Raw genomic sequence first — 72,089 nt, 5'->3', positions numbered from 1 at the left:
TCTCAAGACTTACTCAATTTGAAAATTTGAATGTCTTCAAAGAGAGTATGTACAAGGCGCTCATAAATAACCTTGATTCTATATCATCAATGCATAAGTAACATTGCTAATATTCCTGGGATTTTTCCGAACATTCGCTTTTATATAATAATATTACCAACGCATTATAAATAAATCATTGCAAATGAATTCTGAGTCGCTTGACGCCACTTGTTTTGCAGTAAATAAAAATTTCCCATTGGAAAATGACGAGTCTCTAGCCCAATGATACTCAACCTTTTTCTTCTGCGGGCCACATTCATATGATGTTTGTAAAGCTACGCGGGCCGCAACACTATACTGGTCAGTGTTGCCAACGGATCTTGGCCTAATGTCGTCGTTTTTCAAACATTAAGTAGCCTAATGTAGCCGAATTTCAGTTGCAGTAATTCTGCCCACATATTCCCCACAAATATTCTACGTGAGCTTGATTCCCCCTTTTATTATTCGAAATCCATGGGGGGGTTGTTTTAGAGAATTTCTGTAAAACATAATTCCCCACAAAAAAAATTAATTATTTGAAAGCCATGGTTGTTACAGAACTTCGCTGAAAAAAAATTCCGCCCAGCCAAAAACATCATATGTGATTCCCCACAACAATTTTTCGAAATCCATGGGGGGGAATTCCATTTCGATTTTAGATTTTTAGATTTTTAGATTTTTTCGTTGGCAACACTGATTCTGGTATGACAAAAAATATCATGAAACCCACCACCCCCGTTTTTTTGGCAACACTGTGAATGTGACGCATTTAACTTTGGAGCTGTCAAAAATGTATGTGTTTCCACGAGCAAAATTATTTGCGCGCATATTTATTTTGTCTGTCATATCTTTGTTTTTTGGAGATAGATCTAGCGTGTGCAGTAGCAACACTCTTATACCAGATCTGATGTTGACACGACAACGACTATCCTCTTCGGGTTTCAATGTCTGTACGTCAAAGTCGCAATTAATCTCAAATTAACGTGATATAGAATGCCAGATTTTGTAAACCATGTTCCTGATATTAAATGTATTGAGGGCCGCACAAAATAGCTTGGCGGGCCGCAGGTTGAGTATGACTGCTCTAGCCAATAACTATTGATAACTTCGGGCTTTTTGTATGAAACAAATTTGTCCTAAAAATCCATAGATATGCCAATATATAGACAGTAAAATTCTCATTCGGGGCCTACTTATTATACTATGCACCAATGAAAACCTTTGAAAGTTTATTCCATAGATTTTCAGAGTTTTTCATTGGTGGATATTGTTAGGCAAACATATGACGTCACAATATTTTTCGTCTCAAATTTTCTATCGGAGTTATACCCCCTTGCTATACCACCTTGATGAGGTAACCTTGCTAATTGCATTATCTACAAACCGTAGTGCGTACGCATGTGTCATTATCAAAATTAGAAAAGATTTGATGATAAAATTCAGGCAAGCAATAAAGTATCTACCTATAATATAATAAGATGAACAAAATTTTATTATATTATATGCGCAAAATTTCATTAAGCAATATCAAAAATCTACTGTGAGGGGTGGGAGTGGGAGATCGGAGTGGTATTCAGAAATCTCACGTAGGTAGTCAGCTTCCTCATGTTTTCAAGGCCAATGGGGTATTTTCAAAAACTATGAATACCGTTAAAAATTTGTGGAAGATTTAGTACGTAGTTTCACAGAATTTGAACAATTCATTAAATGTCAAAGTTGATTTTGAAGTTCTGTGAAGGTTCTTTTCAAGTTGTTTTATCATTTCAGTTTTGTGAAACAACTGGCCAATAATAATATAATAACAGAACTTGAATAGAACCTTCACAGAACTTGAAAATCAATTTTTAAATTACATGAATTTTTCAAATTCTGCAAAACTTTCCGTCCTTATAGAATTAGGAGAATCTGTGTTAAGGACATTAGGCAAATTTATACCAGCAACACACTAGCATAATGTCTTCAAACATAAAACTGCTTTTGATAATGTCCAAACTCCTCGCGATACTAGAACCAAACTCTTACATATCCTTTCGCTAAAACAACTTTAGGCCATACTTTGCAGCACAGCTGTACAATGCTCTTCCACGGGCCATTAGACAACTCAATTTACTTTAAATATAAATCAGATACGTCTTAGATCATCAACCGAGACAGATCTAATTTAAAGATTTTATTAAAACCAATGTATAATCATGCATAGCCGATGGTACGATACTGATTGTTTTTTTACTAAAACACGATATTGCGTTGTTATTGTTATAAACTGCTTATATTATAAACTGAGCCTACTCTCAACACAGGAGTTCCTAGTGAGTCATTAAAGATGGAAAAAAAACGAAACGTTTCCAATTGGCAACAACATCAATATGACGTAAAAAAACACGTCACTTGTTAATAAGACGGCGGAGTGGTGAGGAGAGATAAGACCCCTTCTCTCTTGGGATCTTTAGGGAACTTTAGTGGAGAGGAGAGATGAGAGATGAGGCCACCTCCGTTAACTTTTCCCTTGTGGGGCCTTCACGGAACCGAAGGGGAATGGAGAAGATAGATGAGTTCTCTTCCCTTGTGGGGCCTTCAGGGAACCAAGGGGGATTGGAGAGAAGAGATGAGACCTGGGAAGACAATTACAAATCTGGTGAACTTTATAAAAGGGACCGGGTGATTAAAGGAATGAGGCAAAATGGGAGATAGCACAATGGTCCTATGGCCTAAGTGCTCAAGGGAACTATATGTAAACCGTCTCCGCTCTATAAAGAAATAAATAATTCCTAGATTAATACCCTGTGGACCACATTCTTAGCACACATATTTATTTTTTCATTGCAACGTAGTCTATTGTGTAATCTTATACTTTTGAGAACCAAATATTGACAAAGGGATGATTGTTTTCGCGATAATTTGGGCGATCAAACAGACGCATGGTAAATAAGCAGATTTAGTCTGGATGGTGACGAATACCTTCTTAGAACTTGTGGGTCTATTGCACACAAATAATAAAGTGTAACACTTTTTAGTACATGGCCTTGTGCGGGTATTAACACAATTTGGAGCAAACAATCGGTTCATAGCTCATGATGGAAATGAAGGAAAAAGCTTTAGTTTGTTGCGATAACCTACAAATTGCATATTTAAAAATGTGTGCAAATTTCATGACGCCAGCGCTCACATTAGAGATTTAGATAAATCAGATTTGACAGCATCAAGGGTTTATGTTGTTAAATTGTATGCTAAAATTAGATGCAATGAATGACCCAGATGTTAACTAACTAACCATAACGCCGTTTCCCGCAGAGGTAGGCAGAGAGGACGGACCGCCAAACAACTCGGTCTTGGCACACACTCCTTGCCTCATTTACATTAACACATCATCTCATACATACCCTTCTGTTATTACGACTCTTGACGTGACTCGAAACAAGTATCATGTTCACTTGATCGTGCCATGTCATCCCGGGGCGTCCCCGACCTCTTTTACCATTCATATTTTCGTTTATTCTCTCTACCTGCCCAATCCATATAAGAATCCATTTCGTATACCTTACTCATTATGCTTACATCTTTCTTTTGGAATCTCTACATTTCTCACACGATCGTTCACGGTTTTACCATACATACGCCTCAGGGATCTCATTTCTAAAGCAATCAGATGACTTTCATCCTTCCTCTGTTGGTTCCTTGCCTCACTGCCATACATCAGGGTAGCTACCATTACTACATTGTGGACTACTAGCTTCGCTTCTTTGGACAATATTGTGTTATCGTCAACTGCGTTCAGTCCTCCATTAATGGAGTTACCTGCATTTACCCTTCTTTCAATATCTCTGTCAGCCTTCCCATCTTTGGTAAACATGCTTCCCAAATACACAAACTCATCCACCTGCTCCAAGTATGCATCATTCACAACTATATTGCACAATGGACTTTAGACTTCCATATCACACACTGAAAAATCTCTCAAAATTTCGATAAATTGGTTGTCCATGTAATAACTTTTCTCTTTAATTTTATTCCGCGTTTTTTCCTCACCTCTTTTCTTATTTGATTATCACATTAATAACATCACTCTTAACACCATTATACTTAATTACAAATTTCTTCAAAATCCTCATACAAATAATAGCAACCACGGTACAATTACTCAACAATATCCGATGACGGACCGTGTTGATTTTTCACATTAGATTCAATTATATTATACAAACGTTTCACAGAGTTGAGAACATTGACAAAAGTGGAATATTCTCCAAGAATTCATAAAGATAATTCAACTACGAGTTGTTTTCTTAAAACAGTACAACTCAAGACATTGAATCGACCGGGCATATTGTCAGTGATAGCTCCGATCGTTATAAATAATCATACTATACTACCTGATATCGTAATGTTATTAGTTTTTACCCGTTTTCTTTGTAATAAGTCGGTGGAAGTGTTTTTTAAATGACAGTGAAAACCGGTTTTTAAATACAGCTTAAAACATATTTTTATAATTTTTGACTTGTACCCGATGTTGCTCGGGATTTTGAATGTTTCGGATTAAACTTTTGTGAATTCTAGTGTACCTGAAAGCTGAGTCCATTTTTAAGAAAGATATAATATAATTTTATTGTAATAAGTTTTTATTTCACTCGAACGTGCCATGTCTTCCTCGTGCGTCGTCAACCTCTTCGACCATTCATGTCCAAGTCATACATTATCCTTACACCTCTTTCTTTGTTCATTTTACCACACATAATTATTTGATTCATGACGTCCTAGGGCTTCCTCGACTTATTCTACCATTTACTTCATGTTGTGTCATAAAATCAACATTGTTACCGGTAAAAACTTCATTCTATCGACTTTTATTCGCGTCCGTATCTTATCCCAGTGTAGAGATATTGCGTCAAGTCTTCCTCAAGCGCCCCGACTTACTTTACCATTCAAACACTTCTAAACATTCTCTAAACATTCCTAGCACTAATAAGAACAAACTCTGAAATTTTTATCGCAATCGGATGAACAGTATAGAAATTTGAACGTGACAACCAAAGACAAACATAACTTTTTTTAATAATTTTTTTATAAGCAATAATTATTAGCCTGAAACACTCGTCCACATTGAAAAATCTCCTGATAAAAGATACATGACGACAACGGGACATAGCCATAGCTTAGTGGTCAGAGCTGTCGACCGGAAATCGAAAGGACACGGGTTCATATCCCGTTGGCGTCATGTATCTTTTATCAGGAGATTTTTCAATGTGGATGAGTGTTTCAGGCTAATAATTATTGCTTACAAAAATAATTGTTACCCTTTGTGCTATGCATAAAAAATACATTAGTTTACCAAAAAAATATATATATATATTTTTTTGCATTACAAAGGTTTCAATTTGAAATGTTTTTTCTTGACTTTGTAAAACGGTTCTAAAGATAATTTTATACAAATTAGTATGTGGAGGTTTTACATATGAATGTCGAGAACTGACAAAAAGGCTTAAAGATGGTTTAGACGTGTAGAGGGGAGGATGTGTCAGGACGTATTATGATACTTGAAAGCGAATGGTAGAAGTGCGGGACGCCTCAGGAAGATAAATTAATAAAATTCTTGAGTTTAGTCATTTAATTCTGCATAACAGAATAGCTACATAAAACTAGTTCTTGTTTCATCACTTTTCATAACTTTATAGCAATTTTCATAGGTGTGTTGAATTGTCATTTTCATGAGTTATCAATGTGAACAAAGACAGGAACGTGGGTCAAGACAGAGTTGTGCGTCGATCCACTCTTTCTGCCTACCCTTCAGGTGAAACTGCGTGATTAGTTAAATGAGCGTAGCATTTTCATTATATTTTATAGTTTCAAAATCGGTTTCAAGTAGGTTTGATTTTAAATTTTATAAAACGTTAATCTAAAAACAATTTTGACGATAATAATTAAATAAATAAGTACATATTGTTCACTTTCTTAATGAGCAACATAAAATATTTTTAATTGGCCCTTAGTATTTTTGCTTTTGTACTTCGGCCTTTGTGTATTGTCGGATGCCAATCGAATCAATAGAAAGCAATAATGATTGGATCATTTCTATAGCGACGTTTTCGAGATAAAATCACCACAAGGTTGCAAGAACTTAATATGTACATTTAACCTATTCCCATCACATCAATTCAATTTATTACTAGTGGCTAAGACTAACTTATAACTGGTGATTTTAAATCCTCTTTAAATGTCACTATTCACAAAATCGTGGCATTGCAATAATTATGTTCTTCGGAGGTGCGACTTTTACCAGAGAATTTTTCGTTTCGTAAAAAAATAAATTGATACGAGAATTCACCGGTATCGAAATATTTATAATGAATTAAAAAGGGATAAGTAACAGCAAACTGTCCAATACAAGTATTAAAATATGCTGAAAAACAGTAAACTTTTTTATTAAGTCAATTAGCCATAAGTCAGATCAACAGATTTAAAACTAACGTGGTTACGAAATACCTTAAAACGAATAAATCTTTTTAGACATTTTTTTGTTGTGTTTGATATTTGATAAATAACTGACTCAAATCACACTATACAAGACACGCGATTCAAAGCCTGTAGCCTCTGAAAATACGCCGAATATATATTAAGCCCCTTCATATCCATTTTCTACCGATTTATAACAAGTTTCTCGTTAACTCTTAAATTGTTTATGTTACAAAAAGTGATTTTTGAAGATAATATCTATACATTGGTTATGCCTAAACGTTAATTATATGAAATTCCCTCGATAGAAAAATATCGCAAAGTAAGCTGCGACAATTATTTCAAACACGTTTTTTTTATGTTATTTCATATGTTATAGGCATGAAAAAAATTATAGTGTATCATTAAATGCAACTAAAGCATTTGTCGAGAGATTTTTGCTCTATTTCAAACGAGTCGTGTTTTATTATATATTTTCACAATTATTATTAACTATTTTCGTTTTTTAATATTATCGCGCTCCCTCTAACATTCGTATTTGCATATCTCCCTTTCAAACCACGTAAAAAGGTCAGCACATGCGCACGACTTCTAGGACATATAAAGCTCGGCGTAACGACGTATAATACGCAAGGTGCGGCCGTGCAGAGAATTTGTATGTAGCGCGGTGTTTACGCGCAACGCGACCTTAAATGAGCTGCGCAAGATACGCTCTGTGTGTTTCGGCCCTAACACTAGATAACAGTACTATTTCATACTTTCAATTTCTAAAATTCATATAAAATTCTTGATTCGTGTTTACATATCCAATATACGCTGTGAAGATGAAAAACTTCCAACTCAGTCAACATATTATTTTGTCATTTGAGAAAGGTCTAGTTGCAGATGCCCTATACATATATTTGCGTTTGTTTATAAATCTCACTGAATTTTGTCGGGATAGGAAAATATCTTCGTTATAACCCATAAACATCCAAAAAGACGAACCAATCAGGGAACAGGGAACAAACCAAGTCGCGCGGGGTGGCGTGACCGTTCCACTTTCGGTGAATTATCAATAAATAAATCTGACAGCATACAGGCAACTCGCATTGTAATAATCACTATTTAGCAATCGAAAATAAAATATGCTTTTGAATTACTAGTAAATTTTACAATGAGGCGCAAATTGCTGGCTGTATACAAATATCCCAAGTCGGGTAAACAAAAGATAGGGCTTGTTTTCAAAATGTTAAATTTTGTTACACTTAGTTAGGCACTTGCAAATGTACTGTAATTTACCCACCTCACGCATTTTTAGCGTCCCAGGCGATTCGTTTAAGAAAGAACACACATAATCTGCACAGAAAAGTCCCACAATGGACAGCGCCGCAAACCTTTGCATTACTTTACAGAACTTTACTTTTCTGCGCATGGTCTGGTTATTTCAATGTGCGCTCTTCGGTAGTCGGTGAACGACTGATGTCATAGTTTATTCAAAGCATTCTCGAACCCTCCAGGTGCCAAAAATATGGTCACGTGGTTTGTCTCCAACTGGTTGAAATGATACCTAGATTTTATGCTCAAGTTATTAATTTGAATATTTACGATATAACCGATGTTTCGTTTTAACCGTATTCAAATTAAACGGTTTCCACTGTTTATTTAATTTAAAAAAATTTATCGTCATAGATAAAACGAAACAATCTACACACGACGTATCATACACACTTGACCTAACTGCAGTAACCTTATGAAAATATTGCAAGGACAACTTAATCAGTTTTCATGTTTACAACAATTCTTTTTTTATCTCTTATATATCTCGTGATAAAGCATTATTATCAAGGATAATGAGGATAGGTCCCTATATTTGTTTACTAATTGACTCGAAAAATGTATATCGTGAAAAGTACAAATTGAATAAATCGTAATGTATAAAAATTCAGTCCACGTATTTTTGTGCTCGCAACACAGTGAGTAGTCTACCGATATCGCCGAAAATTACTAAGTTTGTTCTTATTAGTGCCAGAAGTGTTTAGATAGTGGTTTTAATTGTAGAGGTGAGAGTTTTAATTGCCCTTGAGGTGTTTTTGCACAAAAACGGCGCTATACAAGTCATCCAAGTATTATTATTATTATTATTATTAAGAAGTCGAGGAGGCAAGAGGAATACTTAAGAGCAAGCAATACAAGCCAAAAATGTGTATATTCTTGGTATACCTTATATCGTAGGTAATAGGAATTAAAATCGCTTGACAAAAGGAGGTTTTTATTTAATTTGTAAATAATTTTATAGGAAAGCAAAAAATTTAATCTAGCGAAACTGTCACAGATAATCTTGGCTATAATACTGTATTTTTTTTAAAGTTGTTTCCTTTACGCGTTCATACATTTCTATTGAAAAAATATTTTTTTTAGTAGTTTGCATTTATATTTTTAATTGAGTAATTTATTTTTTTATTTGTATTCTACTCAAGCAAAACGATAGGAAAACCTTCAATTTATATAAAGTATGTTTTTTGGTATTCATAATGTACACCAATTCGTTATAAAGATTAATCAAAATGGTGATTTGGCATTAAGCTTCGCCTTAACGCAATAATAACCGGGGTGAGACACGGAATCCAATTAGTGTCGATGTAATGTAGTTTTTTAACAGTAATATTGTGGTATAAGTAGTGAATGGTGAAAGAAGTCATAGACGTCCGAGAAAGACACCAGCAATAGCGAAGCATTGCGTGATCCAATAATTTCTTATATTAAATATTGTGTTCTTATTTTTTATGATAGCAGCCGCTGCGTAAAAATTACCTCTCCTGAGTGATGCATCTACCTTATTCAAAAACAGTTTTTCGCTTAGAAAAGCGTGATAAGTATTTATTGGTGATTGCAAAAACTAAGTGTTGTTTTACTGCTGAACTGAAAAACATTTTGTGGTGTCGACATTTGTGATTTTTCATTATATAATTGAGGCAAGTGAAATTGCTGACTTGTGTTTGCGATGAGGTATTTTCCGTTCGCACCAAGAGGTAAGTTTTATTTTAAATTTCCTACTAATGTCGATGATAATAATATTGCTGATAGCAGGGAATATTTATTTCTTAGGATGGATTATTTCAAAGTTGATTTTCAAGTTCTGTGAAGGTTCTATTCAAGTTCTGTTATTATTTGAGTTTTGTGAAGCAACTGGATAATAATGATATAATAATAGATCTTGAATAGAACCTTCACCGAACTTGAAAATCTACAATCCTAATGTGAAAACGCACGAGAGTCTCAAACTGCTCTCTATGAAACTATGGCATCTCCAATTGGGGTATGTTGCCAGGCTGAAAGAAGTGCGGAGGGGAAGGAGATGGGAAGAGAAGGGTGGGGAAGTACCTGGCTATTCAGATCTGGTTACCAAAGCGATCCCAGGCAACGTTTCGATTCTAAATGGTGGTCTTACACAAAAGCGATAGTGAGTACCTTCCACTCTGGAATTATTGAGGTTTAAATAAAGTATAATTTTAAAAATTGTTCAGTGAGGCGGAATTCAGCAACTTTACCGGAGTATGTTGTGAAGCTGCAGGGATTTGGGAGGGGAAAATTCGGAGAAGAGAAAGTCGGAATTATTGAGATCTAGTCACTAAACACGGCTAGAACCAAGTGAACTTGAAAGGCGTGCTGATAATCACTAGGTACAGGAATTTGTCGTGGAATCCTTGTTGTTATTACCTATTTTATTATCTATGATTGCAATTTAATCTTATTCTTGGAATCTGTACACTTGTACGTAGGCATTACACAAATATATATATTAATTTTAAGACTCAGAGATAACAAAAAAAACGTGCACATATTTGATTCAATATATAAAATAATCATTGTAATATCGACTATGGAACATGTAACATGATTATGTCAATTGTTATTACGTTTTTTGTTGTGTCAACTGTCACCGTTGTTAATTATTATTATCGTAGTGTGAAATGTAATAAAAAACTGTTATTATTAGTTTTTAGTGTAGTAGTTGTGCCAATGTGCAACAACTGTTATTAGTTATTTTAGAAGTGTAAACTGTACTATTGTTATCAGTTTTTTTAGAAAGGTCGTAGATATTCCAATGAATTTGTGAAATGTTTCTTCCGTGTAGCATGCTATGCAGTCCAAAAAAAGGTAATTAAAAATACTAATTTTGGTTGTGGCTCTGTCGGTAACTTCGTTTCAATGAACTTTAGAACTTTTGTCAAATGTTTGTTTGGAGAATTCAATAAAGTACATACACGTAAAAAAAATATAATTTTCGCGTTCATAGATGGCGCAAAATTATTTTCTAAAAAAAACACTTATATAACCATAACTACCAGTCCAATTTCCTTTCCTCTACCCTTGAAATTGTATTTTCTTTGTATTATCGTTAATAATTTTTTAATTAAAAAAAGATTTCATATATCATACATATTATATATCATTTCGACGGCCTCCGCGATCGAGAGGTAATGCTTTCGACTAGCAAGCCTAGCTCTTTGGTTCAAATCCCGCCGTGCGCAAGTAAATTTTATTTGATAAATTTGTTTTATTTCACAATTTACTCATTTAAAATAATATATAGTATATTTGCGGCACGTTCCAGAGTGGAAGAAATACTCAGTGTCGCCTCGGTGTACGACAACCATTCAGAATTAAATCGTTGGCTTTGTCATTGTTTGGTGACCACATCTGTATAGCCAGGTAGTTCCCCACCTTTTCCCATCTTTCCCAACTGCTTCCCCTCCCCACTATCTTCAACCTAACAACATACCCCAATTGGGGATGGCATAGTCTCACTGGCTTCAGACGGTTGGGAGCAGTTGGGACTCTTGCGCTGTTTCACCTTAAATATGATTTTCCAATTTCAAGGCCAAAAGTATTATCGCCATTAAGTTTTACATTATTATGCCCTACCCTTATGATGGACACCACTGTAACGCTGTCCGAAACGTTGGCTAAATAACGAGAAATCACGGAGAAATACACCCCAAAAATAAATCACGATAATTTCATACGGATTATTTTTTACTATCTAAATAATATTATTGTTATCTTTACGAAACGGATATAAGTTTTATTGAAGGTAGCGAGTTCCCGTTTTACCTCGACCATTTGCCTTTTTACCTATCTCTAAATTTGTTTGTTACGTTCAGGTTCCGATTTCAAGATGGTGGCCCAGTAAATATTCTTTTTTCAAATGTGAAATCGTCGTGTTTATTGATTATAATTATGTAGTTAGGTATTATACACTTGCAAATATAAATAAATAATTATATACATACAATTTTTATGATTTCGGAAGTAATTTTGATTTTGTTTTAAAATCAGAGAAAATTAGGTACATACTGTTTAGGTCGCCAGTTCTACTGTTCACAGATTTTTCTTACGATAATTTTAACTTTTTAAACCAGGCATGCATGAATGATGGACACACGTTCTTGCGAAACATTGGCTAAGGAAGTAGGAAGTGATGCGGCATCATAACCCAAAAATAAATTAAGATAATTTCATTCATATTTGTTACCATCGACGTTATATTATTGTTATCTTCACGGAACGCAGATATAAATTTTATTTATCAATATTTCTTTTGATAAGGTTGTTTTTTTTAAGTCAAGGGGATTAGTGACTTTTTATTAAAACTGTTATCCGAAAATTTTTTACATATCACATTTCAGTATACTAATATTTACAACATATTTTTTCTCACTGCTGAAGAAATTGATCAAAAATTTAAAAAAAAACTATTTTCTTTCTAGAACAGAATCATTTTCGTTCTCATGATGAAATTTAACACACATTTCAAAACAAGAAAAAGATGTTTGTATTGATTAAATTTCGAAAAACCACGCTCATTTCCACACAATAAAACAGACTTTTCATACTTCTTGATGAAATTTGGCACACTTGACATTCAAAATGAAAGGAAATTTTATTTCTGTCTGCATTGACGGCTGGCATAGTCCAGTGGTAACGCATTGGACTGCCATTCCGAAGGTCGCGGGTTCGAACCCGGCGTGCGCAAATAAATTTTATTTGATTAATTTGTGTTATTTCACAATTAATTAATTAAAATAATATATAATATATTTGCGGCACGTTCCAGAGTGGAAGATACTACCAGTATCGCCCTGGTGTAAGACCACCATTCAGAATTGAAACGTTGCTCCAAATGGCTTAAGCCGTGTTTAGTGACTAGATCTGAATAGCCAGGTACTTCCCCACCTTCCTCTTTCCCTTCCCCACTTACCTTCAGCCTCACAACATCCCCCAATTGGGGATGCCATAGTCTCACTGGCTCCAGACGGGAGCAGTTGGGACTCTTGTGAGGTATTAACTATAAAAAAAAAAAAAAAAAATCTGACTTCGAAAAACTCTACGTAAAGCCCGTGCAACGACGGGTACTTCGGTTAGTTATATGTATAGATAATCACACTAAAATACTAACTCTGAGAACTGCGTTGTAAGTTTTTATGTCACAAAAATATCCCTATGAGGTACCTACTTCGTTATGATTACAACTAAACTGTAAGCGGTGGGTATATATGTCAAAAGCATTTAAAAAATATATATATTTTTAATTTATTATATATTACACACTTTACAAATATAAGGCAAGTGAGGGAAAATTGAGCTTACTTCTGGCACACGCCCACAATACACTTCCGTCGGTTAATTTTCTCTTCATGATCAGTAATAAACATTACAATGTTTTATTTGTATCGTGAGTAATTCGATTAATTAAATAGTGCCATCATCTGTAATATTTATTGTTAAATTTTCAAACGGCAAGAAAACACCAGAATTCAACCAGAGAAATTTATTTTTTTTCGACGCGACCATAGAGTAAATATGGACGCGACGTAGCGTAGTGATATATATGTATATGTGTCTTGCTTCTAAAAGGGCCAATGTCACTTTTATTTGTATCGTGAGTAGTTAGATTAATTAAATAGTGCCATCATCTGTTAAATTCATTGTTTAATTTTCATACCGCAAGAAAATTACAGAATTCAACCGGAGACATTTTTTTCTTTGACGCGACCATAGAGCAAATATGGACGCGACGAGGCATAGTGATATATGTATTTGTGTCTTGCTTCTAAAAGGGCCAATTTCAGGTTTTCAGATTCCACGAGGCCTGTGTAGAATTTTTTCTTTTTAAACACATCTATTTTTATTTATTTATTACTAAAAAATACAATTACAGAATAATAAATATTTGACTGTGCAACTGGGAAGGTTTCCCGTTTCAGGACAATCAAATTGATAGGTTTAGTTCATATAAAGTACGTAATGTAACACAAAGTAGGTAAGTATGTTTTGGTATCTTTTCTAAATAACAAATGTAGATCCTAGGAAATAAATTGTACAGCGCCCTTGAGGTGATTTTTCACAAAAACGGCGCTCTACAAATTATCCAATTATTATTATTATTATTATTAAATACATAACAATTAATTTATATTTGAATTTTCTTATGTTTTCTGTAATGAAATAATGCAAATCTTGGAAGCGGAAACTAACCCACTTCCCGACATCCGATCGAGCTCAAACTCGGCAGATAGACTCGTCGTCAATGACAATGCCTTCTGTATACGCACTTATCTGAAATCGTACGAAATTACACTAGTTAATATACGAAATAAATGTCAGTCCTATACCATTGGCATCTAGTAAGGTCTGTAACGCGGATGAATCCGGACCCTGGGAAGGACACATCTTCGGATCTACCGGATCTGCCCTGATGATGGACACTGCAACGCTGTCCGAAACGTCGGCTAAAGAAGGAGTTAGCGCAACACGGCATAACACCCCAAAAACAAACAACAAAAATGCTTTTGGCCGTGAAAATCTAAAAACTTACCTGGGAAGGAAGTTTCAATCCTAAGCCAAACCAAAATTATATGTCTAATACATATTTTAAAAGACAGTTAAAAATAGATGTATAATAAATAGAAAAAAAATGTTTTTAACGGATCAATTTAAAAAAAAGCGTTTTTCTTGTGCAAGGTTCTTGTAGAATTCGGTAGAAAGTCCAATTTTGAAGTGAGATCGCAAAATATATATACACAGTGTTCCACGCTCGTACAGCTAAATCTTGGTGGTGGTTCTTTATGATAATCTAAGAAAAAACAAAGCATTTCTTTTCGGTATTAAAATTTCTCTCGTGAAATAATAGTTTTTCTTTTGCTAGTAACGCACGTGTTTAGTTAACAAGATAGCCTCCCTCACATTTAATTTTAAATAAAACATCTGACCTAGTGGGAAAAAAAGAAAAAATATATACACCACACAAAAATGAGAAAGTTGACGTAACTCTTTTATTTGGGCACTAACGAAAAAAATCTGCGTGTGTTGATGAATAATTATTAATTTGATTATAATCAATCACCCTCAGTTTCGTGGTACAAGCTTGGAACACGGTGTACTCGTATATTGAAAAACTGACATTGGCCCTTTTAGAATAAGCCAGAAGGTTATAGTATTTGTAGTTACGTTTGTATTATATATTTATAAGAAAAATTATAGTATGTTCGTGTCTGGGAAGAGGGTATACGTAATGTCAATAATAAGGCTATTGTCTGAAAGTCCATATCAACGAATTATATAATAACAGAGCATGCAAATAAGATACAATGCCAATTGCTACTAGATAGTACATAGTACAATACGCACGCAACACGCGACGCACGTCTTCTGTCATCGGCTCTCGATAGTATTCATTTTAATCGTTCGTTCTAGTCTATTTACAAAATGGAAGAGTTTGGTGATATCATTCAGTCCCTGATTAAAACGGTCGATGTTTTGAGTGGCAAAATCGAGGGTTTCGGTAGCGAACTGACCACGATTCGTTCAATTTTAAGTGACGGTAGTGCTAAAATTTTGTGCCCTTCATGCAAGTACTCGTACAACGTAACTGCAGGTACTCCCCAGGTACTAGCGCCGGCGCCAGACTTAAATGTGTGTGTGCGCTCAGCGTACGGCGATATCACTAAGCAGCTGTCTGGGACACCTCCACCGCCCGGGCCCCCCGGCCCCGCCCCCGCTCCTGCTATTACCTTAGCCGCTCTAGCCGGCCAGACTCACCTTCCCGTTAGCGGCGTCCAGCCGCTCACTACCCGCAAAATGACCACAAGATCCACTGCTAAAAAAGGAAAACCGGAGGAAGATCTACATTCCGCTTCCACATCTGCTGAAGCGGCGTCTTCTCCTCCACAACCACAGAGTACAATACAGCCTGTTGTGCCCAAGCTGCCAACCCAGCCAATAACATCGTATAGCGATGCCCTCCTCAACGGTAGACGACGATCTCGGCCAATCTGTAAAGGGACAGGGTCTATCGACGACAGCTTGGTCACTATTCCCAAAAACCTACATCTACATGTATTCATGTTTCACCCGAATACCACAGAAGAAAATATATCTTCATTCTTAAAAAAGAAGAAGCCGGATTTAATTTACACTGTCGAAAAACTGGTTACGAGGCATGAACGTTATGCTGCCTTCAAAATAGGCATACCGGAAAATTACTTCCACTTTTTCCTGGACCCCACGATCTGGCCTGAAAACGTGGCCTTCAACGAATGGTCATTTCGGAGACCACGACCCCAAACTAGGACGGTCGATACGACGTCCGAAAAAGATAGACATTATTGGAGTATACCAGAACGTTCGAAGTCTGAATAATAAAATTATCGACTTCATGACAAACGTAATGTGCCAGAAACCACTTCTGATTGCTCTTACCGAAACTTGGCTAACTTCAAGCACCTTTTCGTCGGAGCTATTCGAAAACCTATACCACGTCTACAGGAAGGATAGAGGCAGTCGCGGAGGAGGGACTCTCCTAGCCCTCCGAGCTGACAGCCACTCACACGCGGAAATAATGGACTGCATAGAAACCCAAGGTGAAGACTTGTGGGTGAAAGTATCGCATAGAAATGTCATCATTTATATATGTGTTGTATATTTTCCTCCAAATACAACATCTGAACAGTATCAATTATTTTACGACAAAACTATAAGTGAAAGTGTAAAGTTACAATCAAAAAATATTATTATTTTCGGTGATTTTAACTTTCCCTCAGGGAAAAACCCAATTGACGTTTTCGATTACTTTTGTTCTTTTTATAATTTAACACAATTCAAGACTGTTTATAACATAAATGCACACATGTTAGACCTAGTATTAAGTAATGTAAATTCTAAAAATGCTGTTATCTGCCGCCATGACTCCCCATTAGTCAGAGAGGATATTCATCACCCTTCACTTTCATTCACATTCGATTACACAACTCAATCACATATACAAACAGACACATTACCTCCAGACATAAACATGGGTTGGATTTTCCACGAAAGCTCAGATAACACACTTAAGAATGCCTTAGAACAACATCACTGGAATCATTACGATTGCCTTGACGTAAATCTAGCTGTCGAAATGTTTTATGAACAGCTCAATAATATTTTCAACATTTGTTTTAAGAAAAGATCTACACGTATGCTCAAAGATGTTAGACAATATCCGAAATGGTTTAATGGGGAAATCATTCACCTCATACGAGAAAAAACTAAAATGCACTATCTTTGGAAAAAAACAAAATCCGAACATGCCTTAGCTAACTTTAAAACTTTGCGAAAATCAATCAAACGGTTAATTGGTCAGGCCTACACTGACTTTACACGTGAGGCCGAGAACAGTATAATAACAGACCCATCTCGATTTTGGTCTTACACTAACGATAAACGCCGCGGCTGTGACAAACTTAACCACATGGACTACAAAGACAATAAATATGATGGATCGTCTGAGATCGCCGCAGGTTTCGCACACTATTTTCAATCAGTATTTAGCGACAATATCCCCAAACTTGACATATCCTCTATAGCTTCATCGTCATTTAACTCTTTACCTGTACAAATTCATGAAATTAACGATGACGATATTATTACAGCTTTCCATAAGCTAAAACCTAAATACTCCGTCGGCCCAGATTGTATTCCACCTATAATCCTCAAAAGATATGCAAGTTATTTTGTTCAACCTCTAAAACATATTTTTAACCTATCACTTCGTAAAAATATTTTTCCGGAAATGTGGAAACTAACGAAAGTAACGCCTATACATAAAAAAGGAAAAAAGTCAGAAATAGATAATTACAGACCTGTAGCTGTGTTGTCAGCACCCGCAAAACTTTTAGAAACCATAATTTATTCACAGATATATAACCAAACAAAACACGCACTCACCGAAAATCAGCACGGATTTCGTCCCACACTGTCACCTTCAACGAATCTTATGAATCTCATTACCTATATTAATAATTCATTTGAAAATTTTGTACCTGTTGATGTGATTTATACAGACTTCGAGAAAGCATTTGATAAAGTCGACCATGATATTTTATTAAAAAAATTAAGTGACATCGGATTCTCTCAGAATTTCCTCGCTTTTGTGGCTAGCTACTTACGCAATCGTCGTCAGTATGTCAGTTACGGACACCATATCTCTCACGAATACAAAACTAACTCCGGGATTCCCCAGGGATCGAATCTAAGACCCCTTCTCTTTCTCTTATTCATCAATGACATTGGCAACACTATAAACCACTCAAAATATCTCCTTTTTGCTGACGATATAAAACTTTTCAAAGCAATCAAAAGTTACATCGATTCCATTCTTCTGCAGAACGATCTTGATTCTCTTGTCAAATGGTCGGAACTGAACAACTTACCCTTCAGTATTCAGAAATGCAGTGTCGTTACATTTACAAGGTCCAAAGATACATTCCTGTTCCCCTACCACATTAATAAACATGAATTAACACGTAAAAATGAGATTCGAGACCTTGGCGTAATTTTTGAAGCAAATCTCTCTTTCAAATCCCATATATCTGATATTGTCTCCCGTGCCAACAAAATGCTTGGATTTGTTCTTCGTAATTCAAGATCATTTACCAACGGAATCGCAATCCGAAGAACGTATGAAGCACTTGTTCGCAGTATCTTGGAATATAGCTCCATTATTTGGGCCCCTTCTGAGCAAAACCATATTCTCGAAATAGAAAAAGTACAAAAGAGATTCATGCGTTACCTATATATGAGGGAATATATGTACTACCCTTTCCTGTATCCATCCTTATTCTTAGCAGGAATGCTCGATCTTAATACATTAGAAGCCCGCCGAAAAATATTTTTAGGAAAACATTTTTTTAAGATAATCTCTGGAACTATACATAATCCACCTATTTTGAAAGAGATTAACTTATATGTCCCAGACAAGTATACTCGTGGAAGGTCCCATACCCTTTTTTATGCTCCAAAAGCGAGGACTTCTGCCTATCAGAACGCCCCAGTCAACAGAGCGACTGAACTGCTCAACGAGTCTGCATTGACCATCGACATTTTTAACGTAACCTACAGGCAGTTTAACAATTATCTTTTGACGTATGTCACAAAGTAGTGAAACTGACCTTTTTATGTGTTTTGCTATACTTTTTGTCTAATTTGTAATCTTCTCCATAATGTATTGGTGAATAACCGTTTTACGGAGAACATGAAAAAATAAATAAATAAATAAATAAATTAGTTAAGAGGTGTTGGTTTACATCAGTGTTTACCAAATTAGGGTTTCAAAGGTGATAAAATGGAATTATTTTTTATTACAATGCCACACCGAGTAACACCGATTTTAGAACAAATTGTATTAGGTTATGATTTGAGATTATCGCGGCCAAAAGTATTAGGTACTACTACTGATTTATTTTTGGGCATTATGTCGTGTGTCGAAAATTGGAACTGAAATATTGTGACGTCATAGAATTGCCTAACTATATCCACCAATGAAAAACTCTGAATGTCTATGGAATAAACTTTCAGAGTTTTTCATTGGTGTACCTATAGTATAATAATATTCGAGTAGGCCCGAATGAGAATTTTACTGTCTATATGTTGGCATATCTATGTTTTTTTTGGAACAATTTGATTCATACAAAATGCCAGAAGATATCTAGTGAGTGATTTATTTATGGTCATGTGGCTTATTTATTTATTTTATTCAGAATGATGAATACTTAGAGCAAGCGGAAGTGTTTGTGTATTTGGGAAGTATGTTTACGAGAGATGGAAAGATGATATAGATATTGGAAGAAGGGTAAATGCAGATAACTCCATCAATGGAGAACTGAATGCGGTTGGTGGTAACAAAAAAATGACCAAAAAGCGAAGCTAGCAGTCCACAATCGAGTGCTGGTACCAACGTTGATATATGGCAGTGAGGCATGGAACTGTCAGAGAAAGGATGAAAATAGACTTAATGTTGTAGAAATGAGATCCCTGAGGCGTTGTGGGTAAAGCCATATGTGATCGTGTGAGAAGAGATGAGATCGTGTTGATGATACGAGATCGTGTGAAAAATGGATGCTCAGATGGTTTGGGTATGTAGAGCAAATGAACAAAAAAAAAGGAGTGTAAGGTGAATATATGACGCAAATGTGAATGGTAGAAAAAGTTGGGGATGCCCGAGGAGACATGGCACGATCAAGTGAACCAGATATTTGAGTCGGGCCAGTCAGAATAATAGAAGAGTATGTATGAGACGATTAATGAATGTGAATGAGGCAAAGGCAAGGAGTGTGTTAGTTATTCAGTAAATAAATAATTTTAAAAGAATTCAGGTCACCATATACGGCTAAAGCCCTAAAGCCAAAGTAATTTAAATTCTGATTGGTGGTATTTCGCCAGAGTATGCTGAGATTATTTACTATGTACAAAACTAAAAATTAAACTCTCGAAAGGGGTGAATAGTGATGGTTGGAAAACACTGTTAGATGATATAACCTGTAATGGCGTAATAATCTCGTGATTTGAGTAAATCATTGAATATTGAAAGCAATCAATCGAAACGGTCATAATACATAAATCAGTATTATAATGTTGCAGTTCCGAACATAAAATATATGTTTATATATCCGTTGTACATTTATCGAAGTTGTTTTGAGTGATATAGATCTCCGTTCTACAAAAATAATCTGTGCATTGAAAAGTTTATTGCTATTTCGTACTGCCTTTTGACAAGTTTTATCTTATTTTGTGTCTAGTAAAATTAATGATTATTCCGTCCTTCGTCGTTCCGTTTGGAAACTTTAAACATATTCGTTTAAAATGTTGAAAAAAAAGAAGTATTGTATTTATGTGAAATAAAATAGCCAAACAACGCGCAGAAGGTAGGTACTTTTTACCTTAAGTACTTTTCTATTGCTAATTTGAAAATTATTTTTCTCTACACAGCTGATATCAAAAGGTACTTACCTATGCATGTCCAAATAGAAATAACAGTTTTCAAGTGGGCTTTTTAGGTTGATGTTTCAAGTGCTGCGTCAGTAACAGTTAGGTACTTACCTACATATATTTAGCAATATTTGGTGAAAAATCAAGAGGATAAATCAATTATTCGAACAAAAAATATTTTTATGCATAGATAGGACAGTTGTAAAAAAAGTATTATGAGTAATTATTATTATTTACATCATACTAATGTCTTCACAATTAAAATAAATTAATATATGTCCCATTTAACTAATGCGTCTGAAGACATGCGCGACGTGCGTGCTCGCCGGACTCGCTTGTACTGGCAAGGTACTGGTAAAATAGTACCAAATTGCACAAAAAAAATTACTAAATTTGTGCATTGGTGAAAATTAGATCATTTATTCTTTTTGACAATATTATGTATAATGAAGATCCCCTGAGACCTAAATAAAGTAATGGAATACATCAAGAGTGTGTTAGCCCATGTTATTTTTATGTTTCTTTATGTCTTCTTATTAGTAAGAAATAATTTAAAAAAGGAGATTGTTTCTGCGTTTTACATCGGCGAAATTCAAACGAATTCAAATTTAAATTAAAACGAATTCGAATTCAAATTAAAACGAAGTTGAATTCAAATTTAAAGGAATTCGATTTCATATTAAAACGAATTGAAATCGCATTTGCAAGGATCTCGCCTACGTAAAATGCAAAGTAAGGTTGAAGAATTTCAAACTCCCATTACATTGTGTAATTTAATGGTGCTAATGTGCTAATCGTCAATTAGATCATAGACATCATCTTTACATTTAAAAAAACTATTTTTGTCGCTATATTGTGTAGTAAATCAAGTATAATATACTCGTATATCACGTAAAAGCCCATCACGGCATTTATAATTGATAACTGAATAAGGTAATTTTTTTTTTTTTTTTTTTAAAGAAAGACAAACATTCCCGGGTTACGAATAACCTGACAATATTTGAAAATCTCCTACTACCACCACAGAAAGCGGAAAATGTTGCTTGTGTTGTGATGGAGGACTTAGCCAGCCGAGGAATTGAACACGCTACGCCTGGGTGGGACCCAAGCGCGATGTCAACTCGGCCACCGACCGGTCAAATTATTCTACTTCCGCCTACTGCAATCAAATTGTAAACACATAAAATAATTCTGACTTCTCTCCGCGTCATACTTGTACATTAAAAATATATGTGTCATAATACTGGAATAAGTAACTTCACAACCTACCGCCTACCAGCTTATGTTTGTAACTTTAGATTCCCAACATTATTAGCCCGGGTGAAAAACCACCGTTCAGAGTGGTGACTGATCTGAATAGACAGATAGTTGTCAGCAGAGATGTGCAAAATGGGTACCCAAAACCATTTGAAATGCAAAATGGAAATGGGTCAAAACTTTTCCATTTGAAAATGCTAAATGCAAAATGGTTTTTAGAAAAGCATTTCAAATGCAAAATGCAAAATACCTATTTTCAAAATGCATTGAAAATGAAAAATGGTTTCTCAGGTTAAACAATTAAATAATTATAGATTTTTTTAAACAATTTTACCATTTAATAATGGACATCAATGTAGAACAAACATATTACATGATGGTAAATCCAAAAACACCACGACTACAGATTATGAAACCACAAATATTTGCGCGGGACTAATGTTGCCAACGTAAAAACATAGAAACTGCTATCTAATATTTAATATTACATCGTCATGGCTCCATGTTCAGTATTTTTTGTAATGGTATCACTCAATTGCCAGGGCTCCTACCAGGGAGCAACTTGACAAATGTAAATTATCTCATATCGAGGTTGAGGACCGACTGATATTTGGGGCTTATGAAAAAATGAGTGGAGATAGTAGGAAGAATATTGCAAAAAAGCATTTAAAATGGAAAATGCATTGAGAAAAGCATTTAAAATAAAAATGCAAAATGGTTTTTAGTAAAGCATTTAAAATGCAAAATGGAAAATACCACAGACATAGGAATTAATAGACGAGAAGATAATGGCGAGGGGTAAAATCAACTGTTGAAGACCGAAGGGCGTAAGGCTGACTGTGATTCGTCAATAAATCAATCTGACAGTAAATAGGGATCTCGCATTATAATATCACCACTTCTTAAAAGTAAAATCTGCTTTTGAATGAATAGACATTTTTACATGGGAGCGCAAATTACTCGCCACGTTATGAACAAATTTGCGAAGTCCAAATTCAGCAAAAAAATTCGGTTCTATTTTCAGAGTCGAATATTTCGTTTAAGTATTTAGTTAAGACACTTTTATAAATGTTCATAATTTACTTCCCAGCAACCAACCAGCTTTGTGTTTCGCGTCCAGACGTTTCTCGATGTGATAGTATATTTTTCTAAAACTGATCTATATTATACGATGTGAATATGCTTAAAATAAAGTAAAATAATGCTTTTATATGGAATGTAATACGACAATTGGGTTTATTCTCTTTTTCACATCTATTTTTACAAGTTTTCATAGTACAAGTCAACATTTTGCCGTGTTATTTCGTAAAATGAACCGATGATGCCTCGACCATAGTTCGCACAAGAATGATGACGTCACGTTTTCAAATTTCACTTGAGGCCATACGCGAGCACAGCCGGCTCCAATGGAACCGGTATGGGGAGTGGGGATAATACGCTTTTAATCACTTAGGGCAGGTCTACTAATATTCGTATGTCTATGGTATTTTCCATGAAATTTGAAAACGTGACGTCAGACGTCATCATTCTTGTGCGAACTATGGTCGAGGCATCATCGGTTCATTTTACGAAATAACACGGCAAAATGTTGACTTGTACTATGAAAACTTGTAAAAATAGATGTGAAAAAGAGAATAAACCCAATTGTCGTATTACATTCCATATATAAGCATTATTTTACTTTATTTTAAGCATATTCACATCGTATAATATGAATCAGTTGTTACTATCACATCGAGAAACGTCTGGACGCGAAACACAAAGCTGGTTGGTTGCTGGGAAGTAAATTATGAACATTTATAAAAGTGTCTCAACTAAATACTTAAACGAAATATTCGACTCTGAAAATAGAACCGAATTTTTTGCCGAATTTGGACTTCGCAAATTTGTTCATAACGTGGCGAGTAATTTGCGCTCCCATGTAAAAATGTCTATTCATTCAAAAGCAGATTTTACTTTTAAGAAGTAAATGGTGATATTATAATGCGAGATGCCTATTTACTGTCAGATTGATTTATTGACGAATCACAGTCAGCTTCACTCCCTTCGTTCTTCAACAGTTGATTTTACCCCTCGCCATTATCTTCTCGTCTATTAATTCCTATGTCTGTGGAAAATACCCATTTTGCATTTTGCGTTTCCATTTGAAATGGATTTATTTGAAATAAAGCACATCTCTGGTTGTCAGGTACTTCTCACCTCGTCTTCATAATCTCCTTTCCCTATCCACTTCATGCATTCTCACAACAGGTGTCTTATCTTCGAGTCAGAGAAATAAAACGATGACCTGCAATTTGAAAAAATCCCTAAATTAATTACAGTGGTGGACAGAGGTGAACAGAGCGATGGAAATAGATTTGGCCAGGCAATATTGTCGTAATATCTGTTGTCGAGCGAACTCACCTTCAAGACATGGGTTCAATACACAACAATCTTGCGCAATCTTAACCGACAATATGGAAATATTGACGGAATTATCTTGCCGGCAAGAAATTCTCATAAAAAGTTGCTAGTTTTCCAAAAACTTTACTTACAGCCATAAGAAATCAGAAGTTTAGTCCCTACCTACCTTTTGCTTACTTACGATATACTAAACCGTGTTTTAATGTTTTTCCTCAGGCGAGTACTCAGTCCAGACGATGTCAGCCGCTCCTCCCGTGCAGCGCTTCCAGCGACGCGGGATCCCTCACGTGATGAGGCAGTCCAGTTTCTCCAAGCTGGGGGACATCATCAACTCGGCTGTTACGCATGGCAAGCAGAAGGCCGCTGGGAAAAGTAAGTACCTACTTAACTAATTAACTAACTAACCATCACGCCGTTTACCGCAGGGGTAGGCAGAGAGGACGGACCGCTAAACAATTCGGTCTTGGCACACACTCCTACTTAATTTGTAAACTTAATTACCTACTTAATTTGTAATATCAAAAGTAAGTACAAAAGTTAGTATCTACCTACTTTTATAATATATATTATCATCTAGGCGTATAATTTTAATGAGATTGATTTGATGCAATATCATGGAACCTTTAGCCGGTAAATCAGTATTTTTGTAATGGTATCACTACCTCCACCTACCCGCACCTACCTACCGTATTTACTTTCGTCAATGAAAAAAATAATCTCATGTTGAATATTGCCATTTGGCATAAAAATATTTTCCTACTTCATTCATGAAAATAGCACAAGAGAAATATTAGTACACGATTTTGTGTAAATAAAATCTTTTTCCAACCTTGTGAACCGTGCTAAAAAACTTGTCCATATCAGCCGCTAGAGCGGTAAAATAAACCACCTCACTGCTTTACCGACATGCGGGTCAGCCAAGTACGAGAACCACCTGCTCGCTGTTTTACCGATAGGCCAGTCGGCCGAACCACCTGTTCGCTGTTTTACCGACCGAGTCGTGCAGCTTGACGTCAGAATCGGCTGTTATGTTATGTACCATTAGCGAACGCCATTGCTTTTCTTTAATTTTCGGGTGAAATGTATCGAATCGGAAATCATCCGTGCAGCGGTGCTGTTTTTTAACATTTAATCTGCCTAATTGTGATAATAAAACATTGAACTTGTTAAGTTTTAGTGCTGGGCTTTGTCATGGCCGGTAAGTGGTGACTTTTAGCGCCGTTTGTCAAGGGCGACCTCGGCTTTTGGAATTGCAAATTTCAAGGATGTTTTATCGCTCGAACGCAGACGGTAAATGCACAGAAATCATATTGGTGTTGACTTTGGTCTTTTCTTTGCGTGGTTTTATCCGGACGTTCCTATCTTGTGATGATTATGCGCACTTTTTTGGTTAGAAAAAAAAAATCGTCTTCCGCCCTGGTCTAACCTTCTTTTTGAAAAATAACCGATAATTCTGCTTGTACACCAAGGGAGAAGCTGCCCGAAGGCTGTTTAGTTCGTAACGATACCACAATTCCTCAAATGGATGCCAGTGAGTTCCCTTTTCAACGGCGTTTGTGTTTTTTTTAATTGTATCTCGGTTGTCAATGCTAACCTTCGTTGACTGTTAGCGGCTTTGCAAAATAAGAGTAATAATACGGTGTTTTAATCTTTGACGTGCCCTCCGACGTGATCTTTAAGTTTACTATTATTATTTAAATTCTCGACACGCTTATATTGCGCAAACTAGACTTCTGTATCTTTCATTGTTTGTCAAACATAATAATGCAGGAATGTCAGTAGTACGTATTGTTCTATTATAGAATTTAGTTGTTTATTTTTCGAAATGTACGCTTTGCTGCTTGCTTTTCTTAACACTGTTGTGTCTCGCTATTTCTTTTTGGATTTTATGCTCTTTTAAAACATAGCTGAAGGCTAGCAATATTTCAATTTTGAATTGCGTTCTTTCACCACTCTTTTAAAATTTCTGTTTTTTTAAACGTGAATACCGCACAAGTGTCTCAACTGCTAGGAGGGGAAGAGGGATGTTGGGAAGTAGTACCTTGCTATTCAGATCTGGTCAGTAAACACTACACATTTCAAGCAACGTTTCGCTTGTGAATGGCTGTTTTCCATTGTCATTCTTATCTCTCTTGATCTTATACTCCTCTAAAACAATACAAAATGTTGTTAGTACCTGACTATTTAACATTGTACAATTCCTGTATTTCGTATTGTTGCTCACCAAAGTGTCAAGTGACTTTTGTTTTCTTTGAAAGTGTTGAATATGGTTGCCATTGTGTCCTTAATTCTATTGTCCTCAGTTATCCTCATATCAAGTGTCCTGCAATGCCCCGTGAGGCAATTCCTGGCAAGTTTTCAGTTGTTAGTGTGATCTCGGTATGTTCAGACTGCTTCAGTTGTCAGAACGATTTCCTTATCTAATCTCTCGTTCGATTATTGTTATTGTAACTTGTGTACAGTGGTGACATAATTTACGTATTACCCCGCTGTTAGTGCTAACACTGATATATAAAATATTTTTTAAAAACAATACGGGTCTGAGCTTCACATATCAACAATCAAACTATGTTTATTTTCCCTTTTGTTTCCATTGTATATTCGTCGATTGTATTATTACAATACTCCGTAATAATTAATAACTGAATAACAGTTTCTCCGCAGATGTAGGCTGAGAGGATAGATTGTTACACAATTCTGTCTTGGCTCACAAACCTTGTTTCATTTATATTTATGCATCGTCTCATACATACTCTTCTGACTCGAGTGTTTGATTCCCTTTATCGTGCCGTGTCTTTCTCGACTGTTTCACTGTTCAGAAGTGAAGATCTGCAGAGACTGCCTAAAATAAAGTGATGGAACACCCCTCCAGGGGGTTACCCTCGTTATTGTCATGTTTCTTTATTAAAAACTGACTTATCTCACCAAATATTGATTCTATCAGCGTGGGAGTGGTCTCATTTGATTCAGCACTAATAAAAACATAATACCCAATACCTAATTCAACCTAGTTTGTGAACATGTATTTTCAAAAATTCCCCTCTCCCCCTGGAGGAGTGTTCCACCACTTTTTTTGGGCGGACTCTGCAGATCTTCATTCTTACCGCCAAGAAGTATTATGAATGCAGAAATCTTGTCATTTATTTTGGTGCTATTTTGCCTGTACCATTAATCTTATAAAGGGTTTTCCAATAAGAGGTGTTATTTTGAATAGCCCGCTATTTCGGTAGATGTTACTTTTGAAGCTGTCATTTTTTGACATTTGACAAGTAGAAACTACGCCATTAATAAAAATGGAACGATACACGCTTCAACAACGCATTGAAATTATTAAAATTCACTTGAGTGAATGAAAGTATTAAGTTAAATACAATCGGCTCGAATTTTCAATCTTTGTATGACTTGTCATAAGTCACGTGGTTCGAGCGAATTCCATATCGCTCATCGAGGAACATCAATTATCTGTACGCGCAGAGCGTGAATGTTGACTATAGTACTGAAATTTCTCCGTAACGTAAACGGCGCTCCCCAATGACTCTTAAACTCTTCGGCGAGATGTCGCCACTTTAGTTCACAGTTCGCATACCAATAATTCCAGCAGGTCGGTATAAGCTTCAAAATTGTTAGTTGGTAGTATCCTTTACCTGACCTGACAAAAGGAGTAGGGATAGATATGATAGACTGGCAATATTTATGAGTACAAGCCGCCAATGTTAGCGTCTCCCAATTTAGTTTTCCTTTAACCCTTAGAAGACGGGTAATATTTTGTAAATATCTCAAAGCCAAATATAATATTGAAAATTATATTTAAAATAATTGGCAGGCATCAATGTTAACGTTTTACTTAGGAGTTTTCATGGACAGTTGAAATGCGTTCAAACCTTGTAAAACTTAGTTCTACACACTGCACATTGCAGTGCAGCTGATGGTAGTCATGATTTCACTGAACTGCTGTTGTAGTTGGTCGGATGATAAGGGTTAATGGAGTTCCCTGTAATAAATATATTGGTCATAACAGTTTTTTTTTGCATCGTCACAACAGTTTTTTAAATAAATGTTTAACAATGTCCATTTTACGCATCTCCGCTAACGGCTAAGCAAATATATTAACATTATTCAGAGGTCATTTTGTTTATCTGAATACCTAGTATTATTTGTATGGTGTTTATTATTTATTTAGCGCAACTTTTGAATACATTCAAAGAGATAAGAATGCTATTGCATTCCTGAAATTATTACCATGTTAGGTTTTGTAAAATTACTTTTTATCTTTTAAAGTTCACTAATAATAGATTACCTACTAAATATTAGTTGTACATTATAAATTTAATTTGTCTGATGTACGATAGTTATTTTGCTATTACTTTTAGTCATTATTTGTAGCACCTTAATATTATGGTACTGTCAAATTCTTTCATTTTTATCAAATTCACTATCAAATCAGTTCCAATGTTGAAAATTAAAATAATTAGTCTTACTCAGACAATCTGCCTTGCCATTCACTTTCACATATTCGAGAGTCGGAACAACAAAAGTGTGTGTGTTTATAAGAAGAAGCGCGAATGTGAATGAAGCAAGAAGTGTGCCAACACAGTTGTGTGGCGGCAGTCCATCCTCTCTGCCTACCCCTCTTGTGAAACTGCATGATGGTTAGTTATATCTTGAGAACTGTTGCTTTTTCCACAATCACACACTTCATATTTTTCTTTTATCTAAGTATCGTTTTTGTAAGCATTAATCAGTAACTTGCGTCAATCTTCATCATATTATTGGTTCTCCAACACCTCACGATTCACTCGAGCGTCCCTTCTGGGTTGTTGGGTACAGTACAGCGGGTCACTCGATACGCACTCTGGTTCGTTCCAGCAGCACGGTAACAGACAAGACAAAGCGTGTATTACGTGATTCGTCGTGACCTGTAGCAGTATGACGACGTGTGATAGAAAAATTTAGATTTTAATTGAAAAAAAATATCGTTGGACAACTAAATGGCATATACCTTTTTACTTCAGATTTTTTCTGGAATCACTGGTTAAAATCCTATGGGTATGTGCACCCTGAATACGACCAGTCAGTAGCGGAGTGCCTAAGAATCCTCTGCTAGCTAAATCTTATGGTAGGTAAATCTTCTGCTACTTAAATGCTATTTTACACCCTGAATATAACCCGTCAGTAGCTACGTGGTTCAGACAGGTGTCGTGCCTTCAATCCTCTCCTAGGTAAATCTTCTGTTAGCTAAATCCTCTGTTACACCCTGAATACGACTGGTCAGTAGATGAGTGTTTCAGACGGGTGTCGTGCGTTCAATCCTCTCCTAGGTAAATCTTCTGTTAGCTAAATCCTCTGTTACACCCTGAATACGACTGGTCAGTAGATGAGTGTTTCAGACGGGTGTCGTGCGTTCAATCCTCTCCTAGGTAAATCTTCTGTTAGCTAAATCCTCTGTTACACCCTGAATACGACTGGTCAGTAGATGAGTGTTTCAGACGGGTGTCGTGCGTTCAATCCTCTCCTAGGTAAATCTTCTGTTAGCTAAATCCTCTGTTACACCCTGAATACGACTGGTCAGTAGATGAGTGTTTAAGACGGGTGTCGTGCGTTCAATCCTCTCCTAGGTAAATCTTCTGTTAGCTAAATCCTCTGTTACACCCTGAATACGACTGGTCAGTAGATGAGTGTTTCAGACGGGTGTCGTGCGTTCAATCCTCTCCTAGGTAAATCTTCTGTTAGCTAAATCCTCTGTTACACCCTGAATACGACTGGTCAGTAGATGAGTGTTTCAGACGGGTGTCGTGCGTTCAATCCTCTCCTAGGTAAATCTTCTGTTAGCTAAATCCTCTGTTACACCCTGAATACGACTGGTCAGTAGATGAGTGTTTCAGACGGGTGTCGTGCGTTCAATCCTCTCCTAGGTAAATCTTCTGTTAGCTAAATCCTCTGTTACACCCTGAATACGACTGGTCAGTAGATGAGTGTTTCAGACGGGTGTCGTGCGTTCAATCCTCTCCTAGGTAAATCTTCTGTTAGCTAAATCCTCTGTTACACCCTGAATACGACTGGTCAGTAGATGAGTGTTTCAGACAGGTGTCGTGCGTTCAATCCTCTCCTAGGTAAATCTTCTGTTAGCTAAATCCTCTGTTACACCCTGAATATGACCGGTCAGTAGCTGAGTGCTTCAGCCATTCTGACATTCAAATATTGTAAGGTTATTCGTAACCAAGGAATGTTCGTCTATAAAAAAATAATATGTATATTTGCACAATTCTTAATTAATATTCACTATTCTTTGAACAATATTGAAGTGCCTTCTCGCATTTTGGCGTGTGTCGCTCATTAACGTAAAATACATTTAGAAAGGCAAAGCACGGAGAAGTGTGCAAAATTACAGAAGTTCACTCCAATTAGCACATTGTGGATGTACAAATAAATGCTAGAAATGTTAATTATATCATATTATATAAAATATACTTTCGCACTGTGTCCCTGATGTTTTAGGCAACAGAGTGCTAGACGTGATGATCTTGATTGTTGCTTTGTCCGCATTCATAGATCTTCTGATACCTGAGTGTCGGTTTTGTTGGCTCCTGATAAAGAATCTGTGAGTGTTTGCAAAGTTACGTCAATTTAAACATTTGGTAATGCCAATTCTATTTCTCTTAAATTCCATTAAATTTTCTTCTATTGTAACGCATTACATTATTAATCTTTTGAGGTTGGTAAAAATCCTTATTTAAGATATGTGAAATAAGGGCAAATGCAGTAAACTGAATTAATGGCGGAGTGAACGCAGTTGGCGCTAACAAAAATTGTCCAAAGAAGCGAAGTTATTACTCACTCGAATGATTTATTGTTTACTTGTACGTAATTTTATAATTAAATGAATAACGGAAGGGTCTGCATGAGACAATGTGTCAATGTGATTTTATTTATTTATACTGGGGTTTAACAGATGATCTCACTTACATGAAAACAATCCAGCTATAAAAACTCAGTTAAGAGGAAGCTACAAGCCAAAAATGTGTATATTCTTGGTATGCCTTATATTGTCACGAATATAGGTATTAGGCATTGAAATCACTTGACAAACGGAGTCTAGAAACATTTGATTTCAAGCACAAAAGCTGTTTTTATTTATTTTGTAAATAATTTTATAAGAAACCAAAAAAGTTAAACAAGGGAAACTGTCACAGATAATCTTAGCTATAATACTGTATATTTTTTTTAAAGTTGTTTCCTTTACGCCTTCATACAATTTGTATTGACAATATTTTTTTTTGTAGTTTACATTTATATTTTTTATTGAGTAATTTATTTTTTTTATTTGTATTACTACTCAAGGGAAACGATAGGAAAACATTCAATTTATCTAAATCATATTTTTTGGTATTTATAATATACACCAATTCATTATAAAGATTAATCAAAATAGTGATTTAGCATTAAGCTTCGCCTTTACACAGGTACATAAAATTACCAAATCTACCCAGACATAGGATACATTCATTTGCAATCATCTAAATAAAGATTCAAAAACGAAATTATATAAAAGCTAATAATACAAATGGAGGCAAGAGACAAATGAGACACAAGTAATACATAATATAATTAGCGCAACATATTTCTATTCGATCTTACTGCAAAGTCAACACATTTGGGTCAGAGGGCTAAAATAGGTGATATTTATTTTTATATGTATTCAGGTGAAACATCTATGGCGTCTTAAGCAATGAGGGAATTGGGAACATTTATTTTTAATATTGCTAAGACATAATGTAGTATCAAGATGGCCATGAATTATTTTGTGAAAACATATATGATCAGTCAATTTGCCTTCTAATTTTAAGTGTTATTAATCTTGAGGTATTAATGACTTATGATCTTATCATCGAAGATGAAGCAAGGAGTGTGAGTCAAGACCGAGTTGTTTGGCGGTCCGTCCTCTCTGCCTACCCCTGTGTTATTAGCCTACTCTGGGTTTTAGACCCACGAGTTTTGGTCCAGAGTCAAGAATCTTACCGCTATCTGTTGCTTGAAATGGTTTTACTAATATTAATTTACCAGATCTCAGGTCAGGTACTTCCCAAACTCACTACATTTTCCAATTAGGGTTGCCTTAGTTACACTCGCTGTGGGAAGAATCATTTAAAAAAGAAATATTCATTCTAATTTCTTAGAGTCCAGTTACAAATTATTGTTGATATGTGAATCAAGACGCGTGTTTTTATATCTTTTTTATCTACAATTACCTGTGTTAAAATTTATACATTTCTAAATCAATATTTGTTCACGGCAGTCTATTTGCGTACACTTCTCGCAGTGATGATATCAAATATGAAGTCGCCGTGACACTGCTACTAATTTCCAAAAGATCCCAAGTGTCGAAGGATGATAAAGAAGAAAGACCTCCCGTGGTATATGTATCAAAGGTTCAGGTTGCCCGACAACTTTAGGCAGATACGACTGGACTACTGCGAGGAACATTGGAATACCCAATGCAATTGTTAGAACCATTTATTCTTTTTATTACACTAAGTAAAATTTGTAGCAAGTTCAATCCTCTTCGTCCCCCATTATTGCACAAGCAAGACTTTCCGCTTATTGGAAGAAATTCAAATATTGTCGGGTTATTTGTAACCTGGGAATGTTTGTCTTTCTTTATTAAATAAAATAAAGTTTCAGTAGTGTTGAGCGAAATCAAGGATTCCATTTGAGAAAATGTATTTTGTTTTAAACCGCTATATCTTTGAAAATAATGCATATTATTTTAATGAAATTTTTTACATAGCTCTCTCATAGTTGGGGTGTGCCAATTATTGTCTGAAATTAAAGCCTATTTTTGTAATACATCACCATAAACTGAAGTTAAAGCCAGTGTTGATCCTTTTAATGATCTTTTATGTGTAAAAAATGTATGTATTTTATTACATTACAAAAAAAATATATCATTTTTGCACAAATCATTACAAAAAAAACCAAAACCTTCCGCATCTCCGGTGCGATAAATATAAAGATGTATTACTCGTTCTACAGGTTTAATATAATTTCCCTTTCATAAAATATTCTTCCACACAAAAGACAAGAAGTTTAAGATGGGGAAGACTTGGTTCACATTTTTAAAATACATATAGTTGGAACCCTTACAAAGAGATATAAAATTATTAGATAGCAATGCCTTTGCCGCTATTGAAGTAGGACTGGTATAAAAGATAGAACTACCCTTCCCGCCTGAAGTGTAATGGTACTGCACATTTGCAACCTTTAACAAATGAACATATGGTGGAATGTTAGTTAGTTCTACTAGTATTCCCGGTCTCCTGTCATTTACCTCCATTTTCTTATGCATAAGGCTGCGGTGTTTGCTTCCACACAATCGTGCTATGTATGATTAACACTTCTAGCACTCCTTCTTCCTACAGGTTCATTAAATAGCAACCTCGTCGGTGGTCAACTCTCTTCGACACATTTGACAAATGCTTCCCACTGGCTGCAGTCCTTCGTTATTCGCCTGCAATCCTCTGTCATTCACGTTCTACTCGAATCCTCTTCCTCAGTCTGTCTCTTGGTCGCTTCAACTGGGGCACACAATTGTTGGTGTTCTGTCACGTGGCATTCTTATAACTCTCAACATCCCTGTTCCCACATGATTTTAAACTACGTTGGTTTCTTACGCCCTACAAACATCTATAATGATAGTATTTCTATATTTGTTTTTTAAAGTTAAGTGATTCAAGACGACAACAAAAAATAAGTACATTAGAAAGAACATCAGTATAAGAACACGGGTGTCTGTTCGAAAAAATTTCATTTCGGAAATAGCATGGTAACTAAAAAATAGATGCTTCTAGATATGAACCGCTTTGTATACCAGCTCAGCGTGGACTGACTTGAGAATACCTCAGGTAAAAGGTTGGTGAGGCAAAGAAGTCAGTGTAGCAGCTCTTCAAAAAACCATAGCAGTATTTGAGATCAACATTCTCTGTTATGGGTTAACACAACCAGCCCATCGTAGTCTTTAGGACCTGCAGAATCGTACATTGGTCTTTCTAATCTTTAAAAAAAACATTTTTTGAGTTCCTGGTTAATTTTAATTCCGTCTTATCCGATTTTTCAAAATTTTTGGCATTCAAATAAAGCTAATTTTGTTTCTTTCTAACAAATGGAATGTTTCATCGATGGAATAGGACCCCAAACCCTTTTTATAATATGTGACTTTGTGAAAGATTCTAAACAGAAAAATATTTTTCCACTCCAGAGTTTTAGGGCCATATATGACCGAGCGCCCATATTTTATAAAAGTATTTTTATCTTTTTTTTCTATCATGCAGAAATATATAATTTTTTTACGTTAGAAAGAGAAATAATAATTCTTTCCATTTTGCCTCAAATATACTGGAATCCATTAGTAAAATCCTAAAAATAGCCAAAATGAATAATTCATATTTCGCGTCGCTATCTCAACATCAGTTTAAATTTAAAAATATTTTTTTTTATTATATGAACTTGATAAAAGTAAGGTTACAGTTTTCTTACAAATTCCCCAAAGAAAACTAATGTATTTTCGAAATATCGAGTACTCTCAATTTTTCTACGATTGGAGTAAAAAATTAAGTAAAAATGTAGTTAGTTTTTTTTGACAACAATTTTCACATTTGATATTCAAATTTTATTATTTAGAAATAGTAATGTTTATTTTAAATGCATACACCGGAAAGATAATTTTGTCTGGTTTCTAAAACAGTATTTGTTTTTACGGAAAATTAGAAATTAATATGTATATAGCGCATTTGAAATACACGGAAAACATTGCAAACTGAACAAAAGTACTGATTAAATTCTATTATATACGTTTTGAAACTGTTTTAAAAATATGCACACGCACTTATTGTTAACCGCTTCTGTGCCAAGAGCGAGTTTACTCGCATTCTTGGCCGTGCCCAGCAGGCCAGCCATAGAAAAATAGCGAGTTTACTCGCTCTTCTTTGAGCCCTCTGTATCATACATATGTCCCGTTTTTTTTTAAATATATTTATCTAAGTGAAGGGAAGCAAAAACGTCGAATATTGAATAAATTTGGTAAGTCATTTAAATATCCTTTCAAGGTGTAATGTTTTTAATTTATAAAAATAAGATTTAAAAATGATTTATTTTGATTAAAAATTCACGGCCTGCTGTGCACATCTACACTTCTACCTACTGGCATTTAAAAAGTTAAATGACAAACTCTACCTTCTACAGTTTAGTATTATTACATGTGTTTATTTTGAGTAAAAACAATTTATAACAATGATAAGGTAATCGAATGAAAAAACATACACTTAGTAAGACACCACTTTATTTTTGAATTAATAACAATAGCCAACCGGGTTTCGCTTATCCCAAGCTTCATCAGGACTAAATATCAACTAAAGCAAATTAGATACAGGCACATATAAATATAGGTAAATGAAAACAATGAGTGAAAGAGATACAAAATAGATAGAAAGAGATGCAAATAGAAAATGTGGAGACAAATTATTAAGCGCTTGTTATATGATAGCGAAATTTCGCAAACTGTCAAAATGTCTTCATTTTTATGTCACTAGAGGGCGGTACTTGTACATTAATGAACTTGTTAAAATATAACATCACATGTGCGTTTGTCGCAAAGCAATGAACGTATAATATGAATGTGAAATATTAAGTAAAACAAACAACTTAGTAAAAAAGTATGACTTATTTGCAGAACCTACTATTTTGGTAAAGCATTTAATTTGACATTTTTTATAAATGTTTCATCATTCACTTGCTGTTGTCATTAGTGTTGAGGAACATTTCCGATACATATAGTTTGTTTTACACGGTGTTCGGAAACTCGTGGTATAAACGGTAAAACCCTTTATAGGTCATAAGCTAAAAACGGATAGTTTTGAAACCTGCAACATTAAGGTTTATATTTCTTTATGTTTACAAGTTATAAGCCCTTGGGTTGTAATCATTCTGAGGTAACGCACAGAGGTCTTGAATCGAACCAACCGCCCAAAGTTCTCACATGTTGAGTAAATTTACGAAAATCGCGTCCTGGTCAGTTTCTCTATAAAATTATCAAAGCAGTTATTGATTTATTGTCAATTTTGGGTTATGACTTTTTTTATTTGAGCTTTCGTTTTCGAGAAAATCGAAGGTGGATTTATTTGGTAAATTTCTTAATTTTATATTTGATAGAATATCTATACATATTAATAACATCATTAATAAATTGACCTCGAGAAATAAAAGAAATTTTATTTTTTTATTTATATATTTGTTAAATTATTCTGTGTCATTTAGTACAACTAAACAATAATCTTTTTTCATTTATTCGTTACTTGAAGCATACCTTGTTTGGAGTATTTTTTCCGGCTGCCATGGATAAATCATAATATTGATCTACAAAGAGAAAAATAATATTGGTAATTTTTGGTTCAATTACCAAACGTGCCCTATGAAAAAACGTTCACTCTCCCACTTAGTCAGAGCGCGTAAAGACAATGAAATCTCTCACACACACTTGCATAAAGATGCCGCCAGTAAACAACATGACGTTAGTGCTAACCGTTAGGAAAAGGAACGCATGTTAAATGTTGAATTTTACAACTTTTAAAAAATATGACACTTGAAAAAATACAATACGTCAAATTTACATGAAAAAAGAGAATTTGTGAGTATTTACTGTTTTTGTAGCTTCATAAGATTATTGCAATTCTTTAAGTGAGTCGGTATTCTACTTTTAGACCCATTAATGAAACATCTTGATGGCATTTTCGAAATATATACGCCGTAAAACAGGGAGCCTATAGCTTCACCGCCATCACCGGGGGCTTCCATCCCGGAATAAGTAAAAAACTGAAATGCGTTGAAAATTTGGTGCAAGATGAAGTATTTATTTAATTGTTAATATCCACAGATAGCATAACGATAATTAGAGGCCGTACTTCTACAGATGTGTGTATTATATACATATTTTAAATTAAAAATATAGTGTAAAGCCGTTATTAACGCGATAATCATACATCCAAGTTTTAAAAGTGGGTTGTATGGTGTATCAATGTTTTTATTTTTTATGGTCGAATGCCTACAACAACTACAAAAAAAAAATAGGCAGACTGAAAAATAATAGTCCATTAATTGGTAACAAAGAATATGAAGTCTGAGAATGACATACGAAAGGTAGTATTAAGCCGTTTTAGAGAGCCGTTTTCCAGCAAATCACCATTCTGCCCTATAACCCACTCTTAAGGATGATGAGGAGGGTGGGGGGGGAAGGAAATAACAGTTTCAGCGGCGGAATAAATTTAATATGGGACTATCGTATTTTACAAAATTATTTTTTGTTAACAGCAGCTTCATGTTGTCATAGTTCTCTTTCATGTTTGCAGCATGACCAAATGAAATGGATGGTCAAAAATCAAAAAATCAATGATAACTCACGAATAAAAATGAATTAATACACATTTTAGTAAAACTTAAAACCCATAAAAACCTGACGTGATAGAAAAAAACTAATCACATATCTGAAATCAGCGTGAAATTTCCTCTCAGATTTGGCTACTTTCGTTAAAGGGACAAAAAATGTGTTGACCAGTGTTATTAGCCTTTTCTGATGCGTGATATCTTGCACATTAGTTTCTACAAGCGTGACAGCCAAGCACATTAGTATCAACTTTATTATCTTTTAAAATTTCTAACCCAACTACAACAGTCAATAATTTATGTAAACATCAGTACACAGTTAGGTTAGTTTGAAATTAGCGACAGAGAATTACATAAAAGTGATGTACACGTCCAAATTGCGCTGCTACTTAACTGACCTTACTCGCTTTTGAAATCTTGAATCTTATTGAACAATTCTAAAATATGAAACACCCAATGTGGCACCCCGTCTTTTTTATATGTCAATTAAATTAATATTCCAAAGCTATTTAGCTGATGGTGGAAATAATGTTTATAAACAGTATAAATAGTTGTGTTTATCTAGAAATTTCATACAGAAAAAGCTGTGTAAATTTCAGCAGGTTTTGTCCAACAAATGAACAAAATTTTCTGCTTTACTGTAATATTTTATGAAGTTGTAATCTGTCTCATGTTGTTGTGATCATCTCAGCCGTTTGTTATTTGGCTTAAAACCAAAGAGCGTGATAGTTTCATTGAAGCTTTGTCTTTTTGGACCACAGGTAATTAATTTCACTTGGTATTTACGTGACATGTTGTGATGTATTGCTGCATGTACAGTCGTAACATTACATTTCAATTTATCCAGCCAATATTTTTAGCTCTACAACATGAGCTGTTGAATAATAATAATTATGGACAGTTTACATGCTAGAACTTATACATTTTATCGGTCCTGCAAAACGGAACACAAAACGTTAGTTTTTAAAGTACAGGGTTTTCCAATAAGAGTCATTATTTTAAATAGCCCGCTATATCGGTAGATGTTACTTTTGAAGCTGTCATTTTTTTACATTTGACAAGTAGAAACTACGCCATTAATAACAATGGAACGATACATGCTTCAACAACGCATTGAAATTATTAAAATTCACTTGAGTGAATCAAATGCAAATCATCTTGAGTGATGAGGCCCATTTCCACCTCGGTGGCTTCGTTAACAAGCAAAATTGTCGCATCTGGGGCTCGGAAAACCCAAGAGTTATTGTTGAAAAGCCTCTCTATCCTCAACGTGTGACTGTTTGGTGCGGTTTATGGTCCGGCGGAGTCATTGGACCTTACTCTTTCGAAAATGAGGCTGGAGCAACAGTTGCGGTGAATGGATTTCGCTATCGAGAGATGATTAATGATTTTTTATGGCCGGAATTGGATGGTATTGATCTGGAAAACGTTTACATTCAACAAGACGGCACTATGTGCCACACAAGCAACAAAACCATTGATCTTTTATGATTGAATATCAAAATAACACCTCTTATTGGAAAACCCTGTATTTACACGGTAACTTCATAGACATCAAAATTGATATACTTGTCCTAACATAAACAATTTCAACAATGTTCAGCTGTGTCGAAAACGCTATGCCTGTAATACTTACGAAAAAAAAATGTTTTCCCGTAAATAAAAACAGTTGGATAGGAATTGAACACCTATTCTCTTAATCCCAAGTCAAAGCTTTGAACAACTACACCAAGTAGTCAGGTAGCACTCGATCCAATGCAATTATTATCATAATTCATTTTATGTTTACCATATAATATTGTAATCATTTTATTAATTCGAATGCTAACAAATTATGTTATTTATCACTGTTAGACTAATGATATTGCACTAGATAACTCGATAAGGTACTGATAAGTATTTCATTGATCAATGTGCATTATCTGAAAATACTTTCAAATGTAATATGTAATTAACCAGAAATACGAAAATATTTTTTTTTGCCAAGAAAGGGAAGGTCAATTTTTGTGTATGTACATTTAAAATATTAAATTGGACCGATTTCCATATAAAATACAAAATAGGAGGCAATTCATTAGGAAGGACTTTGGATAAAAAAATACCCTTCATTTAATTTCACAGAAATGAAGCTATGAAGTATTATTTCGGTAGAAACCACGTTATTCAATTTACTCCATTTTGTATGAATTTAGTTTCATGCAAGCTTTATAACTACGGTGAAACCTATCTATTGTTAAAAAACGATGAATGTGGAAAAACAATGGATGCGAAAGCTACAATTCATACCAATGTCATTTCATTTTGGTGAGCTGTGCAGTTGTCTATGAACAGTAAAATATATTTTTATTTTCAGTGTAACTTAACGAGTAAAAACTCAAATTGTAATGTTTGATCATTGATGACAATGTTAACGACTCTTAACCACTCAGAACATTAGAACGTCAAAAGACGTATATATGATAATAGCGGTCAAGACATTAGAACGTCTTTTCACGTAAACGCGCGAGATTTTACAAAAATCGATTTATTTCCATCACTAGTATACGGATTGCCATGATTTAAAAAACAGAGTATCGATAATGAATAACGCTACGCGTCTGTATTCAAGAATATCTATGGAACGTAGAAGTGCATTATCTAAGCCGATTGGATCTGTCATCTTGTTCGTTCATAATTTATTGCGTTTCTAAATAATTTATTAAAAATATTTTAGTTTGGACAGTTAATATTTTGAGGTGACTAATAGTTTTTAATTATATTTCTTCAATATATAAAGTGTTATTTCTTTATGATACTCAGAAAAAAGTACATTTTTCACGGCTTTGAAATAATGGTCAGCGATTTTTACATATTTTTGACGTTTTCATAAAATGTATATTTAGAAACGCAAATATTTACGTATAACAACACAATACGATAGTGGATTTCATAATCTTTCAAAACATTTTTTAGAATGAGGCTACGTTTCCCAAAACGTGAGTTATGAAGCTTTTAGCAAAACTCGTAAATAACACAAAAATTTTCACGTTTTGACAGTTCTCAAAGGAACACAGTAAATAAAAGTCTTTGTCTGAGAGGTTAAAACAAAAGATATGAAACAGAAAAATTAGAAAAAGATTCGTTCTAATCTAGAATTTGAACCCAGGACCTCAGCCTTGCCGGGGCTCTGCTTTCATTCGAGAGTCTTTAATGTCTTCATCTATCTATATAAATTATGATGTAAATGTCCATTTGTTTAAAATCTTAAATGTCCAAAAGTTCTTCACCAATTCCTTTGAAATTTTGACACAACGTTGCATTCCAATATGTGTGTTTTTTATACCTATATTATTTAGATGTCACCTTTGACAGGTAAAAACAACGCCATCTGTTGGACGTAAAAGCAAAACGCGCTATTGTTTCTCTATCTGAACAGGCAGACTGAGCCACTACAATGAATGGCGGGTTACAGTTAGTGATTAAAAACAAGATATAATTTTACACCCATTGCTGCCTTTATTGGTCCCTTAAAAATAAATTTAAAAGTTTTTGTTTGTGTAATATTTTACGTGTAAAGTTCATATTCTTAAAATACCGAGGCTTCAGAAATTCCAGACGAGGGGCTCACGTATGTCAATTCCATCACTGTTGAAGCATCACCACGTCAGGACCCACCCTTTAACAATGACATCAATGTATATTTCTAGTTTTCGAATACATACACCCACAGTAAAAAGGTTGCAAGCGCGCTCTGCTGTGTTTGAATGTCTTAACGACAACTAATGACTAACGTCAAATGTTTCGATTGTTCCTCTCCTTGTTTACTAGTACCGGTTAATCGAAATCAAGCATTTAGCTATGAAATATGGTTAATGTCCATATTTTGAAAAAATCTATTGATTGAGTAAATTAATTCAACTGGAAAAAACCACAAAAGCGGGAAAATGATTATTTTAGGAAGGATCAATCAAGATTTAACTGTATCCTTTATTTATGTCAAACAATCGATGATTGGATAATCAGGATGATTGATATGACATGTACAATGTAAATATTTACATCTTTTTCAACACATTTTGCTATCGACCTCAATTCATATTATTATTTTTTTGTTAAAGTGGTACGCGCTAAACTAACGAAACACTTGCCATTTTGTAGAAACTCGTACCTACTTGAGTTTATTTGACAAGCACTTAAGATATCGGAACCAGATATGTTGATCTTTATTTAATATCAATCTTGCATATAATATTTTCTCTTTATTATTCCCTTGGGCCAAAATCTTGCGAACATTTTTTCAATCGGAATTGAGATTTTGTTTATCTTATCATAAAAAAGATTACTGTGAGATCTGCTGTGTAATTATTATTACGCGTGACAGCTGTTTCGCCCTCTGAATGCATTATCAAACTGTTTTTATAAACCCAATAATAATATTATTGGGTTTATAAAAATATTTATTAAAATACACAGATTTAGGAAATGAAATAAAAAGAATTTGGCATTCTCAGACTATAAAAATATTACCATTCGTTATTTCGGCTACTGGCATTATACCTAGCTCTCTAATTAAAAATTTAGGCGTATTAGATCTATCAAAAAAATTATATATAAAGATGCAAAAGTCGGTCATTTTGAATACATGTAGGATAACAAAAGATTTTTTAAATATTTATGTTGAGGGATCAGTAGGATTTATAGGCCCTGTTAGAAGTTCTACCGAGCCGAACCCTCTGATATGAAAATATCTGGAGTCGGTGAATTATTTTCCCATTTGATCTCTGATGAGTTGACGTGTTGTTCTTGTATTGTTTTGTATTTATTTTGCTTATATAATGCACTTACATAATGTTGATTGACTAGATGATCATTTGTGGAAAAGTGAGTGGAAGGGTTAAGTTTTCCTTTGGGGAAGATTTAACCCGGACAACAAAATCGGAAGTTTAAAAATATAAAAAATAAAAAAATAAAATGGAGTTCTACAAATTAAACTTAATAACAATAACTAATTACTGTGAGAGGTTATTATACTTTTTTGAAGTTTTTTTTATTTCTCTACCGGTTTCGATACATCTGTGTCATTCGCTAGTGTTTCTAAAACTGAAATTTGTGCATAGTAATTTCCCCAAGAAATAAAAATATTATATTAACATTTTGTAGATTTTAGATATAAGCATTCATCTAAAAACTCCCGACAGAAAAAAATGTGCAAATTTCATGATGCCAGACTCACCGTTATAAAGTTTTTTCTGAGATTAACAGTTTGGTGTCGAGTGTTTCATTTCTACCACTGAACAGTTTCCACGCAGCGGTAGGCAGATGATATTATGAAATCGCAATAATTTTGTTGTTTTTATTGCATCAGAGTCTAAGCGCCTTTGAGGTGATATTTTGTCAAAAATAGCTGAGAATCGTTGCTACTTCCGTTGTCACTAACTTCAATGTCGTGTGTTTAAAAACCAATAACAATATGAATTTTATGTTTCTTACCATGCTTGTTTTTTTTTTAATTTATTTGGTTTGAAATTTTTATTTCATGTTTAATAAAATTAATTTTTAAAACTATCTGGGCTTTAAAATCTAATTGCTTTGTTTTTACCTAAGTTTGTTGTTATTTTTTATATACAGGGCGTCCGGGGGTAAATTACGCTAACTTCATGGGGTGATTCTACATGATAATATAAGTAAAAAAAGTAATTAACTTTTTCAGAATTTAGAAAAAAGTTTATTTTTCTTTTTTACTTCTACAATCATGTAGAATCATCTCCCGAAGTTAGCGCACTTTACCCCCGCACACCATGTATTATTATGCATTTTTAGGTACTAGTACTTACATCTCCAGATATTTTCTATTATGGTCAAAATATTAAAGAATTGTTTTTGGGCATACGCTTATTTACGATTTTTTAAATGATGACTATGTTTGTTGTTTTCGTGGATTACAATATTTTGTGCATTTTGATTGTTGTGATTTTAAAAATAATCACCTGTTTAATATCTCTCAAAATGGCACTGCGCAATCTATCCGATTAATTAAATTTTTAAGAGGATAGTAGCAAAGTGGTAAAAATTGTTGAGTTCCCGCTGTGGCGTCACAGGTTCAATCTTCAGCTAGTCCTCCATCATTGCACAATCATCATTTTCTGCTTTTGATGATGGAAGTAGAAGTTATTTAACTATTGTCAGCTTATTCATAACCCTGGAATAATCATCTTAAAAAAAATTATAAGGAATTGCTTTGATTATTACTAGACCTTTTTGTATTATTTTTAGTATTGAAATAATTGTTTGGGCTATATTTTAAAAACACTAGTTAGTCACTGCAGAAGAAGAAAAAAATGTAATCAATGAAATATAAAATAGAAAATAAAAGAGTATCGTTCACAACTGGGAATTGAACCCAGATCTTCTGTCTTACCGGGACAAAAATCTTTCAATTGAGCTACTTATACCTAGTTATATTCGGTCATTTTTAGCAATCTACTATTTCAATTTTGAAGAACATCTCCAATTAATCTCTGATAGTTTGTGCAGTTTGGTCTTAGCTCGGCGACAGTCAGCACGCAAACGTCACATATCTCCCGTTGCTGCTAATATCTATGGTTTAAACATTCCCGGGTTATGAATAACCCGACAATATTTGAACCATCATTATTAGCGGAAGTTGTTGTTTGAGCAATGCTAAAAGGACCTAGACAGTAGAGGAATTGAATCCACGATGCCTGGGTGCGAACCCTACCCATTCGTCAACTCAACCACTGACCGGTTTTATATTCTGTAAGGTGATTTGGCGGTGTAATTAATAAGAGTTGTGTTGTGTTTTAGGCAATGGAGGCTTGACATCCTGGTGCTTCAGCCAAGTGAAAGGCACCTTGGAGGACGATGTCACGGAGGCGGACCTCATCAGCTGCGTGGAGTTCAACCACGATGGAGAGCTTCTGGCCACCGGGGACAAGGGAGGGCGCGTTGTTATATTTCAGGTACAATGATGATACAAAACTACCATACACATAACACTGAAGAAATAAGCCAATAGAAATGTGTTGTGATTGATCAAGATCAATTTTATCTTTGGCATAGGGAGTGTGGTGAACCCATCGCTCAGAGAGTAGAGACACAACCTGCAATAGCCATCCCAAGCCAAGGTGTGAGCTACTACGGGGCCCCCCGAGATAAAGGGTCGCATCTCGGAGTATTTAGACCGTGCCCCAGCACTCGGGGCTCTGCTGGGGTTGACCTTTTTCCCTAGATACTCTTGAACCAAAGGGGAGAGGAGAGCTGACACCACCTCAGTGGACTCTTCCCTTGTGGAACCCAAACAAATGTGGACCTGCGATGGGAAAACCCCTATCGCTACAGGATCCTCCAGGTGAGGGGAAAGCAGGAACCCACACAGCTGACCTGGAAACAAACTCAAAGGTGGTGAAGTGGTAGATAGCACATTGGGCCCATGTCTCGAGTGCTGTTAGGAACTATCTGTATACCGTCTCCGCTATAATAAATACACAAATAAAAGTTTTATCTTGTAAATTTATTTTGATCAAACATTTTCACATAACATTGTAATTCTTTTTTGAACGAGTAATCAATTTCATTGAACTATCTGGGGCCTAGGATTTATGAAGGTCTTATGTAAATTAATGACATCAGTTTTCTTTCAAATCAGTATACATTTACAAACATTGTGTGTATCACCAATCGTAATCACGGAGCTACATCCCATGGTTTGAATTTGGCCTCCTTTACTACTGTCTCCACTGGTTGTGATCCCTCACCATTGCTTTATTATGGTTACATGTTTATTTAGCAATGTATTAATAATTGCAGAGGGACCCCGGCTCCAAGGTGTGCGTGCCGCGGCGGGGCGAGTACAACGTGTACTCCACGTTCCAGTCGCACGAGCCCGAGTTTGACTACCTCAAGTCGCTGGAAATCGAGGAGAAGATCAACAAGATACGGTGGCTGAAGCGAAGGAACCAGAGCCACTTCCTTCTTTCCACTAATGATAAGACTATTAAATTATGGAAGGTGAGTTTATCCAATATAATTATTCATATTGTGTATTGTCATTACGTTACTGTGAATATCGCTACTCTAAATTCGACACTATTTAACTTCATTTCTAAACCTCAAGCTCGTCCTAATATTGGAGTTGCTGGGCTGGGACAGGTGTTTTAAGTTTGATCATCTCCGTGGTCGAGGGGTAATGATCTCAACTAGCAATCTCGAGGTTGCGGGTTCAAATCCCGGCATGCTTATGCAAATTTTATTTGATTAATTTGTGCTATTTTCAAATTATTAATTAAAAATAATATATAGTATATTTGCGGCAGAGTGAAAGATACTCTCAGTATCACCCTGGTGTGAGACCACCATTCAGGATTGAAACGTTGCTTGCCAGTCGAGAGCCTTACCCCTCGACCACGGAGGCCTTCGTCAATTGCGGCGCTTGCTTATCCCGCATGGCACTGCCTAATAACCATAAATTACAGATTTAGTCAATATTGTATTGATAAAGAGTTTTATCGATCTACCGTGCTGGGGCCCCAGTTCCTATCAGTTAATTATCTTGTAATAGTCCCTACACATTGTATGTTATCATACCCTTTTAACCAGATGCACTATCTATTATTGTCTATTATTTTTATATACTTATAATAATATGTTAATTAGTACTTATAACAATATTATGTGCTGCATATAATTTTCCTCATTTTTCATTTATTGTTGAATTCTTTGTTTAGTTTATTATTTTTTTATTACTGTAAAACAGTAAAAACTTCACTGGTTAATGCGACTACAGGAATATTTTCACTATATTGTATTTAAAGAACAGTGTGTATTCCATGTAAGATTTTCTTGCTTCCATTTCAACATTATTTTATTACAATACAAAATATCATACATCCCATATCCATTTCAGTGCTTTGTCTGAATCAGGTTTACGTTGGCTGTGACATAGATGCTCACACTCCGTAAAGGCAATGTTGTGACTACATTCACTCAATAACCATCCACCTTGGAGAGAGACTAAATACTTCCCAACTGTCTTCTTCCCCCCCACTCTACTTCTTCTGCACAACACTACCCAAGACCAATATTGTGCTTCAAATGACTTTAGCTCTGCTGTCTAACCATTATCTGGATAGCCAGGTTCCTACTTCACAACCTTTCCCACGTCATACAACACTTTCAAAATGGGAATGCTATAGATTCACTGACTGGGCAGTTTTTTTTACTGGAGTTACATAAAATCATTATATTTTAAAGGCAGAATATCACTGTCATGTAACAACAATGTTTTTACAGTAAACACAATAAAATTGTGATTATGAATGGATATTGATTGCATTTTTAATCTACAGATTATCGTTATCTAAAACCTGCAACTACTAATTTCTCTTACACGATATGGAATGTTTGTAATGCAATCAGCATGCGTGGAAGAGTCCTTACGAACAAATACCGAGTCTCCTGTCTCCGTCTCTGGTCTCGGTCTCCGGTCACAGTGCGAACTGCCGCCTTTAGGCATGCGCAAAAACAATATATTGAATATCTCTAAAGAACAGATTTGGACTTGTTGCAGTCTAATACCGGGTCATTGATTTGATGCAATCATTTGAACCGATGCGTATTATACAAATCTAACAAAGAATAACAGTGTAACTCTCTTATAAGTTTTTCCAAGCGAACGGAACAACAACATTTCTTATGTGGAATAATTTGGGCCATTTGTAAATTTTAATCTTCAGCGCACCGAAAAACACAACTTCCTGTCCGGGAACCTCATGCGCCGTTTCTTTATTTATTGTTGTCTTTGCAGGTATCAGAGAGAGACAAGAGAGTGACGGGGTACAACACGCGAGAAGAAAGCGGTGCCATGAGAGATCCTTCCCACATCACGCGACTCAAGGTGCCCACCGTCAAACCCATGGATCTCATGGTGGAAGCCTCTCCTAGGTAACTTACTTATTTTTTTATTTATTTGTAAATTGCTGTTTACAAATTACTAATTTATTATAACTTATATATGTACTTTTACATTATTATTATTTGATGAGCCGACAGAATGGGATATCTGATTTAACAGTAATTGAGTTGTTTTAATTTTAAAATAAGGTTAATCCTTTCTTCTCTTTAAATAAGAATCCAACTAAGCTTTAAATTGGTTTATATTAGTTCCTCCTTATTGTACCTTTTTTAAATGTCTGCTCTCAAGATTCTCATTTCTGAGCACAAACTGCTTCCTGTTTTATATTGTGTTTTAGTTTTAATATTCTTGTTTTGTCCTGCCCTGCTGTTATTGTTATTCTAAGTTTTGTCATCGTCATCACTTTAAATAAACTGTATATTTAGTGTTGTAATATTAGATCTGTATTGGGTAAGGCACACTGTAGGAATAATTTTATGAACATGACCACTAATACTAAATTACCATTTTTAAGTTTGTTATTGTTAACTGTGCTATATAAATGCCTTGTTATTATTATTATATTAGCAACGTTGACATGTTGTGGAAGTTTGTTGATCCATACATCCTCTACTATATTTGCAAGGAAGTGTTTCCTAGGATTGGATGCAAAAGGTTTTTTTTTTATTGTATGGATATTTATATTTTTGTTGGTGTTGAAGAATTCTTGGATCCCAGGGCAACTATAATGCTTTCTCTTCTTTATTTTAACATTGGCAATCATAGATCCTTGAGTCTATCTTCATGTTACCGGCCTTTATGTTACCAGGAGAAGTTGCACAAATGTTTTGTACATTTTCTCTTATGTTTAATGTGGTTCTTACAATCTATTTTGAATTTCTCTTTTGTTTAATGTGGTCCTTACAATCTATTTTGAATTTCTCTTTTGTTTAATGTGGTCCTTACAATCTATTTTGAATTTCTCTTTTGTTTAATGTGGTCCTTACAATCTATTTTGAATTTACTAATTGTTATAGATTTTATGGTTTCCGGCAGCGCATTATAATATTTCATCCCTTGTAGAATAAACTGTTTTGCAGTTTGTCCTTTTTTGGTAGTCTGATTTTATTGCATATCCTTGTGTTGTCTGTTTTAGTGAATATCCCCTTGTTGTATATAATTTTGTTTAAAAAGTATTTTGGTAACACATTGTTTACTTTTTTTTTTTTGAGCCACACTACCAAAATCAAATGAAGTAATATAATTAAAAAATGAAAGTAATTGTGATCACCATTTGAAAATCCCGTTCGGTGCCACATTTTATCGTCCATGATGATCCTCTTCCATATTTCTTGACTTTTGAGAAATGATTATTGTAAAGAAAAGGTGTGTGACTTCCTCCTTCACCTTATCAATATTACCTCCACAACCTAATAATTGTGTTTGAATTAGTATTTGCATACTCCACTCCCAAAGCAGTGATAAAATATGTTGAAATGAAAATTGAATGCTCTCTTAGACTGGTTGTTTTAATATTGATAGTTTGATGCATATTGCATGAATAATTTATTATGTACATTCGGCAAGTTTTTCTTCTGGTGCCTTCTCCTATCGTCATGGCAATCTTCACCCTGCAGACTAGCCAGGAATAATACAGTGAAAGAGCAGTTGTACCAGTTATACAGGCTTCAAAGCGAGGTGTAGTTTGTAGTTTAATAATATTCACAGTTAACAAATGTCTATTTATCCTTTCAGACGTATATTCGCCAACGCCCACACGTACCACATAAACAGTATCAGCGTGAACAGCGACCAGGAGACGTACCTGAGCGCAGACGACCTGCGGGTGAATCTGTGGCACCTCGACATCACCGACCAGAGCTTCAACATCGTGGACATCAAGCCCGCCAACATGGAGGAGCTCACTGAGGTAACCATCTTACACACGCATAACCTCTCTCACCAATTGGCCTCTGATGTTTGCGGTTCACAGAGGTAGAGGACGGCAGATACAGACATCAATTCAATGTATTGGTGCTCTTCCTCTGTTTCTCCTGCCTGCCGGGGACCATGTTTATATTTAGCTTAGGGAGTGGAAACACGATCTTCAATAGCCATCCCAAGCCAAACATGCTCAAATTTTGCAAGCCAAATTTTTTTTGCGAAAATTTCGAATTACGCGTTTTTTCGAATTATCGGGGTTCGAATTAACGGGGTTCTACTGTATTATGTAGATGGCATATGTGAGAGTTAAAAACATGCTTATTTTGAAAAACAGCATAATCTGTTGGACAAACATGCTTTATTAAAATAATAAAAAAACGCCATCTGTTAGACGTAAAAGCAACAAGGGCTATTGTTTTTCTTTTGGTGGCGGGGTACAGCTAGTTTACAAATAATTTTATATTATTGTCATTATGCAATCATTCAATCTACTGTTCTGCTTTCATTCTAAGTAACCCCAGCCCTATAAATGTATTTAAAAATTGTTTCTTAATCTCTGCCGTTTTCCAATATCATTTAAAATTCAGAAATATAATCATACCTTGCTAATTTTTAATTTGTCTGTTTTTTCCAGGTGATAACTGCGGCAGAATTTCACCCAACGGAGTGTAATCTATTTGTATATTCTAGTAGTAAAGGTAAGAAGATCACTTTCTGAATACGTTGATTTAAATTACTAACTGGCATTCATTCCATTCCCGCAGCTTTAACCGGGTTTGGTGACCAGATCTGAATAGCTTGCTACTTCCCACCTCACTGATTCCAATCTCCTTCCCATCCCCACTACCTTCAACCTCACAACAAACCCCAATTAGGAATGCCAATGGCTCTGGAAGATTGGGACTTGCCAATGTCACTATTTTTATAGATATTTACCGCCATTGTCGATAGCCAGAAATGTTGTTAGGTTAAGTGTAAGGCATTTGTCTTTGGCCAATAGGTGCAGCTACAACATTTTGGGCGGGTATTTTTTGTGCTGGCGCAACGCTATCTCCAGGCGAAAATAAAGGTACAGCGCGAATTTGTTTTAAATCACTATATCTTCGAAAATAGTGAAAATATTTTAATAAAAATTTCTACGTAGAAAATCAGCATACCCAAGCTACAAAAAAAAAACAACGTTATATAGCTAAACAAAAATTGAATATTATTTGAAATGTAACTCAATCAACCTTGTAATATGTTTATTACGATCCGCTTATCGGTATTTGCACATCTCTCGCTCTCTTGCACATAGGAGTTGAGTGGGAAGGAAAAGAGAAAGAGATTTGAATTGGGTTTCACGGTCACAAATACCCTCATTCCAGGAAATGAATTATTACAATAACAAATAATATACTAATTTAAGATTTTCACTGCCAAAAGTATTTTTGTTATTTGTTTTTGGGGTGTTTTTTGCCGTGTTGCGCTAACTCCTTCTGTAGCCAACGTTTCGGACAACGTTACAGTGTCCATCATCAGGGCAGATGTGTAATTGATAGTGGTGAAAAGTGTGTTTAAGTACGTCTGTGCGATACCGTGTTGCCAGCTCACTACTCTACGAGCTGGTTTTACAGTAAAATTTAAAATGTTTTTCTGCGTTTAGCTTTGGTGTGGCCGTCAATTACCGGATACCAAGAACTATTAAGCTTAGCTCTGTCGTCTTTATTGATATTAATGGGATTTTTGTGAATTTCGATTGCTTGTGTAATTAGGCGAGCTCTGTGAGTTTTGGGTCTTCCCAGGACTTCAGAACAAATCAAATGCTCGGCGATTGCCGATTTGGTCGGATGGACACTGTAACGTTGTCTGAAACGTTGGCTAAAGAAGGAGTTAGTGCAACACGGCATAACACCCCAAAAACAAATAACAAAAATAATATACTAACTTTTGGTTGAAATACCGATGTAAACGAAAGGCACGAAAATAAATATAAAAAGCAAACTTTCATTACGATTCAATAATTATGTACATGTATTTGGGATCTTTACAAAGAGATTGGTATATAATATTCAAATAAAAACATTGAATAATTCAGTCGTTTCTGCCATTGAAATGAGGCCGGCGCAAAAGGTAAAACTACCCTTCCCGGCGTTAAGGCGTTAAGCATCAATCGACCGAACGGGTTGAACTACCTTTCCCGGCCGAAGTGTGTCAATAAAAAATTGTCAATATCTGTGATGAAAAGATTTAATGAGATTATGATTGGTTTTTGTTCCAGGTACAATAAGATTGTGCGACATGCGCGCGTCGGCGCTGTGCGACCGCCACGCCAAGCTGTTTGAGGAGACGGAGGATCCGGCCTCTCGCTCCTTCTTCTCGGAGATCATCTCGTCCATATCGGACGTGCGGCTGAGCAACTCGGGCCGGTACATGATCACGCGCGACTACCTGTCCGTCAAGCTGTGGGACCTGCACATGGAGACCAAGCCTGTGGAGACCTATCCTGTAAGCACCGACACACACAAAACTATTAAACCTAACCCAAACTTGCCGTCATTTCATTTCACATTTGAATGGTCCCCGTTAAACACTTATTTTCAGCCCTGTTCAACTTTTCCAAAATCAACGGAATAATCTCAAGATATGATCAGAGGTAGCTCTAGGGTTCCAGTAGAAGTGAAAGGTGATTTATATAACTTACACTTTGTATAACTACCTATCCTACGTTTATAACAATCGCTTTGAACCACATATCTAATTATATTCATCGTATTGTCTCTATCCGTCTGTTTCGGACATGACCCAACCTCCAGTTAGTGAAATTTCATCTGCGTAATATTAGGCCATAGAACTATAGTGCCATCTCGTTGATGGAAGGCGAATATAGGGACGGAGTTTAGGTCAGCGGGCTTATTGACCGAACATATGTACATACAATACTTCATTTTTGTGAAAACACTATGAAACAATACATGATAATTACTTCAATGGTGAAAGCCAGAGATGAAAGATTTTGGGGGGTCATTGACCTGATGGGTCAGCCGCGCTTGGATATGATCTAAGATTTTCGCAGTCTAAAGTATTACATATTGGTGTTTTTGCACAAAAACGGCGCTATACAAGTCATCCAAGTATTATTATTATTGTGATTTATTTTTGGGTATTATGCCGTATTGCGCTTCCTCCTTTAGCCAACTGAGGGCGCAACACGGAATCGCTTCTACATCCATATACACACACTTCACCACAATCTACACTTCTGCCCTGATGATGCCCATTGCAATGATGCCCGAAACGTTAGCTAAAGCAAGAGGGAATGCAGCACGGCATAATAACTCAAAAATAAATTATTTCTATTGAACAATCCCAGATCTATGCGTCTCGTTGCATATTTTGAGATTTTATCAACTTATGTTTTATTGTTATATTTCAGGTCCACGAATATCTGCGCGCGAACCTGTGCTCCCTCTACGAGAACGACTGCATCTTTGACAAATTCGAGTGCTGCTGGAACGGCTCCGATACGGCGGTCATGACGGGCTCCTACAACAACTTCTTCCGGGTGTTTGACCGCGCCACCAAGAAGGAGGTGACCCTCGAAGCGTCCCGCGAGGTCGCCAAGCCCAAAACGGTGCTGCGACCGCGCAAGGTCAGCACCGCCTCCAAGCGCAAGAAGGACGAGATCAGCGTCGACTGTCTCGACTACAACAAGAAGATCCTGCACACCGCCTGGCATCCCACGGAGAACATCATCGCCGTAGCCGCCACAAATAACTTGTTCCTCTTCCAAGATAAGTTTTAGCGGTTTGCCGAGCTTGCGTTGATTAAGATTACGACGGTGGTGATGGTGACGGATCCCTGCGCATCGTCAGCGGCATGACCGCTCCCCGACTCCTCCAGTATATACGTTAATTTAAATGAATATGGTCGTCATTTTCTTTGTTCATTCCTTCGTGTAGTGATAAATTATTCATCTTTTTTTTTCTTCTAGGGTTAAAATGTTCACCTGTTTTCCGTATTTATATTTTGTCGTCAAATAAGTTTTCGTTCTTTCATTATTTTAAAAAATATATATTTTGTTGTTTATGATACATTGTTTCGAGACTCGTTTAAATTATCCATTATTCGCTTCATCTAGTTATGTTTAATTTAGTACCCTTAAAAATAAATCATTTGTTTAGCGTGTTGTTTAATTTTACGACAAATTTTGTGTTTCCATTTATCCGTGATGATGAATAATAATTATTATAATAATATTCCTAGCAACTTATCGTGTAATTTAATTTTAAGTTAGTAACCTTTAACTACAACGAATGGCGCAGCAAAGAAAATGACTACCTCGATAACTTTAATTTGTATTAAGAGAATAATAGAATTGTTAATAATTAATATTTGTTTGCTACTGTTTGAAGATGGTGGAAGCAATAACTGACGCCATGTCATAACGTTTGCACAGTGATCTGATTGGATAACTTGCTTTATTTGGGAATGTGCGGAAAATAACAGGGGGATCCTAAAATTATGTAAACTTTACTGATTTGCACACTATGTTTTGTGCATTGGAAATGGTATTGTGATGTAAGCCTTACTGATTTATCTTGTGGGGCGGCGATGTAAAGTTTACCAATTTGCACACAATGTTTTGTGGAGCGGCAGTGTAAATGGTATTGTGATGTTAACCTTACTGATTTGTCTTGCGGGATGGCGGCGATGCAAAGTTTACCGATTTGCACACAATGTTTTGTGGAACGCCCATGTAAGAGGTAATGTGATGTAAACCGTACTGATTTGCACACAATGTTCTGTGGAATGCCCGTGTAAGAGGTAATGCGATGTAAACCGTACTGATTTGCACACAATGTTTTGTGGAACGCCCGTGTTAGAAGTAATGTGATGTAAACCGTACTGATTTGCACACAATGTTTGTGGAACGCTCATGTAAGACGTAAAGTGATGTAAACTATACTGATTTGCACACAATGCCTCGTGGGACGACTGCGTAAGAGGTGATTCTTGCACACAATGTCTTGTGGGACAGCGATGTAAAGTTTACCGATTTGCACGCAATGTTTTGTGGAACGGCGGTGTAAGAAGCAGAAGCGGTGGTTGCTCGATACGTGAGGGACAATTGGTTGTTCTTAAGACGTGGACTGTTTACTAGTGATAATAAAGACAATTTGGTATGGAGGAATGGCTGGTTGTATGAATGATTTTTGCAGCATCCCGTTTCCATTGTGTTCTATTTGTTTTTTTTTTTTTTTTATTACATTTTTATTATGCTTTGGCACATTGTTTTTTACACCAAACGATTTAATAGTCGAGCTAGAAATTTCCTTGTCTTTCGTTGCATTATTATCGAGGATCTTATCAAACAAACTCTATTTACTATTCTTTTCTTACATGGTGCTAAAAACTTGGCTTTTCTTCGACCCGGCCGTTGTAACCGTCAGTACAATAAAAAGCTTGGCTTGTCTTCGACCTGGCCGTTGTACATTTATTGCAAATAGAAAATTGGCCAGCCTGCCGCATACCGAAACACGCTCTGTTTATACAAGCTAGAAGTTAAACTAACAAGAATTCTTCCCTAAATAAGTCACCAAACTTAATATGTCGACCGAATAGATAACGTTGTTTGATTTTTGGGTTTTTCACAAGACCATCTGACTCCTTCACCACAGACAGGCACATTGAAATCGATTATCTGTTCAAGAAATGATTTCAATGTTTACTCAATTTTTCCGGAAACAAGAACAAATCTGTTTTGGACACACGTACATCCTCATAGCACGCTTCTATCGGTTTATCGAGTCGTTCATGAACGGGCCACACAATTGTGTTAGCTCACAGCTCAATTGAACGGTTACTCTTTTTCATCAGGAGATATTTGAGAAAAATACCACCTTAAAAATTATCTAAGTATTAATTTTTATTGTATACTTAGAGACGTTCACGACAGGCCGTTATCTGGACTTTCACATATACATACTTACGCCTTGTAACTATGTAGCATCTTCTTTTTCTCATATTACGTGGCAGCATACCGGTACCAAGAATCGTACGCTGGGAAACTGTATTCTCATTGCTCATACGGTCTGAGCTTACGTTTCCCGTTCATTTGAGTTTGTACCGTGACTCCCGCTCGTAATAAAAATGAATCATGACCCATCACTACTCTCCAATGTACTGTAATTTTTTTATACCGCCTAAGAGCCGCACAGCGTGGAGCCAACAGTACTATGTCATCTTCAAATTGAGAAAATGTGAAAATAGGATTTTGTTTGGCAAGATTTTTTCGCTTTACGTTAAATTCTGTATCTCGAAAGGATTTATGTAACATCTACTGTTTATATTATTTAAAATTATCTGAGGGTTGCACTTTGTCGGAATGTTTATAGAGAGGAATAATTTTGTCAACTTTTTTAGTTCAATTTTAATTAATCTTATGTTAGAACATGGCATACTTAGCTTTTGTTGAGATTGTGATAAATAAGGCCATTCTGTATTTACTTATATGTAGCAATACTGACTTGAAGTCCCCGTGTAAGATAGTAGTGTTGCGTAACAAAAAAAAAATCTACTTATTCGTGTGAGAAATAAATTTTAAAAAATCATTACTCCTCTGACCACATTAAATTATGATTTAAAAAATATTTTAATTTTGTGTCAAAATTTTTGTTAATTATTATTAAAATATATTTTTTAGTTTATAATTAATTCCCTTTTATGAAATTCACAAACAAATAATAAAAATTATAGAATCATGTGATTTTGGAAATTATTTCAAAAAGTTACCGAATTTTCTAAATTGAAACTTAAAATTAGTGATTGTCTTTTTTTTTTATCACGTTAAATCCGTCTTTACCTATCAGTTTCTTAATGTATATGAAAATAGGTTTAAATACACATATTTCGCAAACGTGCATTGCATCACACACTTTTTTACAACATTTTACAATAATAATAATAAAATGTACATTAGTTTTGCGGAAAAAAATAATGTAGTTGCAAAAACAAAAAAAAAGTGCAAAAAATATTATGGTGTATGAGCTAAATCGCAACTTATTATTTTGAATCTAAATTCATTTTTCTGGATTTCTGAACATATTTTTTGTTTTTATCAAATAGGTTTATTTGATAAAAACAAAATTTATAAAAACAAAATTTATATTTATAGGTCAGATAAGATGCGCTGTTTTATTGTTTAAAAATTTTTGAAAAAAAAATCTTAACTAAAAATTCGAATAAAAGATTCAAAAGTTATCACTCAATATTATCTGTTGTACATATGTATTAGCGACAAAATATGTTATAAATTTTTCATTCTTTAAGTTTTGTGTCCTGTTTCATTTGATAATTCAATCTTACACAGAAATGGTCTACCAAAACAGAAACAATGTCCATTAAACTTATTATTTTGATTTACCAGAGAACATTTTGACCACAGATATAAAGTTTGTTGAGACAAGAGATATACATAATATGAAAATATAATGGGCGTGGCCTATTTCACGATATCGCTCGCCATAATTATAATTGTATAATTTGTGCAATTTTGTGAAAATTCACCTCAAGGGCTCCATACAATCACATATAGCTGTCACAGAGCAATATAATATACAATATTTGGGCGGCATACTTGTAATACCAGACGCGTTATCATTCGGGGTATTTCGACAGCGTTCCGGCGCCCATTAAATGCCGACACCACGTGATGATACGTCGGCTATATATCTCTCTTAATTTGTATTGTTTTAAAATTCAAAGGTGGTTGCTTCATTCCTTTCCAATAATTCGTCGTTTGGCTCGTGCTTCGGTTTGTAAATGTATATGTTGCAGTAGATATAATAAACTAAGATTATCTACTATTTATATTAAAATAGAATCGAATCTTAATGTGCGTGCATTTTTAAAAAAATAACTTTTTTTCCGTTAAAAACAATGCACGACCTTTAAATATTATAATAATACTGATCAAGAGAGAGGTAAATAGCTGACGTATCATCACGAGGTGTCAGGCATTGAAGGAACACTGCCGAAATATCCAATGATTGCTGTCCGATTATCATTGCCGATGATTTTCAGCCGAGTGATTGTTGTAATTTATCTTGCCCCCTCCATAGGGTCTGAACATATAATCTGTATTGTACACGCCCACTCATATTTATGTATTATATTCCTCGAGGATAACTACCTTAATAGACAGTTCATTATTCACGTTATTTTGCTCTCAATAGTGTAAAAGTATATTGATACACAGGAGATTAAACAGACAAATTGTTTAATTAAACATTTATGAGAAATTGTCAAAATGATCAATTATTATTATTTTTTTTAATTTTACTCAACTCTTTTTGTAGCCTTTTCTTTATTAGTAATTTCATCACAAATAATAGTTGAATAACTTCTACCCAAGAAATTGTACTTACGATTGGCTCTGAATTGAATAAATACCTTTTTATAAGATGTAAAATAATGTACAAATAAAGATACTGAATGCCTATGTAAGAGAAATAATGTAACTTAAGTAACTATTGATAACTTGGAAATTCACTTTGACGAATTAAAAGATATTTTTAAACACATTTTGTTTTATTGAAGAAGTAGCCATTCGAAAACCCAAATTAAAAAAAAAAGAAAAAAATTAAATTATCCACACATTTTCAAGTTATTATTGATAGCATGGGCAGCAGGAACGTTTTGTGCTGTGCCGTAACAATTAATTTTACATAATTTCTTTTATCGACAATCTTATGTTGAATGTTTTGTATTTAATTTATTTCTAAGTAGCGTGATTATTTTCTTTCAAACTCAAATAAGATCACATTAAGGGGGGAGTCTTCGTAAGCAAATGCTGTATTCTAAGCTCACTGATAATATTTATAAAATCAACCTAAATAAATGATTTTAAAAAAAAATTCAAAATTATGCAAAAAAAAAAATTGTAGATCTTAAGGTATGTTGTAAATATTACGTAATATGAAAAATTAATAAGGAATCAGCATTTGTGCAAGGAAGATATACAGGGTGTCTGGGGATAAAGTGCACAAATTTCGGGAGGTGATTCTACATGACAGTACAAGTAAAAAAGATAAATAACTTTTTTCAACATTTTAAGGTAGTTTTCAGGTACAAAATTTGAATTGTTTGTATGGGGATAAAAATATTTTTTGTATGGAATAAAAAAAAAGTTATTATCTTTTTTACGTGTACTATAATTTAGAATCACTTGGCGAAGTTTGTGCACTTTATCCCCCGGACGCCCTGTTAACCTTTATTGTTTTTCTTGACATAATATGTAGATGATTGTACCTCGAAAGCTATTCACGGATTTGCCTAATAAGATAAATGGGTGTTTCACAGAAGTTCAAATTCAACATTGTCATCAAAAGGCCAATCGGCGCCATTTTGTTTTTTTACATTTGAAAGGTACATCTATCAAATTGCAATCAGATGACACGCTTAACAACATGACAGTGGTGCTTTTATTCCGATCACAATTTTTTTTTAAAGTTGAAACATTCCTAGAAACAGTGTTTAAACGGGACCTTCCAAAAGAAAAAAAAAAATCAAAATGGCGTCCACACGATAATATTTCATTTGAATTTGCGTGAAAACATCCAAACTTAATATTTACAGAATAAGTCAAATAAATTAGTAAAATCTGATAAATTTTGTAAAAGACACGGCTCACTTGATGATGTAAATAAATGAACATAATATTATTACAAAAAGTTAGTCATAAGAATTTAAGCACTTTTTCCAATTCCCAGTACATACATAAAGATATGTGTTGATTCTCAAAGAGATGAAAGTAACGTCTTGAATGGTTTTCCATCTAATTGCTGTTATGTCCTGTCACTAATAAGTATATTAATCAATTAAAAATAAAATCAAATTGATCAATGACCAATGTCAATTTAATACATTTTTGCTTTCAAACAAACGGTTGCTGTTACGTCGATTCCTCAATTCATTACAGCATTTAGTCAAATTGCGAAGAGCTGTCAAGCATATCGTTCGTGTTATGCTTGTCAGCTGTTTACAATTTGATCAAAAGCTAAAACGGGTTAAAAAAAAGCGTTTAACGTGAACGAAAGGAAAAATTCTGAAAGGTACTCTGATCATTGATTTGAATTGTTTTGAAACATAACCTTATTGTGAAAAATTGATTATAAGACACGTTAAAATGGAAATTAGATAATGGAGAATCATTAGTTTGTCGGCTTTTCTTTTTGATACATTTTTGAAGTTAGCGGGATATTTTGCAAATCACAGCCAAAATACGAATGTAGGAGGGAGATAATTATAGGTTATGTCACAAATTGATTGGCTTAACGGCTTGATTCCCACGCGGTCACTTGATAGTTGAGCTACTGTGTAGCTTATAAACGCAACGGTGAAAATATTGAGCCAGCGAATGTCGTCTTCTGTTAATTTTGTCAAATTGTTTTTTTTTTTTTTACGATCATCGCATCATTCGAAATAAATTGTAATCATTTTGTATTTTAATATCCAATTTGTATTTAATAAAAGATAGGCTCCAGTGTTTAAACAAGCTTTAATGTTCTAGCTGTGACTTAAGGTTAAGTTGTCGTCACAGAATATTATGTTAGCGAGCGAGTTTGTTGTTTGTTTGTTTTCGTTGAATTCCGGCGTGCGCCATTTTATGTGGATATTGAAGTAGCGCTCGATTCGGTCTCGGAAATGGATGTCCTATCTGAAGGAAGACATGTCATTTATATGCTTTTTCAAATCATTTTCTTAACGAGATTTAAATAAAGTTAATGTTGAAGAATTAATGTGTTTTATTTATGCAAATTTTATGGGAATAATTTATGACCTGCTCCCAACTGTCCAGAGACAATCAGATGAGTATGGCATCCCTAATTGAGGTATGTTGTGAAGCTGTAGGGAGTGGGGAAGGGAAGGAGTTGAGAAAGAGGTAGGTTGGGAAATACCTGGATATTCAGATCTGGTCTTGTAAGTTTTTAGATTCTCACGGCCAAAAGCATTTTTGTTGTTTGTTTTTGGGGTGTTATGCCGTGTTGCGCTAACTCCTTCTTTAGCCGACGTTTCGGACAGCGTTGACAGCATCCGAAGATGTGGACATCTTCGGATCTACCGGATCTGCCCTGATGATGGACACTGCAACGCTGTCCGAAACGTCGGCTAAAGAAGGAGTTAGCGCAACACGGCATAACACCCCAAAAACAAACAACAAAAAAGATCTGGTCTTGCTTGGTTTGGCGAGGTTGTCAGCGTGGTCGACTCAAGTCCCTAGGAAGGAAGATACAATCTGCAGTCAAACAAAAAAAAAACTTTTTTTTTTAAGTTTTAAAATATATTTATTATAGTAAAAAAACTGCTTTTTTTAATGTGAATTATTGCGATACTGAAAGTTTTCACTGCTCTTTTACGTTACCTGACTATTCAGATCTGGTCATCAAATCCAGCCCGTCCTGGTGGGAAGAGGGCTCAGATGCCTGAGAAGACACTTTGTGTAACCAGGAGACGAGGAGACACTTGAAATCATCACTTGGAATTTTATATATTATGTGTTATCACTGATCTTGCAATTGGTGTCAGCTGATGATTACAGTCGTGAATCTCTCGATATTAACTTACTGGAGGAACTAGTATGAATATTAACAGGACACTGTCATCTCAGGAGATATACGCAGCTGTTTGGGAGTGGAAAACAACAATAGATAAAGTGAAGAGGATGAAGGCATATCTTTGTGGTAATGTCCTGTATTGATGGGAAGACGGCTCAGATACTTACGGAGTCATGCTGAGGAACCAGGAGACATAACTGACCCAGCAGACCTTTTTATCCTTTATGATATGCATAATACCTTGTCTTATAAACATTAGTTTATCAGTAAAAAAAAAAAAAAAATTTGGTAATTATTCAGAATCGCTGGTCATGTGAATAAAATCTATAGGTAACCTAATAATATGTATATAAAAAACGTAAACTAAATGGTATTTTTTATTTATCTTGGCGATTTTTGAAAATACAAATTATTAGAAAATGATTTTATTTTCTAACAATAATTTTCATGCTATACCATTACAGATTTCTGTTTGATCATAATACAATGTTAAGTTTGTTAATCACAGACTTGAAACATGAAATATCTGTCTTTCTTTAACACATCAAGTGTGCAGTACGGAAGACAGGACCAAATATATTTTCTTACTTTCATATCAGCAGCTGTCAGCTGTCACCATTCACTCCGATGACATTTGATTCTTATTTTCGCGGTGTTTTACGCCGCGAAGTCAGATTTCCGCTTCAATCGTTATCACATAAAATACAACAGTATCTCAAAGTGAATGTGCTTCAAAGGTATTTAAACTATTTGTTTATTCAAATTTTCTAATCTTTACTGTATTATGGTTTTGATAACGAGACGGCGTGCTATATGAAACTTCAAACTGTGATTTAATTTGCAGAACTGTTTTGTAATAGATTGACATAACATTGTTTTGTCGTCAGGGTTATCTTGAATTGAAAATATACCCCGATATGACAGAAGCAGAAGACATCGACATGTTTGGAAATGTATCAATGGTTAGGAGACAACTAGAAGCAGCTGTCTTGCGAAGGAAAGAGGTAAAGATTATTAAAAATACATATTTATTTGTTTTCACATTTTCTGCAACACATAATATCTTCTTTACCGTGATTTTTTTTATCCATTCGTAGTACTCGAATATGGGCTTATAATTATTATTTTTGAATCAACCATTCAGATGGTTTGGGCATGTAGAGCGAATGAGCGAAGAAAGGAGTGTAAGGAGAATATACGATGCAAATGTGAATTGTAGCAGAAGTCGGGGACGCCTGAGGAAGACATGGCATGACCAAGTGAATCAGATACTTGAGTCGGGCCATGTCAAGAGTCAGAATAATAGAAGAGTATGTATGAGACGATGTATGAATGTGAATGAGGCAAGGAGTGTGTGCCAAGACCGAGTTGTTTGGCGGTCCGTCCTCTCTGCCTACCCCTGCGGGGAAACGGCGTGATGGTTAGTTAGTTAGTTGGTTAACCATTCTTAACATACAAATCTCTATATTTTACTCCATTGTTTCAAATTTAAAATATACTATGTATGTATTTCATTTGTATAGATTGAACTTATTCCTTTTACATAATCTCTCTTTCTTATATGTAAAAATTTATAGTGTTTTAACCAATGACATTACAATATATATAGAAGCGCAGTAGAAATCTCAAAGTGACGAAAAAGGTATGTCAATTGTAGTGCTTTCGATTTCGTTTTAGTAATAAACTGTCACACGTTGCAAGGTTGTGTGTTACCTCTAAGTATCTCTCTCGTTTGTGATGAGAATATGTTTTAATTAATCGACAAACACTAATAAAATGGCAAAGAATAACATTTCATTTGTAAATACACCCATTTTATTTTATTATTAACCATTATTATAAATAATTCTACTTTTCCTGTCCAAAAATTTTGTGCGTCGTTTTAAAAAATGCAAAGATAACTAGAGTACGGGTCTGGGAGCGCAACTGTTAAATTACAAAGTCACTGTTGTCGCTAAGTAAACTTCATTGTTTAAAATAGTCTAATCACTCTGTTTATTTAATATGCTTGCGGTAAAATAACACACAAATCAGTAGTAACGAGTATCGACAACAATTGCAGCCATTTGCAAACTCCGTTTGCTCTATTATAGTCCGGCACTGGAAATCCATCAGATTTTTATTTTATATATTAATGATTTGATCAATGTTGTAAAATACTCTGAAATAGAATTATTTGCTGATTATGCTAAGCTATACAAGCCAATAAAAAGTCTAAACGATTGTGTCAATTTACAATATGATTTAAACAATATATCCACCTATTGCCAACAAAATCAACTATATCTAAATGTTTCAAAATGTCATAAAAATAGAGAAATAAAAATAAAATATTATTTAATTATTCTTTAAACAACAACAATATTGCAACAGTCTCAGATATTCGCAATCTTGGAATAACCCTTGATAGTAAACTACAATATAACCTTGATATACATCAAATCACAAATAAAGCTGCTAAAATGTTAGGCTTCATCACAAGAAACACAAAACTTTTTAATAGCATCGATATCATTAAGCAATTCTACTTTGCCTACGTACGGAGTCATATGGAGTTTGCATCAATTGTTTGGTCTACATTAAATACAAGAGGTCCATAAAAGAATATTTCTGTGATAGTTTGTGAATAACGTTATGTCTCTATTGTTTATATTTCTATTATGATTTGATTTATATCTACAACCTCTCTCCATGGCTATAAATGTATTGATAAATGTTTTTTTTTTTCTAAATTTATCGTTTTATGTAATCTTTATTTTGTATAAATTTTGATTTCGTAGTCCTTTCTTAGAAATTTATATTACTTATTCCTTATTGTGCTGTCTCAGTAGAGGTAGTCAAAAGGAGGAAATCCGTAATTGGTTTTATTTTGTCTAAATAATACTTATGTACAAACTGAAATAAATGTAAACTGTCGATTTCCCAAAAATTAATAAATAAATTAAAATCATCAATTTTGTGAGACCATAGCAAATGTAGATGTATTCAGAGATGTGCAAAATGGGTACCCAAAACCATTTGAAATGCAAAATGGAAATGGGTCAAAACTTTTCCATTTGAAAATGCAAAATGCAAAATGGTTTTTAGAAAAGCATTTAAAATGCAAAATGCAAAATACCTATTTTCAAAATGCATTGAAAATGCAAAATGGTTTCTCAGGTCAAACAATCAAATTAATTATGGAATTTTTAAACAATTTCGTCATTTAATAATGGACATCAATGTAGAACAAACATAATACATGATGGTAAATCCAAAAACACGATCCATGTATCTTTTATCAGTAGATTTTTCAATGTGGATGAGTGTTTCAGGCTAATAATTATTGCTTATAAAATAATTGTTACCCTCTGTGCTATGCATAAAAAATCTTGTCTTAAACATTAGTTTACTAAAAAAATAATAATTAGTATTTTTTGTAATGGTATCACTCAATTGCCAGGGCTCCTACCAGGGAGCAACTTGACAAATGTAAATTATCTCTCATAGCGAGGCTGAGGAACGACTGATATTTGGGGCTTATGAAAAAAATATGAGTGGAGATAGTAGGAAGAATGTTGCAAAAAAGCATTTAAAATGGAAAATGCATTGAGAAAAGCATTTAAAATGCAAAATGGTTTTTAGAAAAGCATTTAAAATGCAAAATGGAAAATACCTATTTTGCATTTTGCATTTCCATTTGAAATGGATTTATTTGAAATAAAGCACATCTCTGGATGTATTGTAACGTCATTGGTTTTAACTAGGTACACACTTAATTTGGGAGGAATAATTTTAATTCAATTTGTATGGGTACGGCTGCCCTGGAAACAATTTATTGGATAACCAACACCTTTGCCACAGGTCACCCCAAGTGGTTAGCAAGGTTTCTTGACTTAGCTGGGGTGGCCAGGTTCATGGAGGCGAGGTTCTGGCGGCAAAGGCGTCTTTTCACCAACTACGTGGCGGGCCTAATTGGGAGAGGCCTGTAGAGGGAGACCCTTTGGCCTCTCTAGCCGGACTCTCTCCACCCATTGTTTTGCACCATAATTGGAGGGATGGATTCTTATGTATGTCACTCCTGGACACATTGACCCCCAAATTCTTGCCCACCCTTCATACCTTTTTCCTTCCCAGAACTTCCTCTTCTTCCTTTCATCACAGCATCCACAAAGATGACTTTAAAATATTTTTCTTGAGTTAATGTAAAAAAAACTCCAGTTCAGAATGCAATTTCATTGTTGATAATTCATTATTACTGCTTTTTAACAGCATTATCTCTTGCATAGCATTATATTTGATTCATGGTTTGATTATTTTCAGATATACCCGAAAATCACGCCGCGTCTAGTTTGCGTATCGAAAACAAAACCCGTCAGCCTTATCATACAAGCATACGATGTAGGCCAAAGACACTTTGGGGAAAACTACGCCAACGAACTCAACGAAAAAGCAAATGACGCACAAATACTGGAGAAATGCAAGGACATCAAATGGCACTTTATCGGACATCTACAAACTAACAAATTGAACAAAGTCATCAGCTGTCCGGGATTGTCTATGATCGAAACGGTGCACTCAAAAAAACTAGCAGATACGTTGAATAAGCAATGGTTGGTGTACGCTAAGAATGAGGATAAATTGAAGGTTATGATACAAGTTAACACAAGCGGAGAAGATGGTATGTTTTAATTTCTATGACAAAACAGAACATGGAAGAATACCTAACGTAACGTATTATCGTATCATGTTCTGTTTTATCTGTTTTACTTTTATTAATATTTAGCTTGAAGTAATTTACAGTTTGTCACATTTGATATCTTTACAACTCAATGATCGGCGCCATGTGTGTGTTGCTTCCACTGTAGCACACACTTCTTCACGTTTTTTATGTATCCTGTCATCTGGAATTCTTTCCCCCACATGTCTAGCTATCTTACAATGATTTTAAGCTCAATCAGATCATAAAGTTCATCGAATGTAATTCTGTATGATCCATTTTCTAACGTACCTCCAAAATTATTGTTTTGTTTATTTTCAGTAAAGAACGGAGTTGAACCATCGGATGTGTCGGAGCTTGCGATTCACATTAGAGAGAAATGCCCCAATCTTTTACTGAAAGGACTGATGACCATCGGACAGTACGGCTTTGACTGCAGCCAGGGAATAAATCCTGACTTTGTGAGTCTCGGAAAATGCCGAGAGATTGTTTGTGCCCAATTAAACCTGAATTTAGCAGATTTAGAGTTATCAATGGGCATGTCAACTGATTTTGAACATGCAGTAAGTATTGGTTTATGTTAAAAATAAGAATTGATTCATTATTTCAAACCCTTCAATAAGTGGTAGATTCTCTAAGTATTGCTCTGGTAAAAGACAACAGTTCAGATTTGAAACGTTGCCGTGTTTGGTGAGCAGTTGTGAATAGCCATGTAACCAATACTTACCAACCTTCTTCAGCTCCGTCTCCTTCCGACCCCATTCCCTTCAGCCTCATAACGTACCCTGATTGGGGATGCCATAGTCCCAATAGCTCCGGATAGTTGGGAGCACTTTGGAATCATTCAAATCACTTACGTAAGGATTTATTACTTTAGATCAAAAAAGTCATTCCACACGAAAGATGTAAAGATAAAAAAATGAGGAAGATTCGTCCAATTTTTTTAATCATTTTAAGTACTCTCTCAGTAATCCGACGATAATCTCGATTATCTGACAACTACCATAATCCGCTGTTATTTTTACTAATTGAAAGCACAAAATCAAGCTCTATAATTCGCCGGTATTCGTAAGTCAAATTCAGAAAAACAGTAAATTCACTAGTCTGCTGCGTGCCTAGACTCGACTGCCAAGTTTTGTACACCAACGCGACGCAATTGGATTGGGTTAGTTTACTCTTACACACTGAGATGCTATACCGCCGTCTAGCTCGCTATCATTGACCATTTTAATAGTCACCAAGGTTCATTATTGCTTTAAGTATTATTTTCGCTTAATCCTCGGTGTATTCTAGCCACTCATGTGTAGTTTCATTCTGCCATGTTTTTGTTGAAATAAGTTTACAAAATGAAGTCTGAAACATGACACCAAAACTAAACCAAAAACTGTAATATTTACGAAAAATCAATAGAGGATATTTTTTTTTGTGGAATACCTGTTTTAATTTTTAGCATATTTTGATTGTGTCTGCCGCATTCACTAATTTAACACTTGCTCGGTTTTTAGGGTAATGGATTTTTGTGATTTTATTTAGTGATGATGATTGATACTGAGAGAGTATGGTACTTATGCTTGAGACTTTTACGAAGAGATTGGTACACAATATTGCCTTTCCCGCCATTAACCTCTTAGGCCTCTGGCATATTCTGTCAGATTGTCAGATTATTTCCACTTTGCAATAAAATTCAAATAAATGGAATATTTCTGAATGTATCCCAAAACTAAAAACTGATTTTGAAAGGGGATGAAATAATGTTTCAGACGTTATTGTTAGAAACTAGCATATCATTTTTGAATGCAAACTTTAAAAAGTTTTAAAAATTACTCACCTTACGTTTCTTCTAACTAAAATTACTGCCAATGCAAAAAAAAAATGTACACATATTTTACTAGACAAGCAATATAAACATTAACGCCACCTCACTTTTTGTCATGTCATGTAAAAATATTGTACACATAATTTTTCAAATTGCAGTCAGAAACTATGGTTTCATAGTGGTTTACATTTTATTTTTTCTGTGGCTTTTAGATTTGAACATAAAGTGTGGTGATTTCTCTTTCTAACATATAGATCGTGTTTTTCACCATGATATGATTGGGAGACGCAACGATTTCTATCCACCCTTCCTGCATTGAAAAGTGTGAGACTACTTTGACTAATAATGATTTCTGTTTACAGATCGAATTGGGATCCACCAATATTCGTGTGGGAACAACTATATTTGGAGCACGCCAAAAGAAAGAAGCTGTTTAGTTTTTTAAATTTATACTCATGTAATGTGGTTCATGAAACATAAATAATGTTGTATTTGAAATATATATCTTTGTATACATAAACTACTTTATTTGAGTTTAACCTCTTGTTCGAGTAAAAACGTAAAAAAATAAATTTAAAAAACACAGTAGGCATTCAAGCCAATTCAAGCAATTGAGTTTAAGAATGAGTTTGCGAGTTTCGTCTACGGTTAGGTTTTCAGGAAGACATTTTAGGCAAATTTGTAACTGTAATCGGAGCAACCATTTTCTTAGTTTTGTGATCAGTCTACAAGGAGCACATAAAACGAAGGGTAAAATTTTGTCCAACTTCTTTTTATATTATTTTTTTTTTGCTTTGTATCTTTTAGCCTCCCCGCTACCAGGAACACATACAATGATAAAGAAAATATCTTTAAAAATGGGAAATTACAACATTGTGTGATAACAAACAACCTTGATTGCAAGGACAAATTCTTCTTCACCTTACTAACCGGTCAATGATATCAGGAGCATATCAAAGCAAATGGATGAAAAAATAATTATCATGTTTTGTTTCTGTTGAAAATCAACTTTAAAATTTGAGGAATTGTTCAAATTCTGTGAAACAACCCTGTAGCATCCCCGTAGATGACATTGGCTTGAGGGAAAATATTTTCCACAGGATCTAAGGTGGAGTTAACGTAAAAAAATAAATTTAAAAAAAACGGCAGGCATTCAAGCGAAGAATAATCATTTTGCGAATTTCGTCTATGGTAGTTTTTTGGGAATAGACAATTTTAGAGACATTTTAGGCAAATTTGTTGTTTTTCGGTGCAACCATTTTCTTAGTTTTGTGATCACTCTATCTACAAGGAGCACATAAAATGAAGGATAAAATTTTGTCAAACTTCTTTTCATATTCTTTTTTTTACTTTGAATCTGTTAGCCTCTCCGCTACCAGGAACACATACAATGATAAAGAAATATCTTTAAAAATGGGAAATTACAACATTGTGTTGATAACAAACAACCTTGATTACAAGGACAGAACTGTACTTCACCTTACTAACCGGTCAATGTTATCAGGAGCATATCAAAGCAAATGGATGAAAATAATTATCATGTTTTGTTTCTGTAATCTACTTCAATAATGTCATAAAAACTCGAGTTTTCCTATACAACACTATTACTGATTCCCCTCAAAACCATATTTAGTTTAAAACTACATCATAATGTTATTATTGCTTGCTGATATCTTATGTTTTCCTGGTAATGTGATATTTCAATTACAACTAATAAAGCTATAATGATAATAAGCAAAATCTAATAACCAAATTAAAACACCTTGTCATACTTATGTGACTCTGGTATTTTGTTCATGTTGACCATCGACAGGTTCGTTTTCTGAAGATCCTTTTTAACCAGATGCTGTTTCGCACTGGGATAGGCGGAGAGGATGGACCACCATACAACTCTGTCTAGGCATACACTCATCGCTTCATTTACTCATATTCATTCTGTTATTCTTACTCATGATATGACCCCGACTAAAGTAGATTCACTTGATCGTATCATGTCTTCCTTGGACATCCCCAACTTATTCTATAATTCACTTTTGCGTCATATATTCCTCCCACTATTTTCTTGATTAATTCACTCTGCAAACCGTCTCTTTCTTAATTTTATTCATTACGCTTACAAATCAGTCTTGCATTCTTTCCAGTTCTCCACATTAGTTGATGTATGTACCCAGGAATTTCATTTCCACAACATTCAGTTCACTTTCATCCTTTGCTGATTTCATACCTCATTTATATATATCAGGGCTTGTATCAGTACTCCACTATGGAATACTAGCCCTGCTTTTTGGAACAACTTTTTATTATCAGCTTCGTTCTCCAAAGTTTCCTACGTTCATTTTTGTTGCAGTTGCCAGGTAGATATGTGATGGTTTCCTGATAACATGATATAATGGTACAACTCTTAATCAATGATTCAAGGATTCTATTTTTACACTTGGTTTAATATTTATTTGAAAGTCTTAAGCGGCCGCTACACTACTCGCTTCGGCGCTTCGACGAAGTCCTCGACGAAGTTAGCCGAAGTCCGAAGTGCGTGCCCACACACTCGTGCAACTTCGCGAGTAGCTCAGTCTCTCGGAGTCCGTGCACTAGGCAACATGGACGTTCAAATGGCAAATAAAGGATGAAAGTAGATTAAATGCTGTTGAAATGAGATCCCTGAGGCGTATAATAATAATAATAATAATAATTGGATAATTTGTAAAGCGCCGTTTTTGTGAAAAATCACCTCAAGGGCGTATGTGTGGTAAAACCATGTTTGATCGTGTGAGGAATGTGGAGATCCGCAAAGAGTGCAAGGCTGATGTAAGCGTAATGAGTAAGATTAAGTAAGGGACGCTTAGATGGTTTGGGCATGTAGAGCGAATGAGCGAAGATAGGAGTGTGACGGCCGGCATAGTCCAGTGGTAACGCATTGGACTGCCATTCCGAAGGTCGCGGGTTCGAACCCGGCGTGCGCAAATAAATTTTATTTGATTAATTTGTGTTATTTCACAATTAATTAATTAAAATAATATATAGTATATTTGCGGCACGTTCCAGAGTGGAAGATACTACCAGTATCGCCCTGGTGTAAGACCACCATTCAGAATTGAAACGTTGCTCCAAATGGCTTTAGCCGTGTTTAGTGACTAGATCTGAATAGCCAGGTACTTCCCCACCTTCCTCTTTCCCTTCCCCACTTACCTTCAGCCTCACAACATCCCCCAATTGGGGATGCCATAGTCTCACTGGCTCCAGACGGGAGCAGTTGGGACTCTTGTGAGGTATTCACTATAAAAAAAAGGAGGATATATGATGCAAATGTGAATGGTAGCAGAAGTCGGGGACGCCCGAGGAAGACATGGCACGATCAAGTGAATCAGATACTCGAGTCGGGCCATGTCAAGAGTCAGAATAATAGAAGAGTATGTATGAGACGATGTATGAATGTGAATGAGGCAAGGAGTGTGTGCCAAGACCGAGTTGTTTGGCGGTCCGTCCTCTCTGCCTACCCCTGCGGGGAAACGGCGTGATGGTTAGTTAGTTATCTTTATAGTCCCTTTCAATTGGGTCCCAAATAACCGCCTCGGATTGGAGTGTTTCTAGAAACAAAAAAATTAGGTCCTGTGACCACAGTGTAGAAGCCATATTTTATTACGTATAGTCACTATGACTCTGCGCACGCACAACCACCAAACACGACGTCTCGAAGCGAACTGAAGTGAACCGAGTAGTGTGGGCAGACACTTCGTGTTCGAACTTCGAGTCCTTTGACTCGGGCGCATTTACCGACAACAATCGGAAGTCGGGCCAAGCGAAGCGAAGATGCCCGAAGCGAAGCGAAGTTCGTGCCCACACTATCGTATTAGGTCAACTTCGATCAACTTCGCGAGTAGTGTAGCTGGGCTTTTACAATATTTCTAATTATACATATATACAGGGTGTATCGGCACTAACCCGACAAACTTTAACCAGCTATTCCTTAGCACATTTGGAGTAAAAAATGTTATGTGCACTTTGCTGTCCGGTAACGTTTTTTTTTAATAAAAAATTAATTAAACATATTTTCACCACATGTCACCACTGTTTTATCCTTTGTCAAAATTTGAAAGCAACATCGCAACTCTCGCGTGTTGCTGCGAACGAAGCCCGTATTACATAATCCAGTACCAGAAAAGAAATATTTTATTTAACAATAATGATTATTCACATTTTTCGTATGCGAATCACTGATTGTCTTCTTGTATTGTACACATCAGTTTTATTTTTGTATCTAAATTGTTTCACCTCTGGAATGCTTTGGTTTCACCTCTTACG

At 35.1% G+C, this 72,089-nt stretch overlaps 2 protein-coding genes across 4 annotated transcripts; both read left to right on the top strand.

Annotated features, from left to right (window-relative positions):
• Nucleotides 1–25,441: 25,441 nt before the first annotated feature.
• tws (protein phosphatase 2 regulatory subunit tws) lies at nucleotides 25,442–60,455 on the top strand. 2 transcript variants are annotated; one of them, XM_089646864.1, is made up of 8 exons: nucleotides 25,442–25,615; nucleotides 44,650–44,804; nucleotides 45,652–45,852; nucleotides 47,648–47,784; nucleotides 49,490–49,664; nucleotides 50,313–50,376; nucleotides 51,939–52,165; nucleotides 53,094–60,455. In XM_089646864.1, exons 1-8 carry the CDS (start codon nucleotides 25,609–25,611, stop codon nucleotides 53,460–53,462), a joined length of 1,335 nt encoding a protein of 444 aa, XP_089502990.1. In that variant the 5' UTR covers nucleotides 25,442–25,608; the 3' UTR covers nucleotides 53,463–60,455. The 2 variants fall into 2 exon arrangements, with proteins under 2 accessions (XP_089502990.1, XP_089502989.1); XM_089646863.1 differs by having other exon boundaries at nucleotides 25,442–25,707.
• Nucleotides 60,456–61,811: 1,356 nt separating this feature from the next.
• LOC149411453 (pyridoxal phosphate homeostasis protein) lies at nucleotides 61,812–68,702 on the top strand. Of its 2 annotated transcripts, none has more exons than XM_089646747.1 (5): nucleotides 61,812–62,012; nucleotides 62,163–62,279; nucleotides 65,578–65,935; nucleotides 66,296–66,537; nucleotides 68,153–68,702. In XM_089646747.1, exons 2-5 carry the CDS (start codon nucleotides 62,193–62,195, stop codon nucleotides 68,225–68,227), a joined length of 762 nt encoding a protein of 253 aa, XP_089502873.1. In that variant the 5' UTR covers nucleotides 61,812–62,012; nucleotides 62,163–62,192; the 3' UTR covers nucleotides 68,228–68,702. The 2 variants fall into 2 exon arrangements, with proteins under 2 accessions (XP_089502873.1, XP_089502872.1); XM_089646746.1 differs by having other exon boundaries at nucleotides 62,120–62,279.
• The last annotated feature ends 3,387 nt before the right edge of the window (nucleotides 68,703–72,089 follow it).

Source organism: Hesperophylax consimilis, chromosome 25 (assembly GCF_061612785.1).
Source record: "Hesperophylax consimilis isolate HC1 chromosome 25, BYU_Hcon_1.0, whole genome shotgun sequence".
NCBI classification, from domain to species: Eukaryota; Metazoa; Arthropoda; class Insecta; order Trichoptera; family Limnephilidae; genus Hesperophylax; species Hesperophylax consimilis.
Note: the sequence above shows the minus strand (reverse complement) of the source record. Positions and strands in the feature narration are given on the sequence as shown.

What these genes read in the sequence shown, in the direction of transcription:
- tws (XM_089646863.1), top strand. Translation starts at nt 25,683, where the DNA reads ATGTTTTATCGCTCGAACGCAGACG. An exon ending in GGCGCGTTGTTATATTTCAG is followed by an intron (nt 44,805 to 45,651) that starts GTACAATGATGA and finishes TAATAATTGCAG; the next exon opens with AGGGACCCCGGCTCCAAGGT. An exon ending in AGCCTGTGGAGACCTATCCT is followed by an intron (nt 52,166 to 53,093) that starts GTAAGCACCGAC and finishes GTTATATTTCAG; the next exon opens with GTCCACGAATATCTGCGCGC.
- LOC149411453 (XM_089646747.1), top strand. Translation starts at nt 62,193, where the DNA reads ATGACAGAAGCAGAAGACATCGACATGTTTGGAAATGTATCAATGGTT. An exon ending in CTGTCTTGCGAAGGAAAGAG is followed by an intron (nt 62,280 to 65,577) that starts GTAAAGATTATT and finishes GATTATTTTCAG; the next exon opens with ATATACCCGAAAATCACGCC. An exon ending in TAACACAAGCGGAGAAGATG is followed by an intron (nt 65,936 to 66,295) that starts GTATGTTTTAAT and finishes GTTTATTTTCAG; the next exon opens with TAAAGAACGGAGTTGAACCA.